The 72,089-nt window shown below is 42.9% G+C and overlaps 2 protein-coding genes across 4 annotated transcripts; one reads left to right on the top strand and one right to left on the bottom strand.

Annotated features, from left to right (window-relative positions):
• Positions 1-20,180: 20,180 nt before the first annotated feature.
• GNE (glucosamine (UDP-N-acetyl)-2-epimerase/N-acetylmannosamine kinase) lies at positions 20,181-47,827 on the top strand (the record flags this gene model as incomplete). Of its 3 annotated transcripts, XM_080638166.1 has the most annotated exons (12): positions 20,181-20,228; positions 33,015-33,223; positions 34,838-35,289; positions 36,415-36,567; positions 37,024-37,236; positions 37,878-37,965; positions 39,067-39,277; positions 41,650-41,779; positions 44,840-45,061; positions 45,954-46,136; positions 46,791-46,907; positions 47,592-47,827. In XM_080638166.1, 12 exons carry the CDS (start codon positions 20,181-20,183, stop codon positions 47,825-47,827), a joined length of 2,262 nt encoding a protein of 753 aa, XP_080494292.1. The 3 variants fall into 3 exon arrangements, with proteins under 3 accessions (XP_080494292.1, XP_080494293.1, XP_080494294.1); XM_080638167.1 differs by lacking the exons at positions 20,181-20,228; positions 36,415-36,567 and having other exon boundaries at positions 32,943-33,223; XM_080638168.1 differs by lacking the exons at positions 20,181-20,228; positions 44,840-45,061 and having other exon boundaries at positions 32,943-33,223.
• An 8,636-nt stretch (positions 47,828-56,463) lies between these two features.
• On the bottom strand, positions 56,464-69,490 carry CLTA (clathrin light chain A; the record flags this gene model as incomplete). The annotated part of the gene is made up of 5 exons (XM_080638026.1): positions 56,464-57,008; positions 60,605-60,716; positions 61,558-61,675; positions 62,675-62,712; positions 69,283-69,490. 5 exons carry the CDS (start codon positions 69,488-69,490, stop codon positions 56,837-56,839), a joined length of 648 nt encoding a protein of 215 aa, XP_080494152.1. The 3' UTR covers positions 56,464-56,836.
• Positions 69,491-72,089: the final 2,599 nt, after the last annotated feature.

Below are 72,089 nucleotides of genomic sequence, written 5' to 3'. Positions count from 1 at the left end.
ACTCAATGCCTCCCTTGACTCAGTCTTTATTGGTAGTTCTAGCACTCAGGCACCAGAAAGAAAAATTGGAGCTGGGAAGACTGACTCTTAGTGGAGGAGGGTCAGGTTAGGAAACAGACAAATTGTACATGCAGAAGTTGGTGTGACCTGACACCTTGCACTTACAAGGCTCTGAAGGAAGTTAGTGGATGACATTGGGAGGCAAATCTTGATTATCTTTGACAGGTAACTGGGACAGTTTTAGAGGAGAACAAATGTCAACCCTATCTTCATGAAGGACAGGAATAGTCAGGGAAGCACACGGCAATCCAGCTCTCCTTAATCCCTTAGAGTTGATGGAACAACATTTCTAGACACGTTAAGGACAAGAAGGTGCTCAGAAGTAGTCAGCATGGATTTACAAGGGGGAAGTCATGTTTAACTAATTTGATAGCCTTCTCCAACAAGTTGACTAACTTGGTGAACAAAGGAAGAGCAATGAACATTACTTACCTTGACTTAGGTTGGATTTGAATACTGTGTTCCATAACTTCTTAAAAGACAACCTGGCAAAAACCCACGTATTAGGTAAGTGGGCGCTGATGTACATTGAAAACTGGTCAAGTGGTCAGAGGTTGTAAACAGTGGCACCAAGTCCAGCTGGAGGGTGGCCATCCGTGATGTACCCACTAGTGTCTGTCAGTTCAGTATCATCTTCATTAATGCTCTGGACAACTAGGTGCAGTGCACCTGCAGCAAGTTTGCAGCAGTCACAGAAGTGGGACCAGTAGCTAATGCACTAGATGGCTAATGCTGCTATTCAGAAGAACATCAATGGTCTGGAGAAATGGAACAACAAGCATCTCATTAAGTTCAACAGAGGGAAATGTGAACTTCTACATCTGAGGAAGCATAACCCCAGGCACATGGGCAGGTGAGGGAGGTGATTTTTTCACTCTGCTCAGCACTGGTGAGGCCATGCCTCAAGCACTGTGTCCTGTTCTGGGCATCTCAGTACAAAAGAGACATAGACATACGGGAGAGAGGACAATAAAGGGCCATTAAGGTGATGAAGGGACTGAGGCATCTGACATGTGAGGACAGGCTGAGCGAGCTGGGACTGTTCACGCTGGAGAAGGCTTGGGGATCTTGTAAATGTATACCAGTATCTCATGAGGGAAGGACAGAAGGCAGAGCCAGGCTCTTTTCAGTGGTGCTAAGTGACAGGACAAGAGGCAATGGACACAAATCAAAATACATAACATTACATCAGCACACAAGAACAGACTTTTTACTGTGAGGGTGGTCATACACTGGGATGGATTGCCCAGAGAGGCTGGAGCCTCAAGTCCTGAAGCTTTTCAAAATCTAACTAGGCACAACCTGCTTTAGCTGACCCTGGTGGGCAGAGGACTTGGACTGGATGATCCCAAGTGGTGTCTGCCAGCCTCAACATGTCTGTGGACAGGCCTAGGCTAGGTAGACTGCAGAGAGTCTGCCAGCTTTAACTACAATTTTGATAGCAATGTGTTCTGCTTGCACTTTTTCTCAGAGGGCAAAGGAATAAAAAAAAGGGAAAAGGAAAAGGGATAAATCCTACTGATGATCAGACTAACTAAGGTCAAGCACTTGCCTCCTACTTAATGATAAACTGGCTTATGTACAGCACATCTAACTCCTGTCTTCCTGAAGGTTTCCGGGCAGCTCTGGGGTATGTTGTTACAAATCCCCACCATTTCAATCTTCGTCTGCTTGTTAGGGATTATAAACTGGGTACAGCTAATTTAGACAAATAATTTCTTTTTCTGTTTCTAATTTCCACCCTGTTCCTAAGATCTGACCTTTCATGTCCCAGAGATGTTTTATTCTTGTGTAGTGGCAATTGATTCCACAATTCCCAGGAGGCCAAGGCAATTTGTTGCTCACGTTTTGTTTCCGGTGGCTGAGCGAGGTGTGAAGGACCTGAAAGAGGTTGTGTGACGAGCTTGTGAGTATCCTGTGTTTAATGTTCCTGCAAACGCACCGCGGGCGGGCAGGAATGCGAAATTCAGTGATTTCTCGAATTTACCTAACGGCCACTGGGTGTCAGTGCTACTCCATAAGAGATGATCCCTGCAGCATGGGAAGGGCCGGTAGTCTCGGCCTGGAAATTCCGCTCTTGTCGATAGCAAAGAACCAAGCATTCTGCAGCCGTTCAAAGCAGAAATTGTCTGTAAAAGTTCTGTGACGGGTTGATGAAGGGTGAGGGTGAGTCAGAAAGGAGTAAGGTTTTCCAAAGAAAGGAAGTAGAAATGGAGTGGGATGATTATCAGAGAGCACTGGAGTTCAAGGTGGGGTAAATGTGAACCTTACTGGGGGTTTCAAGTAGGTCATCAGCAGAAAAGCTGCTCTCTTTTGTGTAAAGAAGGGCAGCCCTGGAAAGACAGGCAATTTAGGAGACCATGGCCTTGCTGTTAGCAGGGTGGTGTTTGTGCTTGCACATCCCATGGCAGCAGAGGGTGTGCAGGCTCCCACTCATATAGGCTGCAGCCATGCTATCACTCCGGTTGGCTGGAGCATCAGTGAGAACAGCCTGGGTCTCCTCAGGCCCAGCTGTATCTACTGTACCACCCTACCTCAGCTGTGGAGCAGATGGTCCAGCTTGTTGCCCAGGGTCCTGCCATTCAAGCAATTGCCACTGAACGCCTCACAGAATGCTTCCTGGCACTGCCACTTCCTCATTCTTTGCCCATGATCTGCCACCTTCCTTCAATATATCCTTCCTCGACTGCAAAACATTCCATCCTTGTGCCAAGCATAACACTGGGGTGCCCAGGACCCTGTTCTTGACAACCAAGGGGTTACGACAGCCTAGAGATTCCCATCACTCAGATGAGAGTGTGACACACACAAATTAAGTGTAATGGGATGCAGGACTGTAGTCCTGCAGTCAATTTTTTAGTTGTACCAAAGCAACTCTCAGGATGGTATTTGGATAAAGCGAGACGGTGGAATTTGCCTCAGTGGTGAATGAACTCAAGCCTGAGTGCTACCTCTGAACTTCCTGTTCTGAGGAGCCCAAGGTGGCTGACACAGGCATGTACAGTAGAAGCTCTTTTCCCAACAACAGTTTAGCTTCACAGCTGTAAATGTTTTTGGAGGATCAAGGCTATGGAAGATCTTGGTATCAGAGGTCACTACTGTACTAAATAACAAGGCATAAGGAGGAAGAAGAACCAAAAATGTAAGACTGAAATTCTTGATGGAACACACAGAGCCCTATTGTCACTCTGCAAGAGTCAGTGTAACTTCAGTTTCACTATTTTGGGTCACTAGCTTTAACTCCAGCACCTACTGGGTTTTATTTCTGTACAGCCTTTGTCAATACCTGTTTGCCTTCTCTGACTGGAGTGGCTAGCTAAAACCTAAGGCCTTGTCAAGTATTTTCATTAGGAAAAGAAAGGACGTAAGAAGGAAGGTAACTCTGTGATTCCATTTCCAAGGGAGGCATGACATTATACCTATCCTAAACAACAACAGGAGGTAAAAAGTGGGAGTGCTAACCTAAATCCCCCTCCTCAGCCAGCACTTAAACCATAATCTCCCAGCTTCTTGTTTTTCCCCCAAGTCAGGACTCTGCACAGCTCTGCCCTTCTCAGAAATAATTACCAGGGCCATGGGTGGGTATATGGCCCTGTCTGGGGTGAATGCTGATTTTGTTCCAGTTTTCTGACTGCAGCAGGGAGTGTGAGGCCATCAGACAAGGGTGAGACCAGAACTGTTGTGAGGTCCTGCCATTACATGGTTTGCCAAGAGCCATGTTCCACGTAACATTCAGGCCAGGATGATTGCTGTATAAAGGTCTAACGTTCAAGACTCCCTCTTTCCTCCACCTGTCCCACCACAGCAACCAGCCCAGGAAGGTAAGGGGCACTCCAACAGGCTGAGCTGTTTGGTTTCTGTACCTGCTTTGGCTTAGTGCACTGTCTCATTGCACTTCCCCATACTCAGTGTGAGCTGAACCTTCCTGTTCTTCTCAGCTGCAGAGATGAGAACTGCTTGCTTGCTCCTCCAAATGAGCTATCCCCAGGCTCAGTGTGCCAAGGGAGGCTTCCAGCTGGCAGGAACACAGTGACTCTTTATTTTTCTTTGGCTGCCATAACACCCAACACTTCTTCCAGTGACCCATGTGCTGCTCTGCCCTGTCCAGGAGTCTCTTCTCTACCATGTACAAGCTCATCTCCAGACATTTCCCGTAGGTCCCCACCCTGGCTCTGCAACCTCCAAGTTGCGCAATGTACTCAACGATAGACAACACTCGAAGGGAACAGAGGAGAGGAACCACCTTTCCCAAGTGCAGAACTAAGACACACAGCTCCACTTGGGCTGAGCTGTGCTTTCTCTTTCTTCTCTCCTTGACATGTTGTAGCTGTGGTGGGAAGTTCTGAGCACATGTGGTTCTTCTTCAGAGTTCCCACTAAGGGAACTTCTCTATGCTTCAGAAAGGACTGGCACTTTACCATTAACCGTCTCCCTCACTCCCAAAAGTAGGGCATAAGGCTTTCCCTTTCTATTTTCTCCTTTTGGCAGGTGTCTCCTGGAAGCACAGGGAATAGACAAGGGCCTCATCTAGGCAGTGCTGAGAGGTACAGCTCCATAAGGGCTACAGGAATGCTTGGTTCCTGCAGGGTGAATGCCAAGATATGTGCTCCATCCTCCCCTTGGCTCTGTGGCAGCAGGAGCTGTATGCATGGCTGCATGTATGCATGGCACCAGCCTGGCTGCATGAAGACCAGACCAGCATGACCTTGGTGCACCAGAAAAGAAAAGGCTGCAGAAATAATAGGAGGTGGATGATGAAGGCCTTCTACTCCTTGCATTTGCCAGAAATGGCAGTTTATAAGATGTTCCATGACAGGAAGCTAGTCTGTGGCACTGTGGGACACACACCCTGCATGGTCCCCTAACAGAACAAAAATAATAATAATAAACTATTATATTAATAAAAAATAATTTTAAAAAGGACAAGATTTCTCTCAGCTGCCAATGGACACGAAGTTTCTGAGGGATCAGAATCATGTGAGCTGAATGCCTTTTTTGAGTACTCCTTGTGGGGTTTTTTTTTGAAAACCTGAGTTAGAATTACTCCTTAAAATTATTTTAAAATCAATTTATGTACATTCAAACAAACTTCTTAGAGAAGGGAGCTGAGAAACCTCTGGAAATGCTCCCTCTTCCACTAGTTTACAGTGTAGAGGTTTGTTGACTGTGTCTCCCCATAGGTCTAGCATTTCTCAGGACGAAGCCACAGTGAACTCTCCACAACTTCTGGAGTCTTTGGTTATTGTCTTATTTTGATTCTGTTAGGAGAGGGTTTATGGTATCAATAATGTCCAAAACTTACACCAGGCTATTGTAGACCAGTTGAGCCAGTTTAATTGCAATGACAGCAACAGTGTGATAACTGCCATACACATGGCACACACCTTTATGCTTTTATCTGTGTTAAGGCATACATGAATTACTTCATGCTGAGTACAACTTCATACCATCTCTGGCCTAAAAAACACCCCAAGTTTCAGCCACATTTATCATGCAAACCTATCTCAGCAAACACAGTCGTCTGCTGACATAGTAAGAGAAACAAACTGCAGAAAGAGATGAAGGAGAAAGAAGGTATCACCACAAACAAGACAAAATCATCACCCAATTTTTACAACATTTTTAAAAATGCATTTTTTTTCACTGCAGAATCCAGTTTACAACAAAAAGGTTTAGCATGTAAAGGAGATCAAATGTTTAGAAAGAACCCAAATACTCCACTTAAAAAGAGGAATGGGAGAAAATCCAATGAAAATGTAGATACCTAGCTCTTAGCACCTCTTGAAAGACAAAAGGTGGTACCCACTGAGTAGGCTGAAACTGGCAAGAGACAAAATTAGGGCAGATTTCAGTTTCTCCGTCAAAAGGTGAAATCAGTCTTTTCTGTTCTTCTCACTGGATAAACACTGGTTTTCTGCCTACAAAGGTTAGTTGTTCTCTGTTCCAGATAACCATTTTCCTTTGCAACTTGATTAGACAGATTACAAACATGGTCTTTCCTTGTGAAAAGAGGAAAATAAACACTGCCATTCACCAGAGTATCACAGAATCATAGTTTTGTTTGGGTTGGAAATAGTGATAGGACAAGGGCTAATGGGTTCAAATTTACACAGGGGAGATTAAGGTTAGATATAAGGAAGAAATTCTTTACTGTGAGGGTGGTGAGGCTCTGGCACAGGTTGCCCGGAGAAGCTGTGGCTGCCGCATCCCTGGCAGTGCCCAATGCCAGGTTGAATGGGGCTTGAGGCAACCTAGTCTAGCGGAAGGTGTCCCTTCCCATGGCAGGGAGTTGAAACTGGATGAGCTTTGAGGTCCCTTCCAGCCCAAACTAGTCCATGATTCTACGGTTCTATGATGAAGTGTTTCATTGGACCTTTGTTTCTAGAAAGGCAGGTGGATTTTCAGGCTACCTTGCTATACTGACTTAGACCTACAATGGTCTTAACCTGGGAGAGAGGGCCTGAAATTTCCCACACGCACACTGGTGAATATTTTGGAAGGAGCCCCTCTTCTCTTCCTGAAAAAAATACTCTCCCACTCCTTCTAGATGGAAAATATCAATGGGCTTGTCAGTGAAGAATGTAGGAGGCATGGAAGACAGGAGCACAAGGTCGAAGAGTCTAGTCCTTCTTCAACACACCACAAGCCTCTGCACACCACGCCTAGGCTATATCTGCAACAACGTAGCACCCAAGGGATGATAAGAGTGAAATCATAGGAATGCAACTCAACTTGGAGGTGTGGATACCTGTCTCATCCACTGTGAAAATATGCAAGGGAAAGCTGGCATTGTTCTCCACTTTTCCTACAGACTAACAGCAGGGTCAGCTCAGCTTTCTGTCCAGTGAATGCTGGGAATGTGGCAGGGTTTGGTTGTTTTTTACCACAGTCAAACAGGAATTTCTGCACTATATATAAAAAGGAATGCTTTGTGCAGAGTCACTTGATCTGTGGTTTACACAACCAGCCTCTGAAGCACATTGCCCACTGAGCAGATACCTAAGGCAGTTCCAGGAGACTGAAGCCTCAAAACACAGTTCATACTGTTTGAAGACAGAAGATTCAACTAACTACTGGCAAGTCCCAGCTCCTGAAGTCACATCATCTGACTTGCTCCTTACTAACAGAAAATTAAGGTTCTGACCTTCACAGCTGCAAAAAAAAACCTTGGAAAAAAGAGATGACAGGAAGAAGGCAAAATATATTGATTTACAATTTTAAGTAAGTTTCAGTATGATTTGAATGCAGAGGACTGAAAATGCTTTTCAATGCAAATAGTTGAAAATTACTTTGCAAAATAACCGAAGTTTTCTGAACTCTTGGGAATTAGAAGTGCCCAGCTTTGCCCAATTTCTTCTTATTAGGAACTTAGTGTTAAGTTCCACCAGGAAACTTTGTAAATAGACTCTCAGTTTATAGATAATGGTTTCTAAGCTGAATTTAGCAATTTAGCCTTTTGAATGGAACATGAGAATGAAGCACAGCTTGTATGCCCTTTTCAGAATGCTTGAAAAGTCTTTCCTCTCCTGAATGACAGATTACAACCCATGCACAAGCTTTGAACAACACATTATTTTGTGGCACATGCTCTCTGGGTTAATTATCAGGAATGGATGTTCTCGGAGCATCTGATGTGCAAAAAACAATCCTAACAATAAAGAAGCATAAACTACACTAAAACTCCTGAGTTATATTATTCCCTGTTCCATCAGAAGGTAAAAAGCTTTAAGATAGGCTTTCTACTGGACTTGGAGAAATGAAAACATGGAGAATGGTGTTACTGACATAGTGTGTGAGGTCACAACAGTGTGCTTCCTTGCCAGCACTTGCAGGACAATGGTTGGCTTCTGAGATCACAGCAAGGCTGCAAACCTCCTGCAGGATTTCCACTGCAGCAGCATGAACCGCTTCTTGAAAGAATACAAGGGTGCTTGTTGCAGCTCTTCCCAGATCCAGCAATGATGGTGGAGTTTGTTACAGCTCCTCCAAGACCCTGGGCACTATCCCCCTTGCCATGTTGCCTGTTCCTTTGATGCACCAGCAAAGCTACTACCCCAGGACCGCTACAGGACTGGAGCAACCACAAAGAGTCAAGTTAGCCTGTTTCACCAGTTAAACTTCCCAGCAATTGGTGTTAAAAAGCACAATGTTTCGCACATCTGCTTCCCCTCAACAATTCCTGATTGCTAGATATGAAAGCATAACCAGTGTTCAGCCAAAATGTGACTACAGCAGGAGAAAGGAAAACCTGTGGGTTTTTTTTTTTTTCTTCCAACCCTCTAATTTTTTCAAACAGCCTCAGCAACTGGAATTTTCTCTGACCTCTGTAGCTTCATCTCCTGGTCAGCAAATGCTATGAGACAACCATGTAGGTTTGGTGTGGTTTGGTTTGGTTAATTGCAGACAATTCTTTTTGCTGTTGAGAGGGAGCTTTCTATATGACACCACCCTCTCTAAATTACAGAGACCAGAACACAGCAAAACAAGATGTTTGCCATGCCAGGCAGGATTTTTGGCAGCTGTTTCCAGAAGGAGCTCATGAATGTTTTCTTAAGCCCTATCTGAGAGTGGAACAAAAACATCCAACTGACATTTTTGTTTTGCTAAGAAAGCGAAAGATTTCAGTGAAACAGATTCATTTGCTTGAATGCAAAACTGTCTGGTCAGCAAGAAGGAAATGGTTTGGTTTTCTCCCAAAATGTCAGATATTCATGGTTAAAAAAACCCAAAGAAACAAACAACAAAAAACCAAAACAAAACCAAAAAGAAACAAACAAACAAACAAAAAAGTTTACATTTTCAATCTGTAATAAGAATTAATTTCTTTGGTTTAGCTGAATCTTAAACAATCAAAAACAAGAGACATGTTTTGCTTTTGACTGCAACTCTTAAGGGCTTCAGGTGGTCAGCAAGACAGAAATTATTATTTGGTTGGTGAGCTTTTTGTCCACCTAAAATGAAATGACTTTTCATCTTGGCAGGCATATTAAAATCTCTGTTGATTTTTTTAGCCATTTTGCTATGGAATACTCAGTTTCTAGTAATGTGCACCAATCCCAGGCCCCCTATTTTTGGTGGTATACAAGTCTACAAGCTAAAAATAAATTATTTGTTCAGGAATTAGGACTCTGTTCTGCTAACTTACTATGGGGACCTCCAGGAAGCTGGAGTAACTGCAGTGAGGATCCAAGTGTGAACTGAAAACTGTTCGGATAACAAAAAAGCTCATCAAATGACAAACCAGCCATATAGGAAGAGATGAAATAGATGAAAAGGGAAATTACATGCCCTGGCACTTTAATGGCAGGCTGGGAGCTGAGGTTCTGCTGCCTATCCAACATCATCCTGAACACCACCTCACCTCTCTGCACAGCTAGGAAAAAGCTGACAAAAAGCCAGGCTCAGAACCATAAATTACACTTGAACTTTTAAACAAACATTTGCACAGAAATAATGACCTTTAAAGAGACTAGTTACGACTGGCGTTAGTGGAATATTTGCCTGCATGACTGCCCTCCATTTGAGAAACGCCTTTCAGCTACCTTGTGTAAAACAGATGGTATTCTCAAAGCTACTGCGCTGTGTTCGGTTTTAACTCACAGGGTTCAATAATGGGCTGCTCTGAGCTGGTGGTAAGAAGAGTGGAAAGATTCCCTTCACTAACAGTAGCAATCAGGACAATTTATTAAATGCTCCAGAGCCTGAAGCAGCATGGCCAGGAGAGAACAGCAAGTCCCGTGGCACCTTCTCTTCAGAGCTGTGACTCTGATCTAGATCATCTTTGTAACAGCTAAAAATTGCTCGGAGGTGGGAATGAACTACACAAAATGTGGCATTTGGGTCCCTTCCACACTATTTCTAGACAACTAGTCATTGTTCACACTGCCTCCTGCAGAAAAGCCAAGACTTCTCCTTCCAAGGTCCATATGTTATTTCACTCTCCTGGCCTATTCATGTGACAGTAGCTTTGGTCCTAACTGCTGTCTAAGGTAGGAGCTGTGCCCTGCATTTCCTACCTGTACCGTGCACCTTCATCACCTTCAGAAATATGGGACCAGCAAAACTCTGAATGGAAAACAAATGTAGCTCTACATTTACAAATGGGACCGACTAATGAATGCAGAAAAAAAAAAAAAAAAAAAAACAACAACAACAAAAACAGAGGCAAGGAAACATCTGAAACACATCAGGGAAAATAAATCCTGTGGAGGAGGAAAAACATCTATTGCCTCCATTTATTAGTTTTTAGTATGTGTGAAGCAAGCAAATGCCTTCGCAGGCTCAGTTTTTCACATGAAGCACTCTGCTTGAAGATAAAGTGACAGTTCCTGTTTGCCAGTCCAAGTCACTCAGGAGAGCTGAATTTATCACATGTCTCCAGAGTTCCATCACCTCTTTGCTCATTAACTGTCCTGGAAACAGTAGGAAGTTGCTAGGGAACAGAACCCCATGCTTTACAGGGCATCAGCTCCAAGCGCACATTATCCCTGAACCAGCATTGCTGCAGCTCTCCTGTGTGGTGCTTGCAACTGGAGTTGGAACAAAACATTGGGCTGGCAGATCAAAGGAGCAGCACTAGAAAATGCATGAGTTGGTCCAGGCAGTATCTGAGCCTCATAACAAGCTGCTCCTCCCAGCATGCTAGGCCCTGAGCCCCACCATCCTGCCAGTGATCAGAGCTCTTACCCACATGGACTGCAGGATGCTTTTGCCATATCAACAGTAGATATGTCAGAGGTCCAAAGGTCCAGCACGTGGATTTTTATTTTATCTTGAAGGTTAACATTTGACTCATGCTGGCATGGAACATACAGGTAGGAAATTAGGATTAGTCAGACAGGGACAAAGAACAGGATCACAGGAATACCAATCCCAGTCAGATTTTTATTATTATGATACAATTATGATGATGATGATTATGATTATTATAAGTCCTCTAGATCTCACTTAGACTGCTAACAGTGATAACACTCTGCTTCTTGGTGACTGTCCTTGGAAGCAGCTTCTCGCCAAACCCAAATTTCCCCAGTGTGAAAGACTTAGCTTTATTTAGGAGAACCTGACTCCACCTTCCCTTGAAACTTGGTCTTACTGTCCATAACCTGTCCTTTCATCTTCTGGGGAGGCTGTGTTTACCTTGGCGTGTCATGATACCCATACTGGCTTCTACTGCCGTACCCACAGTAGCGAGATAAAGTGCTGTGGAGAACTCTCAGTCACGTCAATGAAGAGGTAATAGTGCCACAGCCAGTCATTTTGAAGGGGACTTGGCTTTCTCTAAAGTCACTTCATCTTGGTCCCTTCCTTGCTGCTGCAGATGAATCCTGGACACTTGTCTACAGCTCTTCTTAGTCTTTGCACTCCTCAGCTCCACTTTCACTTGATACATCCTAGCACAGTCTAGATGGCAAAACCTTAATAAAACACTTTGACGGCCTTCTTAACTGTTCCTAAGCTTAGTTTATGAAGGAATCACTGAAGCACTCTCTTGTTCTTCCATCTGCAGGTATGCAGACTTTCAGGATATGGCACAAGTTTTTTCTGATAGTATCCTTGGATCATAGGATCCTTGCAGTTTTGGGAAATGTATTTATGTTTCCCCTTCCAAAAAAAAAAAATTGGATAAAATTAACTGAGCATGAGAAAGTGGAGCAAATCCCAGATACTGTCTTTTTATTGTCTTATTTCCAAAAAGAGACAGTGGAGGATTTTGATGCCATGTATTTTATCTTTTCTTACTTTCTAGAGAGCAAATCTCTTGTGGTCTCTCTTAGAGAATGTAATACTCTCCTGACTCCTTCTGAAAGATGTACTGAAAGAGACACAGGTTAAAGAACAAACGCAAGACACCTTGATTAAAGTACTAATTGACTAACAACAAACATTCAGGTACAGATCGTCTGGGTGTCTGCTGAAAAGGAAAAGTGAGTCATTTTCTGCTGACCTCTTCAGGGCAAACAAAACTTAAGTCCCTAGAGACTAAGTAAATACAATATAAATAAAAGGAAGTCTCTAGTGTCAGCGGTGGAAGGGAATGAAATCACTCCTTTTCACCCGTCTTAAAGAAGCAGCATTTATTTCTCTCTGACAAAAAGTTAGTATGTGCTGCTCACATGGTCATGACTAACCTAACCAAATTTGGGCTCAGGGGTGAATTACTTTTCCATTTGAAATAGAAAGGGACTATCAGGGTGGAGGGGACAAGAGTACAGAATTTCCTGGAGAAGTGTGGGGAGCAGTTCCTTGTGTTGAGTCCTCTGGGAGTTTTATTCAACAGTTCTCCCATTGCTGTCAACAACCGCGCACCTTGGACTTAGATATTAAATGTTCCATGTTTCTGGAAATGGCTATAGGTATGAAATACTGCTATTAATTCTGATATTAATGATATCACTTACCAATACATTCTTCCCTGTAAGCACACTGATAAAATTGCATGAATAAACAAATGCTATGCACATAATATTTGCACTTCTCATCTGTACGTCTGTATGTCTCTGTGTACAAAAGCCAAACCCTAGAGCCATCAAATAGCATTACGAGGACAACTCCTAAGGACTGAGAGAGAGATGTAGAACTGAAGTGGTAAGGTTCAAAGTTCTCTCAGAGAAGATACGCACAACAGTACAACTAGAATGAAGATGAGAGCAACAACAGTCAGCAAATTGCAACATGTGGGTTTACTCCAGACTGATTTCAAGAGGGAATAAGCATATATTTAAATTCCAGTAATTAAACTCAAAATACTTCTACACATTCAGTCTGGCCAGTAAAACTCACAGAAGCAAATGCAAATGGGTGTCAAGAGACTTAGAGTTAGGTTAGCTTAAGTCTAATCTGGGTCATATGGCTTGGCTATGCCAAAGAACAGCCACCTGTGAAGTGTTGGTGGACATCCCAGATCTGATCAAGTGGCTGGAAGTTGTCTGATCACCAGCAGCCAGAGCCATCTGTGGTCAGAGCCATCTGTCCACAGTCCTGTCCTTTGACCTGCTCCCTTTGGAATGCTTGAGGAAGTTCTGAGAGCTGATTTTGACTTGCTCTCACCTGTATCTTCCAAAAAGGCAAAGACTTGTCTGTGCCAGGTATCAGATTTTAGCCAAATACTGTCAATCTTGTCATGGGCTGGGCATGCCATTCTCACACAAGTATCACAGCTTTCTCTTCCTGACTGCAGATTTTTGCCATACAGCAAAGCTGTGGTTATCTTTTGCTGCTTGTTCACTGAGAACTTTGTGCCTTTGAGTTTTGCTGCTCGAACAGAAAAGCCAGTCATCTGCAAGAAGTAAAAGCACATACATACACCCTTTTTTCTCTAGGCCGTTAGACTGGCTGCAAAACACAGCAACGGTTTGTTAAGCACAGTGGACTGCATCACCAAGAGTGTGGAATTGGGGTTTGGTGTGATAACTGTACCTCCTTGTTAAAACAACTCCATGACCTAAAGGGAAAAAGGAAGCAGAAGGAGTCCTGTTTACCATGCCATGTCCCATGACATGCCAACCCTGAAGTTCCTTTGGCAGAGGAAGAAGTTACAGCCCACACAAGTGGTGCCAATTCTGAGCTCTCATGCAGGTTTGCTAATACTTTCCCCACCTTCAGCTGGGGCTGAAGTCCAGAATGACTGCATTCTCAGTATCTCAACAGCCTCAGAGCTCTCTGCTTCAGGACATCAGTGGGGCATCACACTGTCAGCTTCTCAAATACATTACAGTCCCTATGGATGAAGGAAGGTCTTGGTTGAGTTAGATCCCAATTGGCTAGGTACTAGAGGGAAGGGAAGTTCTGAATTTCAATGCTTTCCAGGGCATATCCAAAAAATCCCAGTGGTGTCTTTCTGCACTTAAAGTGCCAAAGTAGCTTTAAAAAGTTGACCTCCCTCAAGTAAAAACTGGCGAGACCTAGCTATTAAAATGGCTTTCAAAACTAGGCTGAGAAGAATTCAGGTAAGCCTACTGTGTGTTTCAGCACCTCTGAATTTCTTTTGTTTTGCATAACTTCATAGAAACATAGAATCATTTAATGGTTTGGATTGGAAGGGACCCAACCCCCTGCCACGGGCAGGGACACCTTCCACTAGACCTGGTTGCTCCAAGCCTCATCCAGCCTGGCCTTGAGCACTACCAGGGATGCAGCAGCCACAGCTTTTCTGGACAACCTGTGCCAGCGCCTCAGCACCCTCACAGGGAAGAACTTCTTCTAAGATCTGAATCTCTCCTGTCTAAGTTTGAACTCATTACCCCTTGTCCTATCACTACAGTCCCTGATGCTCAAAACAAAAAACTTTCTCGAACAAAATCTTTTTCAGACTAAAATGTTCTTGTCTACTCTCTCAAAGATGATATACATTCCTCCTTTATGAAGTGTTTCAATTTGGCTATGTGGGGTAACTGAAATACACAGAATAAAACATTATAAAAATTATTAAAATTTTTCAAGAGAAGACAACGCTTCTGTTTTGTGGCAAAGTAGGTAGATGTTATCCTAAACTATGTTATAAGGAGTGTTGCCAGGAGGCTGAGAGAGTGATCATTCTCTATTCAGCATTGGTAATGTCCCACATGGAGTACTGCATCAAGTTCTGGGCTCCCCGTACAAGACGGATATGGAGCTACTGGGCAGAGTCCAACAAAAGGCCACAAAGATGATGAAGGGCCTGGAGCATCTTTCATACAAAGAAAGTCTGAAGAGCTGGTACTCTTGCAGAGAAAGCTCAGGGATATCAGCAAAGTGCACAAATATCTGAAGGGAGAGTGTAAAGAAGAGGAAGCCAGGCTCTTTTCAATGGTGTCCCGAGACAAGCAGTGGACACAAACTGTAGCACTGGAGGTTCCCTCTGAACACCAGGAAACACTTCTTTACTGTAAGAGTGACTGAGCACTGGCACAGGTTGCCCACAGAGGTGGTGGAGTGTGCCCTCTTGAAGACCTTCAAAAGCTGCCTGGACATGGTCCTGGATACATGGCTCTATGTGGCCTTGCTTGAGTAGAGGGGTTGGACCTCCAGAAGTCCTTTCCAACCTCAGCCACTCTGTGATTCTGCGACAGATGTTCTAAAGTATTGAAGACATGAAAAAGATCCTACATGCCACTGAAAGTCATGATGGATGACGGACCTTTTAAAAGGTCTATACAATTATATCAGACACATGTGTTTAAACGCCTGAATTACTCCTTGAGCATGTCTTGCCAGTAATTTCTCCACAGAGCGAACCTGTTACACTCAGTGTTGCATCTGTGGAAGGGCAGGGCCAGGATGTGAATCCTGTTGAAGATGTTTGACTTTGAGGTGTTGGTTTGGTGTGCCAAACAACACTCTGGGGAAATTCCTGCAGGTTTTTTTCCCAAGCATGAACTTTTTATAGTTGTTTTTTCCGTGGTTCTTTTTTTTTTTTCTTGGTCAGGTTTTGATTCTACAGTTTGGTGGTTTGGATTCTTGTAGGATCAGGTGTGTGTTTAGCTTTTATGGTGCCAAGGGACAATGTGAAATGTGTGGCCTCAAGTATCAAGATAGAAAAGGTCTGGGAGCCTTTGTCATGTTAACAACCTTGACTTCTGGATGGATCTTAGACCTCTTTTAACATATAAGGGAGCTAATACTCATCATCTGTTTAAATCTGAGCAAGCTACTTGGTTATTAACCCTATAAGCCTATGGGGTTTCCACACAGAGTTCACATTCGCTGCCCTCTAAACCGAGTCCCCCAGGATCCACTTTCCACTCCTGTCAGTCTGTCCAGGCTCTTACATGGGGAATGCAAAGAACCAGTGGAAGGCCCCAGATGACCTGAGGAGCTCCTCACCACAGTGCTTGGTAGAAACCATCTCTTGTTCTGTCATTCTGGAAGCTTAGACCTTTCATTTTCCCTTTGGTAACTCAACTGCCCTAACAGTTAAAATGGATTACTGCAGTGTTTTAACTGAGCACCCACGAACTACGTAAGAGTACCTAGTCTTTTCTGAGTGGTTTTTGTTCAACTGCCATTTTCACAGGCACAACCTGGAGGCAGATAAAAGAGGAGGGTAGAACAGGAAAAGCAAGTATAGCAAGGTTAATTCTTTAATCAGACATTGCTTGAAAAGGGCCTTCTATCTCTCCTTGCCCCAAGGAAGAGGGAAGTAAGTATACCCCAGAAGGTGTCAGAAGAGTTAACTCTCAACTTCATGCATCACCAGCTCAGGGGCTCTGAATTCTCACACAAGAGCAGAAAATTCCTTCTGCAAAACTTCCAAGTCTATGTTTTAGTTTCCTCCTCAGCCACTGTTCTGGTCGAATTGAATGAACAGTGGGAAGAATTCAAACTTCTACCAACTTAATAAAAAAATATTAAAATGTTATTAAAAATGTAATGAATTGTTAATCTGTGGACTAAGTGGGAATGGGGCAACAACATTTTACCAAGTCTTGTTCCCTAACAAAGAGGCCAGAAGACAAGGCCAGATATGGCACATGAAGGTCTGTCTGGTTTTGTATGAGAAGATAGGCACTCAGGCCCAAAGAGAGTGCACATCCTTAGGGAACTCACAAGCCCAGTCAAGATTAGGGAGAATACAACCACATAGAAGTTTGTCATTTGTGCAGAGAAAGAGTGATGGACATACTATAGAAATGACCTGTTGCTACTCTGAGCTGAGGGGCAGTGAGGGAAAAACTTTATGCATCCACCAGAAAACACTCCTGCATAAAGACTTACACTTCATAGAATCACGCAATCACAGGCTGGTTTGGGTTGCAAGGGACCTTAAAGCTCATCCAGTTCCAACCCCCTGCCATGGGAAGGGACACCTTTCACTAGACCAGGCTGCTTCAAGCCCTGTCCAACCTGGCCTTGAGCACTGCCAGGGATGGGGCAGCCACAGCTTCTCTGGGCAACCTGTGCCAGGGCCTCACCATCCTCACAGGGAAGAACTTTTTCCTAAGATCTCCAACAGCTCCACATCCCTCTTGTGTTACTGACCCAGAGCTGAACGCAGGACTGCAGGGGGGTCTCCCCAGAGCACAGCAGAGGGGGAGAATCCCCTCCCTCAACCTGCTGCTCATGCTCTGCAGATGCAGCCCAGCACACAGGCGGGTCCCGGCTTCACATGCAAATAACCAGGTCACAGGCAGCTTCTCCTCACCCAATACCCCCAAGTCCTCCTCAGGGCTGCACTTAGGTGTTACTGTGCCTCTGCACATATGTGTGCAGAGCCTGCCTGAGAGTAACAGTGCCCTTCCAGCTTTGATAGCCAAGACAAAGGTACATATTAATTTGGTGCAGAGCCTCAGACACCTTTGGGGCACTTTACTGTACCTCTGAAGCCTATGGTTGTGTTTTCCTGCCCACTGGGGAAAACATCAGTGCAACTTACATGGCGTAGAGGACCACGACAAAAGCACTTGACTATCCCTACAAGCACCTGAGCATGCTCAATTGTCTGAAGGCGTTTGCTCAGTTTTCAGAGTGGACTCAAGAATGTCTCAGGACAACATCCCATGTTCTGGGGCTCCAAGCTTCAGGAAAAGCAAAGGACAGAGATCTTGTGCTGGGAGGTAAAGCTAACATAGAAATGGCCCAGTGGACACAGTTCCTGGCAGACTTAAATTTTCCACACCAATACATAACACAGCACTAAAGGAACAATTGAGTTAAATAAATGACTTTACATTAGTGTCAATCCAAAACAAAGGCCCGTCGTTCTGGAAGTGGATTAATCATCAGGAGAGTAGGAAGTAAACACCCTGTGCCAGAAGAATGATGAGTGAGATCTGGAGAAGCAGAATGACAAATGCTAATGTGAAAAAGTACAGTAAGACGGGAATTGGGCTTGAGGAAGGCCAAGGGAATTTGGGTTTTTCTTTCTATGTAGTATTGTCCCAGGAAAAACAATGGAGCCTCAAGCACAAAATCTAATATCATTTTTTTCAACAGTGGAGATATTTTAGAAGCCAAGTATCTGATACAGTGAAACCTGAATACAGCTTGTTTTCTGAAACCTCTCACAAGATACCTGCTCATATACTTATGTGTATGCATACACACATCAACATGCATAATGCAGCCCCAAGAGAAGAAAATATTAACGGCAGAGCTTAAATGAATGTTCCAATGCAGAGAATCACTGACAGCCATAAGCATGTGTGGAGCATGTAACCTCAGACAAAGAGTACAACACTGAAGGACTTCTGATTAGACTGCAGACAGCTAAAATTAGATGTTTTTCTGAGACAGAGAACAGCAAAGGAAATCACAGTTAAAATGCATTGTGAAAGAAGAATCGCACAGATATGTAAGTATATGGAAAACAGGGAAAATACAACATATAGATCATAGCAGACTAATGAAGTAACTCCTTGTTCTCTGATCCTACGAGTGCCCACTCTTGTGAATTCTTTTGTTCTTGCTTTATTGTTCTTTTTCTTCTGACGCTTTCTTTAGCAGCCTGCCTTGTAGATATATAATAGGATAAAATGAGCAGTTACAAACACACTGTGCTAAGAGAATGCAAAAAATTACAGAATGCCATGGCTACAGAGGAATGCATTAATACAGACATCAGCAGAGCACATTGATCCCGTGTCAAGAATGGTTTGAGAAGGGCTTTTTTACAGGACTCCTTTGGGACAGGGCAAACATGCAGGCCACAGGATCTGAAAGGTGTCGGAACTGCAAACAAGCCATGGCAAGACACGGCCTTGAAATGGTGTGTGTGAAAGCAGGAGGAAATTGGAATGAGATTTCTAAAGGCCTTGGTGACTCTATCCTCCATATCTGCACTTGTTTGATGCAGGTGCCATACCCGCTTCCCAAGATCCTTGCTTTGAGACAAGCTGCTGGTTTCTCTTCATGGAAGCACAGACTGGTTTGGGTTGGAAGGGACCTTAAAGTTCATCCAATTCCAACACCCTGCCACAGGCAGGGACACCTTCCACTAGACCAGGTTGATCCAAGACCCATCCAACCTGGCTTTCAACACTGCCAGGTATGGGGAAGCCACAGGTTCTCTGGGCAACCTGTGCCAGGGCCTCGCCACCCTCACAGGAAGAACTTCTGCCTAAGAGCTCATCTCAATCTTCCCTCAGGTTAAAGCTATTCCCCCTTGTCATGTCCCTACAGGCCCTTGTCAAAAGCCCCTCTACAGGTTTCTTGCCTCTTTAGGCACTGGGAGCTGTTCTAAGGTCTCCCAGAGCCTTCTCTTCTCCAGGCTGAACAAGCCCAGCTCTCTCAGCCTGTCTCCAGAGAAGAGCTGCTCCAGCCCTCACAGCATCTCTGTGCCCTCCTCTGGACTTGCTCCAACAGTTCCACATCCATCTTGTGTTGGAGGCACGTCAAATTATCATAATGCCCCTGTACTGCGCACTGATGAGGCTGCACCTCAAATCCTGTGTTCAGTTCTGGGCCCCTTACTACAAGAGAGACATTGAGGTCCTGGAGCGGGTCCAGAGAAGGGCAATGGAGCTGCTGAAGGGCCTCATAAGGAACGGCTGAGGGAGCTGGGGGTGTTTAGTCTGGAGAAGAGAAGGCTCAGGGGGGACCTTATCGCTCTCTACAACTACCTGAAAGGAGGATGGAGCCAGGAGGTGGCTGGTCTCTTCTCCCAAGGAAAAAGGGATAGGACAAGAGAAAATGGCCTCAAGCTGGGCCAGGGCAGGTTTAAACTGCATATTAGGGACTATTTATTCCCGAAAGCGTGGTCAGGCATTGGAACAGGCTGCCCAGGGCAGTGGTGGGATCACTGTCCCTGGAAGTGTTCACAAACTGTGTAGATGGGTCCTCAGTGACACAGAGTTTAGTGGTGGCCTTGGAAGTGCGGGGGAACGGTTGGTCTTGATATTAAAGGTCTTTTCCAACTCGGCTGATTCTGTGATTCGATGGTTCTATGACACCGTCACGGCCTTCGTAATCGCGGGCTTACCTCTAGGTCCCCACTTGGGCCCGCTCGGTCTCACTCGGCTCAGCCGAGGCTCGAACCGATCACTTTCGCTTCCCTGCCCCGCACTGGCAGCGTGGGCGGTGCGTGCGGCGCGGGGCGGGGCAGGCGCTCCCGCCGTGGCCCCCGGTCCCGCTTACGGCGCCGCTGGTGCCTGGCCGCGGAGGAGCCGTCCGCAAAGGAGATCGGTGCCGGGGTCCCGCCGCTCACCATGGGAACCAACGCGCCGCCACGCAGGGAGCTCTCTCGCGGCCCGCACGTAAGTCACCGGTCACGGGGGGCGGAACTGGTCCATAAGCCGGCGTGATGCCACGCCGGAGACGCTGGAGCCTCCGTGCCCCCGTTTTTCCCCCCCGACACGGGACTGCAGCCGTGCTGGAAGATGTGCCGGACATCGGGAAGCTCTCTAGAGAACAGAGCTGAGGGGCTGGCCGTTCCCTCTGGGTCCTCGTTATTCAGTTCACAGCGACCTATGGAGAACTGGTGTTCCATAGCACTCTATTCCTTCACACTGTGACCTCCTTGTCTGTGTTTGGGAAATGACAGACTGGGTTTGGACCTGTTGGGCTGCTAACTGGAGGGTGGTCTTCTCAGGGTCTGTTAATGCATGCTTGAGCCCAGAACCACCACCGCCACCACCCCATCCCCCCTTATGTCTGTGCTGGGCTGCACCCCCAGAGCACGAGCAGCAGGTCAAGGAAGGTGATTCTCCTCCTCTGCTGCACTCTGGGGGGACCCCCCCTGCAGTCCTGCATCCAGCTCTAGGGCGGCAACACAAGAGGAACTTGGGGCTTTGGAGCAAGTCCAGAGAAGGCCACGGAGATGCGAGGGTTGGAGCAGCTCTGCTCTTAAGACAGGCTGAGAGAGCTGGGCTTGTTCAGCCTAGAGAAGACAGCAGCTCCCAGTGCCTAAAGGGGCTACAAGAAACCTGGAGAAGGGCTTTTGACAAGGGCCTGTAGGGACACGACAAGGGGGAATGGCTTTAACCTGACAGAGGGGAGACTGAGATGAGATCATAGGAAGTTCCTTCCTTCTTGTGAGGGTGGTGAGGCCCCGGCACAGGTTGCCCAGAGAATCTGTGGCTTCCCCATCCCTGGCACTGCTCAAAGCCAGGTTGGATGAGTCTTGGAGCAACCCCCTCTAGTGGAAGTTGTCCCTGCCTGTGGCAGGGGGTTGGAACTGGATGAGCTTTGAGGTCCCTTCCAACCCAAAGTGGTCTGTGATTCTGAAATACTGCCTCAACAGCCAGGTCAGTCAGAAAGTGATCTGTAACTACATGATTTTGAGTGACCTCCTACACCCTGGCACATAGGTGGCCTTGGGAGAAGAGACTGCTGGTCTGTTAGTGGTGCATGGTCTCTCCAGAGGGACACAGCATAGCCCACATGAGTGCCAAAGTTAGAACATCTGTAGGGAGAGTTGTCCTTCCTGCAAAATCAGGGAATATTTTAGCAGTTGCTTTTGTTTCTATGTAATTCTGTGCTTTCATTAAAATCAAAGCTTTAATAAAGGATTATGATAGCAAATCCAGCTGAGAAAATTAGACCATTGAAAGTTAAGTCATAATAACAGCTGACTCTTGACACTCTTCATGAGTGGTTTTTTTCTAGGTAAGTATCAAAAAGAAGGAAGAAGTAAATGGCCATTTAACATGCTTGGTTTTGGGTTTTTTTCCTTTCCTAAGTGTCATCCTACACTCCAGAGCTTTGCTCTTCATTCACAGGTTCCTGGCTTCCTGTCCATTTACAGAAGGTTTGTGGTCAAAGGCTTTCTGTGTGCTCTTCAGAGACAGTACCAAATTAAAGTTGTATGGTTGTTTTTACTTTTCCTTCACTTCTGTTTCTTGTTTGGAAAAAAAAAACCCCAAAACCAAAACCAAAAAAAAGTTGCTGGTAATGAAAATAAGGGCTAAAGATACCCTAAACAAAAAATGAGGACATTTTATTCCTGACCCAGAATTAAAAGCAAAGATGTACTTTTGTGTAATGCCTGATACAGAAAACACTGTGTTCTTGACTGGCATTTGAGATAAAAAATCTGAAGTTAATTCCAGGAGATTGTAAGTCATGTAATAGTTTAGGATTTAAGAGTACTCTGAAAGTCACATGAGTAAAGAAGACATTTGAATAACTCAGGTAATGATACCTAGTATGTCACAAGCTCCCAAGAGAGGAGGATTCACCTTTTGTTTTATTGAACACCTATGCTACAGCTACACTTCCTTGCCTATTTTATATTCTCTGTCACTCAAAATTTCCTCATCTGTCTTTGAAACTGTAAACTGATTACATGCTTTGTGCTGTAACCATCTTTAGAATCACATTTTCTTCTTCCATCACATTTCTGTCTTTGTGCATACAACATCTGAAGTAGAAATCCACAGACTACACACAAAATATATTATATGGAAAAAAGGTGGAAATACATGTTTGCTATTACCATTCTTTAGTCCTGTCATTACAGCTCTGCTTCACATGGCTGGCTGAGTTTGTTGGGTTTTTTTGTAATTATGTAGCAGCATTACTACCCCTTAAAATTAGGAATTACCAGTGAAGACATAATATTTGAAGTATTTATCAGCTGACAGTCATATTGAAAACACAGCCACATGCAAGCAGGATGCCACAGAGCCTCAGAAGGGATAGGAAAGACATAAAAAAGAGATACAAGTTGGACAAGAAGTGCGAATAGGAACTTCTAGATCTGTTTGCAACACAGGAGGTATTTATTAACAGGCAAAAGTTTGATGCAGTATCCTTCTTACTGCCAGCCATTTAGCTTCCTTTTCAACACTGTATGTCAATTTTAAGTGGAAAAAATAGGCAGTCTTATCATTAGATGATAATTTCTGGCTCCTCTCCTCCTTTTCTCCCATCTTCTGGCCTGTTGCACTTCCTGCTCAAAGGACAGTTCTTGCACCTTTGTGAAGAGCTTGCAAGGCTCTACACACCCACAGACACAGCAGTGCGTCTCTGGACAGATAACATAATCTACCTTCAGTCTCTTTGCACTCATTGGAAGGAGTGTTGGAATGAGGGTGGAGGACTGCACGGTGCAGAGAAGAACACAAGGTTAAAACCACAGCACTGCTGGAAGGTGGTAATTTTGGTATCTTCCATCCTTAAAACTGTAATTACATGGTAGAGCAAAGCAGAAACATAGGGTTTAGCTTCCACTGAAAGCTGGATAGAGAATTAAGCTCAGCCTTGCAAGCCTGCCTCTTTAAAGAAATATACACAACTTGTGACTGTGATAAAAGCCGAGTGAGCAGAACTGAGAAAGCTTAGCAGAACTTGCTTTCTGGTCACATATGACAGCATTTGCAACCAGGTAAGTTGGCTGTTTCTTCTGCATGGTTTCCTTGACCAGGTTTGCATAACAAATAACTCTCCCACCTGTAGCTTAAGTGGAATCTGGACTCTTATATTTGGCAAACTGACCTATTGTCTTACCTAGCGATGACAGCTTCCAATCAAACTGATTCCTTGGTGGCACTTGTCCAAATACTCTGAGTACATACAGCAGCTCTATTCATCCCTGTCTGAACATACCTCAAGTTGTTCCAAGTAACCATGGAACAACTTGTCTGCTGATCAAGGGGTTTAGGTGCACAGCACAGGTACCAGCACAGCAAGAGGAAAAATTCCACCACAAGAATCTCCCCAGCCTACACTGCCATCATTGTCCAAGACCAACTGGTTTGAAGCCAGCTTGGGTACTATTCCCCATGGATATTTGATGTGAGCCATCAGCACTAGCAATCATATTTATTCCAGCACGACTGAACAAGGAGTTCAGAAGTAACAGACAAACCATGTACTTAAGAGCTTTTAATCCAACTAAAGAAAGCAGACCCTTCTGAAGGATTAAACAGATCACACAGCAGAGAGAATCACATGAGGACAGCAAAAAGTGGGTCAGTTCCGCTATTTTATTTTTAGAGAAAGGGAGTGGGTAAGTTTTGGTTTCAGATGAAAATAAGATAAAGGCTTAAGTTGTTAGAGATTGAATGAATCTATTGAGGTAGCTAACACTCTTTCCAGTGCTTTGCATGGGTTTCAGATGCACACTTATCTCACACCCCCTACCTTCAACCAAGGAAGCCCCTAGAATGGAGGCTGCTTTTCATCCAGTGCCTCTATTGCATCCTATAACTGCCTATAACTTGATTCAAATTTTATAGGATATAGACAAATTAAATTACATTGTAATACACCAGACACCAGCATATGCAATTTTTCCAGTAAGAAAGAGGCTTTTCATGTTACAGAATGCTGGCAGCTCTAAAGATGTGAGAGATCTATGTTGTGCTGAGGAGAGAAAAAACCCCAAAATTTCCCTTTGCTTAGCATGTATGTCATTGTCTTATCTTCGATCTCTTCCCTTCCTCTGAGACATCAGATAAAGGCTACAAGCCAATGATGTGATACTGGCCTCACTAACACACTGCTGTGGTTGCTTACAGTTACTATTAACTGCACAGCTCACCCAGTAGCTTTAACCAGGAAAAACAAACAGGAAAATGCAGGGAGGTAATATCTTGTTACGTTTTCCTTACTGTGTGCATGTTTGCATTATCCTATATCATGTAGTATGCATTACTTGGTCTTTTCCTGCAAGGGATTTTCATAATGGAGCGTATTCACAGCAGCTCAGCATTGCTGTGCCACAACCTCCACAAGTTGTTAGTTTGGCTGTGTCAGAAGTACCTGCTCTTCTGAAAGCACTATGACCCTTACCTTTAAAATTCAAGTTTCTTTCAAGTGTTTTAGGTTGGTCAGTACAGAGTTGACATGGACATTCTATGATTCTGAAAATCTTAGCCTAAGTTTTTACTTTCTTACACTCAGCAGCTATTTATTTTTTTATAGATAAAATAGATATAAACGACGAGTTAAGGAAAGAAGTAATTAGAGCTCAGCCTCATGTAGATGTTGATTTTAAAAAGACATATCCCTTTGCTTTCAGGAGGGAAAAAGTAACCTGGTGTTTAGCCCCAGAGCAGAAGATCACAGCACTACTGGCCCTGTCCACACTATCCATCTCTGGATTTAGTCATGCACTGATAAATCCCTGTCAGACCACAGTTCAGCACCTTTCACCTCTTTCAGGATAGGTTTCCAAAGAGTCTGATCTTCGAGCCAGCAGCAAACCAAACCAGATGATCCTGGTTCTTCTGTTCAAATCTGAAGCAGCGTGATCTCTCTAAGAAGAAGTAAGCACCTCAGCTCCAGCATTTCCAACACCTTGTGTGTTAATGTTCATTTAGTCCCTGAAGGGCTGTTACCATTTCTGCATAGCTTTTGATGAGAAGGCCAATCACAGAATCAACTAGGCTGGAAAAGAGTTTAAGACCATCAAGTCCAACCTCTACCCCAGGACTGCCACGTCCACCACTAAACCATGTCACTAAACCATGTCACTAACGAATTAATGTGAATAATGAGACCCTTCTCTAACAAGCCCCAGTACTGCCTCAGGGCTTGGCAAGCACAGGAGGTCATCTCAGAATCAATCATAGAATCAACTAGGTTAGAAATCAATTTGGTTGACCTTTAAGATCATCAAGTCCAACCGTTAACAATCTGATCTTCACAGTGCCAATCTTCACAGTGTCATTAGAGATTTTGCACAGCAAAGGGCAAGGCTGCCTGGAGCAGGCAGATCATCATAGAATCACAGGATAACAGACTGGTTTGGGCTGAAAGGAACCTTGAAGCTCATCAAGTTCCAACCCTCGCCACGGGCAGGGATGCTTTCCACTAGACCAGGTTGCTCCAAGCCCTGTCCAACTTGGCCTTGAACACTGCGAGGGATGGGGCAGCCACAGCTTCTCTGGGCAACCTCTGCCAGTGCCTCACTACCCTCACAGGGAAAAACTTCTTCCTCAGACCTCATCTCAATCTCCCCCCTTTCAGATTAAAGTCATTCTACCTTGTCTTGTCACTACATTATGAAAGAGGCTTCGCTTCCCATTTCATCTTTCTGGATAGCATTTTTTCTGGAAAGAAGACTTGGGGCCCAGCTCAGTAACACAAGATAAATTTCATCCTATTTATGTAGTATATGAGGTCTGTGGGGGAGAAATAACCCAAAAGAGGCATAAACTTTCACCCTTGTTCTGTAGCTTGTGTTGCAAAACACCATTAGAACATTTGTGGAGAAAGCACATCACAAGAGGCACTGATGGTTTTGTAAGAGTAATTAACTCTCAATGTAGTAACTATGTAACTACTAGTATAATTCAGAATTTGTGAATATGTACACACTTTCATACACTCATGCACAAACATGATTCAGGCTCTTCCTCAGAATTTTCTTTCAGTAAAAAAGCAGCTGTAGATTAATTGCTGAGCTTATCATAAACCAAAAGCATTTACAAGAGATAGTGCAAACTTACTTAATAGTGACATCTCCAGAACATGCACAGGTTTTTAAGCAATGTGCAATATACATGAAGAGAATCTAGTGATGAAGAGAACAGTGAGTGGAACACAAATTGAACATAAGGTGCCTTAAAGTTTCTGTTACTACTGCTGTTGAGCGTTTCAACTGAAGATCCCTGGTAATAAGAGAAGTGGGTGTGCCGCTATGTTCTCAAAACCCTTGAGGCTTTCAGGACCTGACTCACTGGACCACAGCTGTCTAAGAACTTTTCAAATGTCACCATAACATGTTATTTCTGTCTCACTTGGGCAACAGTAAATTCAGAATTTTAAATTCCCAAGGGCAGGTCTTAAAGGTTTTGGGTTTTGTTTTGTTTAGTTTAATTTACTTTTAAAATTACATTGCCATAATTCCTGTTTAATATATATGTGTATTTTTTTTAGTGGTATTTGTTCCTCAAAGGCTTTCTAAACAAATATTCATAAGTGCTAGAAACATAAAGTTTTTCTCACCAGTAAAGACCAGGAATGCAACCATTCGCAGTTCACAGAATGATCTGGGTTGGAAGGGACCTTTGAAGATCATCTAGTCCAACCCCTAGGGTTGCAAGGCATTTCCACCACTCGCATCCTCCACACCCCTGGGCTTTCACACAAATTGTGAAAATAGGGATTTTAAATCCTTACCTATTCAGACTTCATTGCATTCTCTGAGCCTCCTTGTAACCCTTCCATGATTCAGTGCTTTATGGATACTGAGATGGGACCCATCATGCATATTCCTTACATCTATTTTCTTCTAGGTATGTCAGGAACAGGAGTCACTATTCAGGTTAATGTTTTCTAAAAAGTAGAGGGTGAAAGCAGAAATTATTTGAGCTACCTCATTATTTTATGGATGAATAAAGATATGATTTGGACTGAAAAGCTGTGTCAGGTACCAAACACCTGAATGTAGCACGTGCTTGTTAGGGCAGATGGCCCTACCAAGCTGGACTGTCAGGTTTCAGCCACACAAAAATGAGATCAACCAGAAGGTGGAAATGGATGAATAATTATCATTTTGCTGTGATTGTGTGCAACAGCCACCTTTACTTAGGTGCTTTCATAGCTAACTATAGTGGGCATGGGTTGCTGTTGTTACACACAGTGCCTTGGGTATTGAATCATAGAATCGGCTAGGTTGGGAAGACCCGTAACATCATCAAATCCAGTTATGCCAGCACTGCCAAGGCCACCACTAAACATTCCACAAAGGACCCATCTACAGTTTATGAACACTTCCAGGGACGGTGATCCCACCACTGCACTGGGCAGCCTGTTCCAATGCCTGACAACCCTTCTGGGGAAGAAATTGTTCCTAATATCCAGTCTGAACCTCCCCTGGTGCAGCTTGAGGCAGTTTCCTCTCTTCCTATCACTTGTTCCCTGGAAGAAGAGACCAGCCACCTCCTGGCTCCATCCTCCTTTCAGGTAGTTGTAGAGAGCAATAAAGTGCCCCCTGAGCCTTCTCTTCTCCAGACTAAACACCCCCAGCTCCCTCAGCCGTTCCTTATGAGGCCCTTTAAGCAGCTCCATTGCCCTTCTCTGGACCCACTCCAGCACCTCAATGTCTCTCTTGCAGTGAGGGACCAGAACTGAACACAGAATATCGAGGTGCAGCCTCATTACTGCCCAGTACAGGGGCATTATGATTATTCTATATTTAAACCGGCAACGGCAACCTGTCCCTAGACTGAGATACGTTTTCCCGTTCCAAAGCTCAAGGCCGCCCGCAAACCTTGGGCTCGCCCGCTACTCGGCGCGGCCCAGCCCTCAGCGGCGGGGGGGCGGGACGGGGCGTGCGCGCCAGCTCGCATTTGATGTGCTAGGATCCAGCACCGCCGCTGCAGGCTCAGCACGGGGCTCAGTGAGCGCGGAGTGGAGGCGGACAGGACAAGACAAGACAAGACAGGACAGGACCGGACCGGGCCGGGCCGGGCCGGGCCGGGCCACGCCACGCCACGCCGAGCCGCACGGATTGTGCTGGCGGCCACAGGGTAACTGCCCGGGGCGGGGAGCAGCGCTGCGGAGCCGCTGGTGCCGCGTCACCCAGCAGACCGGGGGGGTGGGGCGTGAGAAGGGACGCATGCGCCGGGAGCACCGGCGGGGGCCTTAGTGGAGGAACGACGCCGCTGGGGGAGTGAGAGGAGTATGTTGTGAGCACTCAGCTGAGGGGCTGGGATGGAGGGCGGGGGGGGGGGGGGGGGGGGGGGATGCGGGAAGCGAGCGGGAGAGGTAGGAGCATGCCAACCCCATATAGTTCCACAAGGCCAGGCGCAACGTCCAGCCCCTGGGCCGAAGCATTCCCAAACCCAAACACAAGCTGGGGGAGGGAATGGATGGAGCAGCCCTAAGAAGGACTTGGGGGTGTTGGGTGAGGAGAAGCTCCCCATGACCTGCAATGTGCGCTTCAGCCCAGAACCCCCTCTCGCATGTGCTTGGCTGCACCCCCAGAGCATAAGCAGGAGGTCGAAGGAGGGGATTCTCCCCTCTGCTGCACTCTGGAGAGAATCCCCGTGCAGTCCTGCATGCAGCTCTGGAGCAGCAACACAAGAGGAACGTGGAGCTGTTGGAGCAAGTCCAGAGAGGGCCACGGAGATGCTGTGAGGGCTGGAGCAGCTCTGCTCTGGAGACAGGCTGAGAGAGCTGGGCTTGTTCAGCCTGGAGAAGAGAAGGCTCCTTAAGGGGAGACCTTAGAGCAGCTGCCAGTGCCTAAAGGGGCTACAAGAAACCTGTAGAGGGGCTTTTGACAAGGGTCTGTAGGGACAGGACAAGGGGGAATGGCTTTAACCTGACAGAGGGGAGATTGAGATGAGATCTTATGAAGAAGTTGTTCCCTGTGGGGATGGTGAGGCCCTGGCACAGGTTGCCCAGAGAATGTGGCTGCCCCATCCCTGGCAGTGCTCAAGGCCAGGTTGGACAGGGTTGGAGCAACCTGGTCTAGTGGAAGGTGTCCCTGCCCGTGGCAGGGGGTTGGAACTGGATGAGCTTTAAGGTTCCTTCCAGCCCAAACCAGTGTGATCCTGTGATTTAACAGGCTTCTACAGGAAATGACCCTGCAAATGGGTAGAGACACACAGAGGTATGTTGCATGGCAGGAGTGTTTTCCATGCAGAGGTGTCTCTAGTATGTATTGTGAGCATGGAGCAGGAACGGTCTGTTGCAGTTGTGTGAGAAAGGAGGTTCACAAGGGCAGACCCTACACTTGGGTAGTAAATGTCTTTATATAGAGGGGTTGATCTCCCATACCACATGAGGAATGGTGTGTGGTGAAAAGATTGATCCTGTTCCTGGGGGGAAATCATGGGAAGAGTTTCTTGCCTTACCATGGGATCACACGTGCACTGGATAGCATGTGCACAGAGTGATGGTGGGAGTCCTTTTGCCTCTCATACAGATGTGTTGAAAGACTTGGTTTTGTTTATGGTCACTTGCTGGAACAGGCCCTGATGTGTGTGCATGAAGGTGATACAGAAGCAATGTCTCCAAGCGTGGTGTGAATACATACACTAGTACTAGTTCCCCCTAGTACAGATGTGGGAAGTGTTTTAGGGAGAATCATCTACATGCAAACCACACAGCAAAGCATATGATAAGCTCAAATGACACCACAGGCATGCGCAGAGTGTACAGACTGTAAAAGAGGAGCTCTTTGGTTTTGAAAATCAGCACTTTGGAAATGTCAGCGTGGAATATACAGGTGGTATCCTTTGTTGGTGAAACACTGATGGAGTGCTCCGTGCATTTGAGACTGCCAACAAAAATAGTAGCTACTTGCTTACTGTAAAATCTGATGCAGAATTCCCCAGCCTTAAAAAGTCCTTAAACTCTAGTAGTCTAAAAGCCTTAAGATGGAATATGGAAGAGCAGTAGACTAAACCAAGTAATTAATTATCTCAAGTAGTCCTTTATGGAGAACTGTCTTATTTCTCCTCCTTTCTGCTGAAGAGTACTAGTCCCATCAAGGTGAAGAGGTAGACCTGGGAACAGGACCATCCCAGACAAGATAAGGCTCTGTAAATCAAACTCAGTGTGTCATCAAACATACAGAAACTAGCGGGCAACTGTCAGTTGGGCACAGGATAAGGAAGTGGCAAAATGAATTTACCCAGAGTCTGCTCACTCCCAAGTTGCTTGCCTGAACTAGAACCATCACTTCTTGTCTGACAAAGCAGTTATCCTTCAATTCATGCAAAGCAGGTGTTTAAGAAGCGCAATTTTTCTGTCCTCCTTGCTCTTCAAGTAGTGTCTTACAATTCTAGAACCCTCATTCCAAATCCAGAAAAAATACCATCTCCTAAAAATCATAGGTTAAAAAAATTAAAAAAATACCATGGTTCACCACAACTAGAGATGTACCAGAACTGAACTGCTGGATCACATATCTTCCTGGCCACACAGATCGCATTTAATTACAGCTGCTAGTGGCAATTTTGGAGGTAGATGTGGAGATGCTTCACAGGCATATGAACTGACCAAAATCAGAAGCTAACCTTTGATAAATTGGGATAGTTTCCTGACCACCCTAGCATTACTTTCTACCAAAACATTTCTTCATTATGTGTGATAAAACCTAATGTGTGTTAAAAATAGGGAAATCTTTGAAAAGTTGCTGGATTTTGTAAGTTTTGTTAAGAGTGGGATGTCACAATAGCCTTTCTTAAAAATAATTATGGAAAAAAATACAAATGTAATGTACAAAGAGCATGAAATTGGATGTCAGTATTGTCACACCTGCACAGCAGCTGCTCAGAAAGAGCTCCCTTAGCGGTCTAAACCAGCACAAAGAGCGATACTGCTCTGAGTCAGAGATGAGCAACCGTCGTTCATTGAGCTGGAGTAAAAATCTGATGTAGCATTAGATTTCATACTGAAAGGCTTGTGCTTACTTAAAATAGTTATTTTCAGAAGGAGAACAACAAAAACCTTATAAATAGCTGGTCTGACAACTTCTGCTACCACCTCAGTAGTTTCTGTTTTTCAGGGAAAGGAAATTCATGTTATTTTTGAGAGTTAATTACTGTATCCTTTTTAAATAGGCTTTTTTTTTTCTCTGTGTGTTTTTTTCCAATTGCTAAATGAAAACCAAAAAAAACCCCAACCCATACAATAAGAACAAGGCAAAATGGTAAATGGAGGATAGGTGAGCATTTAAAATCATTACGTAATTTAATCAGATACTAAGCAAGCTGTAAAATTGGATTAGAGAAAATATCTTGTTACAGTACCTGTTGATGTTGCTTGTGAAAATGCTGAGTTTGTGTGGCATTTCAGTTGTCAGAAGACTTTTTGGTTTTGTTTAATAGCCTCCAAATTGCCTGATGCTAATCATAATCTTTGTCTACTTGTCTACAAAAGTCGTTGCCTTAATGTGACCTGATATTGTATTACTGAGTATCTTGACGTACTTCGGCTTCCAAAACACTATGGAAGGATTCAGAAGTCAATGTTTAACTCGCTTCACCTCACCAGAGCGTGTTTAACGTAAACTGAGCCGGCAGTGTGCGTTCACAGCCTAGAAAGCCAACCGTATCCTGGGCTGCATCAAAAGGAGCGTGACCAGTAGGTCAAAGGAGGTGATCCTGCCCCTCTACTCTTGTGAGACCTCACTTGGAGTATTGTGTACAGTTCTGGTGTCCTCAACATAAAAAGGACATGGAACTATTGGAACAAGTCCAGAGGAGGGCCACGAGGATGATCAGGGGACTGGAGCACCTCCCGTATGAAGATAGGCTGAGAAAGTTGGGGCTGTTCAGCCTGGAGAAGAGAAGGCTGCATGGAGACCTCATAGCAGCCTTCCAGTATCTGAAGGGGGCCTACAAGGATGCTGGGGATGGACTCTTCATCAGGGACTGTAGTGACAGGACAAGGGATAACAGGTTAAAACTTAAATAGGGGAAATTTAGATTGGATATAAGGAAGAAATTCTTTACTGTGAGGGTGGTGAGGCACTGGAATGAGTTGCCCAGGGAAGTTGTGAATGCTCCATCCCTGGCTGTGTTCAAGGCCAGGTTGGACGAAGTGTTGGGTGGCATGGTTTTTTAGTGTGAGGTGTCCCTGCCCATGGCAGGGGGGTTGGAACTAGATGATCTTAAGGTCCTTTCCAACCCTAACTATTCTATGATTCTGTGACTCAGGAAAAAACTTTCTGTTCACACAGCCTGTCAGTGGATGTCTCTTTAGCAGTTTGTCGTCTTCTGTGGTTTTGGAATATTACATTTTTCATATTTTTCTTTCTTTTACTAAGACATCAAGAATTTTCCCATTTATACGGAAGTTTTCATCTGGACAAGGAAAAGTCATTTTGCTATTTAATTGCAGTTGAACTTTCACAATACTTAAGTTTGGTTTGTATAAAATTTTTATATATTATTTCTAGAAAGAAAGGTATTCAAAGTAAGTGAGTTTGAACTATAATAAATAAATCTGTCTTTTTCCAAAATCTTCTAATGGTAGATACTCCAAGGTATCAGCTGCCTATTATCAGTGGATGAGTTAGTGTGTGCCCACAATACTGGTCTGCACTTGTGTATGCTGTTCATGAAGTTTACTTACTATAAAGGTTATTATTCATTCTTCCTTTCTGTTTGTTTGTTTGTTTGTCCCTATCATTTCAGGAATTGTACTTCAAGAACCTTTCAAAGCAGAAACAAAAGGAAGTCATGGAGAAGAATGGAAACAACCACAAACTTCGTGTTTGTGTTGCAACTTGCAACCGTGCAGATTATTCCAAGTTGGCTCCCATTATGTTTGGTATTAAGGCAGAACCACAGTTCTTTGAGCTCGATGTTGTGGTGCTTGGTTCCCACCTGATTGATGATTACGGGTAAGGTGCATTTCTCCATCTCTGCCAGTCTGTTTCTGGGATGTCAGAGATAACATAATGAACATTAGGTAACAAAGTCCTTGTTGTTAGTAATGTACACATCAAATTTATTTTTTTTTTTTTTTTCAGATTTTATTTCATTTTGCAGTTCCTTCTGAGATAGCATATTTATGGTTTGTTTTTTTTTTTTTAACCAACCTTGGTATTTCAGAAAATTCTATATAAATGCTGTAATTGAGATCTTCAACAGGATCACAGACTATTTGAAGTGAGAAACCCAGCTTATGCAGATATCCCTGAGAATCTGGTGATTATCGAATGAAGATGTGCTACAGTTCTTAATTTTCACAGGGAAAAGATAACCTTCAGTCATTTTAAGTTGCAGCTCTTCTTCTTTGCATTAGAGAAAGTACTTACATATCCTATATCCCAGGGGAATATTTTTAGTTCTTACTTCCAGGATTGTGGAGGAAGGAAAGGGTGGTTTTCTCTTTCTGACAAAATTAATAACTGATAGATATATTAAGTAGGGTTTTGCAGGAGAGTTTAGGGTCTTTTCCATAACACCCTATTAAGTAGGCAGTTGGATCACCTGCCTGAGAGGATGGAATATCTTGGTCCAAATCCCTTCCTTTGGAAGGACTTCCCACATTCCCGATGAATATCCCTGTATTTGCAGGGGAAAAGGCAGAAGGAACAGCATGCAAGCTGTTGGTGGTGGTGCAGTAGTTTGGTTCGTTTTGCTCAGGCTGCATTTGCCAGTAAGTGGTACAGATTGGAAATGCTTACTTTGTGATCAGACTTTAGGATAAGGCTGGCAGCATATCATCGTTGTCGAATTTTTAGAAATATTATGCACATCTTCTGTTGAAGACATATTGTGGACCTTCCAATGAGAAATTTTGGCACTTCATAACAATTCATAGTATTCAAGGAATGTTTTAATTTTATCGTTATGGAATGAAGCTAGTAGTATGCGTGGAAAACCTTCTTCTTTTCATTTTAAAGCCTGTTTCCTTTGAACTTGAGGCCTCTGTGCAGTGATTGCTTAAGTGTGTGAGTATACAAGTCTTCATATATCTGAAATACAGAATCTCAAAAAATGGATGCTACCTGCAAGATGTCTTCCTTGAACATACAGGCCTCAGCTTTGCATAGTATCTGTTGGGATTTATATGTTTGTCCAGCAAAGTCGATGCACTGCTGAGAAGTCAACACACCTTTATTGAAAGGAAATCTTACGAAGTGCCAAAATTTCTCATTGGAAAGTCAAAAACATGTCTTAACTGAAAATGAAATCATGCCATATCTATTACCTGAAAGGCTCTGCAAACACAGGAACAAAGAGTTTGATTTATGAACACATTCATCAAAGCTCCTCCTTAAGGGTGTCTAGAAAAACCTGATGCTTGGAATATAAGGGAATGTAGTCATGTATGTTCATATTTTAACATTCTGTTAAAATCTTAAAAAACAGTTTCCTCAAGTGAAGGAGATACGGTAAGTCGGCCCTTGTTCAAACCCAGTACAACTATAATACACACTTATTTTGTCAAGCTGTTTTGCTGTAAAACCAAATTGTATTTACTCTAACCCTCTTCCTCTTCCCTTCAGTAATACCTATCGTATGATTGAACAAGATGACTTTGATATCCATACAAGACTGCACACCATTGTGAGAGGGGAGGATGAGGCAGCTATGGTGGAGTCAGTGGGGCTTGCGTTAGTCAAGTTACCAGATGTCCTGAACCGCCTGAAGCCTGACATCATGATCGTTCATGGGGATAGATTTGATGCTTTGGCCCTGGCCACATCTGCAGCCCTGATGAATATTCGCATTCTTCACATTGAAGGTGGAGAAGTCAGTGGGACTATTGATGACTCGATCAGACATGCTATAACTAAACTGGCCCACTACCACGTGTGCTGCACAAGGAGTGCAGAGCAGCATTTGATAGCCATGTGTGAAGACCATGACCGCATCCTTTTAGCAGGCTGTCCCTCATATGATAAGCTTCTCTCTGCAAAAAACAAGGACTACATGAGTGTTATACGCATGTGGCTAGGTGAGCATACCACTTCTAATGTTTTTCATATGACTTTCAATACTAGACAAACTCAATAACTAGGTTATGAGCTTGTTGACCAGTGGCTCTAAGAAAAGTACAGGAAAAAAGACTTTTTGCTAGGAAATTCAAGTTTGGTTAATTGGAGTTAAATATGAAACACCAACCTGATGCTTCTCAAAAAAATAGCGTATTTATTAATAGTATCTAGTATTTATTTCTTTCTACATTTTCGCTTGTTCTGTGTTCTGCTGTCTATACCTGGAAGGCTACAAATCCATCCTGGTAAACACATCTGGTCCTTTTGCCACATCAAAAAATACAATTCCTTAAATCGGTTATTTCTCTGAGACGAACAATTTAAAACCAGAATAGTCTTATATGAACCATTATTTTGATGTAAAGGATGTATTTAAGTAGAATCAAAGCTGTTAAGGGCTAATTAAAAAAAAATCAAAGGGAATTTATATTATGAACATTCTTTCAAGGAATGCACTGCAACAGGACAACACATGCCAAATGCTTTTCATGCTTCACTGACTTTAAATAATTGCTGTGGACAGCAGGGTTTTGTGTTTTGCTTTACCTTTGACAAAAAGTCGCCTGTATGGCACATTAACCTGTGTAGTTGGAAGCTGGAATGTTCTTAGATCAGTAGGTGAATATTTTTCAGATAAACGTTTTTATCAAATGTACTAAATCAAGTATGACTGACTTTTTTAAAGCAATGGGGACGGAGTCTTTGATTGAGGATGAACAACAGACAGATAACCTGAGCAGCTTCAGGGGTTTCATGTTATTCCAGGTTATCACTGGTGTGAGAACAGGCTGTTGATTCTGTTACACTCTTGCAGAACTTTAGATGTCAACCTGCAAGTTAAGAGTTTGTTGGGGTTTAGGTAGTGGTCTCTAAAGTTACAAGACTTGCTTAGAGAGGCAAATACCAAGCTAGATCCTCCTGTTACCCTGTTGAGTTTTACTGTAGGATTGAAGTTTGTGCTAGATATCCCATTCAGTGCCTTGACTGATCAGGCTTTCACAGCAGTAATTTCAAAAGTATGTCCTCAGTTCCTCTTACTATTCTGTGACAATGAAATAAACATTTTTTGGACTCCATTTGGACAGGTGAAGATGTCAAAACCAGAGATTATATAGTTGCTCTGCAACATCCTGTAACCACAGATATTAAACATTCCTTAAAGATGTTTGAGCTGACACTAGATGCACTCATCTCCTTCAACAAGAGAACACTTATTCTATTCCCTAATGTGGATGCAGGTGAGTAAAACACCTTCATGACGGAGGGACACATAACAGATTGTCTTTAAAGCATGCGTTGGTTCTTACGGAGTGCTTTTATCCCCGAATTTCCAGCCAGATGGAAATAATTGATGGTCTCAGCATCACATACACATCTGCTGCAGCTCCATCTTCACATTGCTGAATCATGTTGCAACTTTTCAGTGTGGTTAGGAAGATGAACGGAAACCATGTAGGAGCAATATTAGTGCCTCTTAACTAAAAAACACAAACAGATTTTTGCAGTGTATTTTGCAATCTAACCTGGGCTTACATGCCCAGCTCTGCAACTTAACACTGTGAGGATAAAAAGAGAACAAAAACAAATGAGAGCTGGTAACTCCATGAACTGCTGTGAGCTCCTTTGCATGTCTGGACTTTAATCAGTTAAAGACAGAACTTGAATCATTCATTCTACCTCTTGTTTTTCTGTAGGAAGCAAAGAGATGGTTCGGGTGATGAGGAAGAAGGGCATTGAACATCATCCCAATTTTCGGGCAGTAAAGCATGTCCCATTTGACCAGTTCATTCAGTTGGTTGCTCACGCTGGTTGTATGATTGGTAACAGTAGTTGTGGTGTCAGAGAGGTGGGAGCATTTGGTACACCTGTCATCAACCTGGGGACACGTCAGACAGGGAGAGAAACAGGTATCTGTTTGCTTGATGACTTTAATTTCCTCATGGTTCTGAGGTTTTTTCTTTCACAGGATAAAGTCAAGTGAATGCTTGACAGAGCATAATTTTTGACCCATTTTAAAACTTCACTGGTTATTCCTGTATGCTAGTGTTGCTTGTGTGTTTTACCTAAGATAATGGAGGCTTTTGTCTACAGACAAGTTAAAATACATACCCATCTGCGTTGGATTCCATTTAGCAGAACAGGCAACTAATTGTTTTGCCTTATAGCTAGTTTGATGTGTGATGTGTATTAAGATTGTGAATTTTTTACCACTTCAGGAAGTAAGTGGGTATTGTGATATTTCACAGATACAACACAAAAAGCCATTTACCCTGTTTTTATTTGTGGTTTTAATTTAATAATAGAATTCTGTTGAAGGCTAATATTCTACTCTACTGTGTTGTAATGCGTGACAGCGTGTCATAGGTGTCACCATTGCTTCACTGGGAGCTAGGGGAGGCATGTAACTAATGGAGAGCCATGTTGATCTAGCTGCAGTCTTCCCTGCTCAGCAGAAATAAAAATAGTTCTTAAATTCTAAAGCACTTCTTATCCCATACTATAATTTGAGGATCTGATCTGTCCTGTTATGTCTACTTTTGTCATCTAGGTGAAAATGTTCTTCATGTTCGTGACGCTGACACACAGGATAAGATTCTGCATGCTCTGCAGCTGCAGTTTGGTAAACAGTACCCATGGTAAGTACATTCATCTTGCTTCATTGGAGGGCACGTTAAAGCAGGAGGGTAGAAGGCGTTTAGTCCTGAGGTGGTTCATTGTATTTGTTCAGAGTGCTTTTAATGCATTAATCTGAGGTTACAGTTTTTCATTTCACATACCTCATTCAGAATTACAGTGCAATATCTGGTATGCAGATTAGTATTTGTAGAGCAAAATGTAATGAGTAATGTTTTGATAAAACTAGTAATTCAACATCCAACAAAAAGTCAAGAGAACAAAATTCATGTTTTAGCTTAGACTAGAATGGTTAAGAGACCTCATTCCATTGGAGCAGCATGGAGAGAACACCCTGTCTGCCTGCCTCTGACTTGTGCCTGAGGGGCATATGGCTTTATAGCTGGGTTGACCTCAGGCATGATACACAGAGAGTCCTGAGTGCAAGCTTCCAGGGGAGCTGCAGGATTGTAGCAAGATGCTTTCCACTATTCTTCAGCCATACAATATTAACCCTCAGTTGTTTAACACAGCAGTTCTTGAAAACTTCAGGACATAATATCGGTCTAGTTAAGGACAAGATTCAAAAAGTATATTTCATAAGAACCTCAGTAGAGTGATAAAACTGAATTCTGTAATACCAAATGTATTCGGTATTACAGCATGTATGATGGTATGTTAAAACCAGACTTACATGTTGAAAACTGACATGACTGTACAGTGTACTATTATGTAGTTATCACCTGTGTCATAAGTACTTCTAATTTGGACTTAGCACAAATGTAAACTTCCTGTAATTTTAGAGCTTTACTATATGGATCCTTTCATTAAACTCTTAATATTATTCTTTTTTGGCATCATTAACTTTCCAGTTTTCTACATTCCATGTGTTGTATTCCAAAATGGAGCTAATGCCAAACTTGCACTATATGTTGTATGATACTCAAACTGACACTGTCTGCCATATTCCATGACAGACTCAAGAAGTGTGAACTGCACTATTGTTGTAATAGCCGTATCATACTTTTGTAATGACACGGTGTTGCAGCCGTCTGTGATACCAAGAACTTTATAGATTGCAGTGTTATTTCCAATTTAATTGATTATTTTTTTTAATATTATAGCTCAAAAATATATGGAGATGGTAATGCTGTTCCAAGGATTTTGAAGTTCCTTAAATCTATCAATCTCAAAGAGCCATTGCAAAAGAAATTCTGTTTTCCTCCTGTCAAAGATAATATCTCTCAAGATATTGACCATATTCTAGAGACACAAAGTGCTCTGGCTGTGGATCTAGGTGGAACAAATCTCCGAGTAGCAATTGTCAGTATGAAGGTAAATGTTCTGTTGTGCTTTTAGACATTCTGCAAACTCCACTGGGCTTTGTGGTTCTGTCCTGCAGTGGGTATATGGGTTTACAATGCAAAAGAGCTCCAAAACAAAGCAGTCCTATTGGCTTTTGCTTTTGAAGGATAATGTGGATTTTTCCCTCTGCTGTACGACTGGTTGCACCTTTCATACAGTCTCGATACAAGTTGCCTGCTGGTTTACTCTTGTAAGACTGCTGTTAAACTAGCAAAGCCCTCCTTCTGCAGGGAGTCATACAGACCTGAAATGATAGGGCCACTTTCATATGTGTTGGTTCCCCATAAAAGGTGACTTAGTCACCTTGTACATTTTTATATGTCAAGTGAAAAAGAGAGAGGCACCAAGAGCAGTCTTTTTACTTCCCCATTGCCTTACATGGCCATGTAATGGGCACACAGAACCAATCTGAGCAACAGCCAGCATTTAGCGAAGCTGAGGGAAAGTGGGTGGGTTCAGGATAACAGAGCTTTGCATCTCTTGTACCAAGAGAAGAACAGCCAGAGATCAAAAATTCTCAGTATAGTCCTGCTTAGAAATACAGTCAGTAACAGTACTGAGCCTCAGCTGGAACAGTGGTCACTATAATGCATCGCACCCCAGAGATGTAGCTCACTTGGAGAGAGAATCAGAAGGAAAACCAGCAATAATTATTACAAACATGGAAAACAGGGAATAGTTGAAGAAATTAGAATTGCTTAGAGAAAACTGACGGGGAAAAAAAAGTAGTCTTCAGAATGTAAAAGCCTCTTCGATTAAGAGAAAAATCAGATTCATGTGTGCATGAGCAAGCAGTAAAGTATAAAAACTGTGGAATGAAAAATTATTTAAAAGTTTTTCTTACTATGTAGCTTAGCTGTCAATGCAAGAAAAGGCTGGAACAGATAGTCTAGAAGGATATGATGTTTTCATTGCTGGAATGATAGGAAAACATTTAAAAAAGTCTCAAAACCAGCTGAATTTTAGGGGTTTGATCTTGCATTGGAAAAGGGTGGTGAATTTCATTTGTTTGATGCTCTTCTAAAAATCCTATCAGGGGTTGGCTGGTTGGTTGTTTTTTTTTAAATCAGAGTGAGAAGGGTCAGACTTTCATAATAAAATTCATACAACAGATGTAAGCATTTAACAGGAAATGGCAGAGTTGAAGGTGTATTTCTTTTCATGAAGAAAAAAATTAGTTTCTCCTTTTAAAAGCTGTTGTCTGCTGATAATGTTTGCTGCAGCCTTGTTTTCCAGAATAATTTCCTCTGATTTCTCTCACCCTCCAAAACAAAAGTGAAGAGGAAACATAAACATAGAAAGTCCTCAGTCCAAACCATTCTATTATGGTACTGAGATGGTGGGATCTAATTCTCAGACCACTGACATCTTGGAATTTTCTGTGTTGTTTTGTCAACAATGATTCAGCTGTGTTGCACATAAACTTTTGTTATGCCTTTTTGCTTAGTTGTATTAATACAGTGCTGTTCACTTAGATATACTGTGAAGTACAAGGGATATAATAGGGAGAATATTATTGCTAAGCAGTGTGTTTTCTGCAGTTTCCTGGCCTAATCCTGTAACATTCACATTATGTTAAGATTAGTTACTTATTGCCCATGGATTCAGGCATCATAATGAATGCTTTCACAACCACTGTAAGATTCCAGAGGCTGAAAATAATCCTTTCCTCGTGGACCCTCCCTCCCCCATACAGCATACATTATAGGAGATGCAACTCCAGAAATACTTCAAGTGACTCAGAATTGTAATTGCTGGGAAGAAAAGTTATTTCTGAACAGATAGGAAATGTGGCATTGAAATGTCTAGCATTTCTGTCTGCCTGACCTCTCCTGCTGGTAAAAGGTTAGCGTCTGTGACACATGCAAAACCTTCATGTGGTCAGATTGGAAGCATTTTATTCTTCAAGTACTATGGGATTTCTGTCCTCCTTAGCAATTGCTGCTCTCTCCCTCTTTTTTTCTTTTTTTAATACTTTAATGTTGAGCTTAATTGCATTGCTGTATCATGATTTACTCCTAATAACAGTTTCAGTAGCTCCTGTAATGTGTTTGCTTACACAATCCATGTGTTACTTCCAATATCTATTTTATTTCAGATGGGGGGTTGATCACAGTAGCAGAATGTAATGTCTGATCTTGCAAACGTGTCCCTCAGAGTTGTCAGGAATCTTGCGCAGAACAGCCTGTAAGACCAAGATCTAAGGCATGCAGCTATATTATTTTTTCAAAGAGACAAGTTATGACTGTTTATTTTCAAGTTGACCTCTAGTTTAAAGTGAAAAGAAGTTTCATCATGAAGTACGTTTCTGTGGGGTACCTTCTGTTGGTTTTAATTTCTAGGGTGAAATAGTTAAGAAGTATACTCAGCTTAACCCTAAAACTTATGAAGACAGACTAGAGTTGATTCTAAAGATGTGTGTGGAGGCTGCATCAGAGGCAGTAAATGTGAACTGCAGAATTTTGGGAGTAGGTAAGTTAACAAACACTAACTTTGTCTTTTCATCCAGGTTTTTCAATACAAAATGAAATCGCTACTGATTAATTTAAAACACCTTTCTGAAACAGATTTTTTCTATTTCAAGCTCTTAAATTACATTCTTCACACACAAACTTTTTTAAATGTCTGTGAAAATGAGAGGCTGACTGCAAAGACGGATGTTGTTCCAGTCTGTAACAGCGATGAAAGCAATCTAAGTTAATCTAAACTATATCTAAAATGTGTGATGTATAGACTTCATGTAGATTTTCCCTGCAGTCTCAGAATTATGAATCAGATATTTAGCGTATATTGAAAAGCTCTTGAAACAAATGCAGCTGAATCCTCTACTGTCTGTGAGCCTTTCCTCATGGCCAGGATCAGGTGCAGCAGAAGTCTCAGTTGCAGGAGGGCAGACGAAAAAGGCTAAAACCTTAGATTAAATCTGCAGCTAACAAAGACAAAGTAGATTTTCTGTTGATTTCAAGTTTACTTACACTGTAGTATAGTTCCAAGTTAAACTTCCTTTTTTACCAGGCAGGAATCGGTTTAATGATGATGGGGGCTTTGGTCTTAGATACTACAGTATATTAATGTGACCATGATTTTTAAAAAGGACATAAAATCCTCATTTTAGCTAAGAAATGCTCCAAAATAGAAGTAGTTTGCTCCAGACAAAAGCTTGCTTGAATCACACAGTATGAAGAAAAGTTAATTTGAACTTCTATTAAAGTTTTTTTTCAAAACAATATTAAGTACACAAAGCTGTAAGGAGAAATATGTCAGCCCTTCAGACCAAATCCTCCAGATTACCCAGTAGGTAATACACGTGACTTAACCACCCTGATTATTTTGTTGTGTCCTAATGCTAAATCTAAAACCTCACAGTCCCTGTGGAAAGGATGGTGATCTCTGCGGTGCTGTACTATTGGAGATACCAAAGAAAATTTTACAGTCAGCTACACTTACTAGGGTAATGAAACAGTAAACTAGTTTACAGAGGTTTATATGTTGGGAAAAAAACTTGCCTTTTGTTTGTCATTTTACGGAAATTACAGTCCTTTTTATTCTTCAGTGCTCTTCCTTCTGCAACTCATTGCTTACAGCTCAATTACTGACTTATGAGGGGAAGAGTTGTACCACAGAATAAGAAATTTCTCACTTGGATATTTCTATTAGCTGTTCTTTGCCACATGCAGACTCATAGTTTGAATCAGACTACTAGCTGAAAGTTCTCTTTAAAGAATGGCATATAATTCCTATGGGAATAATTAATATATTAGATTCTAGTCATTTCCTTAAGATTAATAATCATAGAAAGGAGAGTTCCCAGAACTTTTGAGAAATTTTTGCAAGACCAAGCAGAAGCGCTGGGCTTAATCATGGACTTTACCAGTAACACTGGATTTCTTCCAGCTGTCATAGGTAAGGGTAGAAGTAATAGCCATTGGAAATGAATAAGCAGGAAGAGCTACTAGCAGAAAGCAGTGAAAAAGAAGTGTTTTCCTCCGTTTAGTCCTATAAACTGCTGTCTGCACTCAAAATACGGTTACATGAGCATAACTTTGATTGAAGAGCTCCCACTAATACAAAACAGGTTTGCAGGTTTGTAGGACTCTGGAAAAAACATAATTTTCAACATCTTTTTGTCACGATCATCAAATAAGTTTAGATTGTAACAGCTCTGCAGTTAGTTTTAATTTTGTTACATTTATTGGGTTGGTTTTTTTTTTCACTCAAATAATTTATATTAAAAACAGCTTTCTGAAAATGGCGGGGAAATTAAAGACCATCAGGTGAAAGAAACTAGCAGCTGTTACTGATGTTTTGGGGGTTTTTTGTTGTTGTTTTTACTTTTATAAAACAAAGGAGACCCAATCTATACACAAATGATACAAGTACTTAGGAGAGCTATATCTTTATATATATCTAATATAGCTATATCTGCTATATTAGGCAGTATTTAAGTCACCTTTCTGGAGGTGATAGTAGAGAAAAGAGGATGAAGAGATAATTTCTGCTAGTTCTGATAGCTGTTTACATCAATTACAGAATCATGGCATTTAGACGTGTTCTACTAAGCTATTGCTGAGTTAGCAAGTATTAAATGTTTTGTTGCAATAAACATTTTGTTCTTAAAATCCTGGGGAGACCTTCACAGATTGATATTGGGAATGTCATTTCTTTTAGGTACTTGCTGACAGTTTCTCAGATGGTTTGTTCTTTACAAAGTGAGATTTTTGGGAGGGTAAGACACCCACACCCCCCCCAACTTTAATATTCAATTCAGCTGTTTGTCCTGTTGCTTTTGTGGCTGCTGTCTATTACAGTATTAACTCTGGGACTCTTTTTTTCTGAGCATCTTTAGATAAGGGACACAATTATATAATCTCTGTACAAGAATAATACATAAAATGCTCAAACTTTTTTGTCCAGAACTAAATACCTCCATAATAGAGTGGCTTTTTGAAAGGTCCTGACAGAGTCCATTAACTTTGGAAGCATCTCCAGCTAGAGAAAGCTGGTTTGGCTAATAATGCCTATTACTAACCATTATTCTGTTCAGTAAAGTACTGAAAAGCAGTGTATTTTTTAAGTAGAAATCACTACTCCAACTCCAGCTATTATTTTTGGTCATTCTAAATCTTGAGATTTACAGGAAATTTCAGGACAATTCTACAGTTCCAGGGTTTCAACAATTTGTTTTGTACAGTTTGGTTTTGTATGTCTTTCATACATGACTAAAAAGAAACAAGTATTATGTGATTTGCTGCAATCTTGCCTGAAGTAGGAACATTAACTTTCTGACTAACACTAACCATTACCTATCTAGTTAGTCTTAAGATAATGGGTGCATTGTGATTAGAACAATGGAGTTCTACGAATTACTTTTATGTGCCAGAAATTGCACTGACTTAGAAATTTTTATTTTCATTATCTGCTTCAGTGCCTCTTATTAGAAGAACAAATAATTGTCACTGAAAATATAAAAACAAATATTTATTGAAGTATAATGCAGACTTAATTTTTGTATCTGGTATTTCTGGGACTTAGGTATTTCCACAGGTGGACGGGTAAACCCCCGAGAAGGAATTGTGCTCCATTCTACAAAACTCATTCAGGAGTGGAGCTCTGTGGATCTCAGAACTCCAATATCTGATGCTCTGCACCTGCCAGTCTGGGTGGACAATGATGGAAACTGTGCTGCTCTAGCAGAAAGGAAATTTGGTCATGGAAAAGGAGTAGAAAATTTTGTAACACTCATAACTGGTACAGGTGGGTATGTTGTTATAGTCACTCAGAGGCTCAGCTGATCTTAAAAGCACAAACACCACCACTGTGCGAGGAAAATATTATTAGGTTGTTAATATTAGGTTCTTAAAGCAAAAATCCTTTTGCCACTATACCTGTTTGTTTCTTTTAGGGTACTTTTTAATAGATTCAGGCAAGTGAAACCTTTTGCATAGTATAAGCTTCTTGATGAAGTTACGATGATACAGCTGTGCAGGCTAAGCATTTTTTCAAAATTGTGGAAATCTGAGCAACTTTAGCTGGAATAACTTTGCTTTTTTTCAGCTTTATAGCTTAGTTCTCTTCCAGCTGCAGGTACACAAGTCAGCTCAGGATGTATATTTAGGAGATGAGGAACTTAATATAAGAAATGCTTATTATAGCTCAAATGCAAATGTGGGGTAACTTTTTTTATTTGTTAAGCATATGAATCCACCCACGGGTTGGGAAGGGGCAGCAGAGGATTGCAGATTTAAGTGTCCTGGCTTTTTAGCACACAGGTTTAGCTGTCTAAATACAGCATTAAAACGTCTCCTCTGAAATGCAAAATTGTAAGGCCACTTGAAAGGTTAGTTTTGTGCATAGAAAGCATGACTGACAAGCTTAAAAGAGCTGTCAGTACCATCCATATGCTTCTTAAGAAAGGAGCTTTATATAACCATTCTGATATCCATGTGAATACAAAGGAGCTGTGAGTGTGGTTATCAGGTGTGTCAAACAGAGAAGAGTTCTTCCATAACCGTAATTTTCAGTTTTCAGTGCAGATGCACATATTTTATCTTATCTGTATTAGAATAAGCAAATGTCAGTCTACTGCAGAGTTGGGACCTTTAAAACCTGTTTGATTTCTGTATTTTTTTTTATCTAATCTTTGCAGGAATTGGAGGTGGAATCATTCATCAACACGAATTGATCCATGGCAGTTCTTTCTGTGCTGCTGAGCTTGGGCATATTGTTGTATCTTTAGATGGACCAGAGTGCCTGTGTGGTAGCCAAGGATGTATAGAAGCATATGCCTCTGGAATAGCATTACAGAGAGAAGCTAAGAAACTGCACGATGGTATCTGTGTACTTTATTTCTGAAAACATGATTGCTAAATTTCAGCATAGAAAGACATTTGCAAAGATGACATTAAGAGAAAAAGACTTGCCATCTTTTTCTAGGAGGAGTACAGTCAACCAGACAGGGTTTCTCTGTATGGCCACCCAGGAGGCATCACAACCCGTATAGCACAATGGAGTTCTTTTTCAGTAGTGGCAGTATCCAGCCAAGCCACATTTAGAACCATTGTCTCAAAGTTAACAGAAGCAAGTAGTAGACTTTAGTCTCTCCCTTTTAAGCATGCTGTAAGGTAATCTGACAGGCATTCTGTGAGGTTTGGTTTCACAGTGATTGGCTTTCAGCAATGGCTTCTCAGTCTTTAAGTTTGAGAACATTTATATTTTATTTTCAAAGTTTTGGCGATGACAAGACTAGTGAAATACCATACTGTAACTCTTTGAATTTGATGTCCTGCTTCTGCAAGCAGTTCCGTGACTAACGCAGCTGTGATCACTTCACCTAAACTCAGGGTTGGACAGATTGGTGAGGATTCAGACTTCAGTGTGCAAGTAAAAGAGATGTAAAGATCTTAGGTGCTTGTTTGTCACCCTGTACTTCTTGACTTAACACATCAACATGTTTTTCTCTTGGCTTTCTCTTCCCTTCAAACAGAGGATCTGCTTTTAGTAGAAGGAATGTCAGTGAAGAAGGAGGAGGTTGTTAGCGCTGCACATCTCATTCAGGCAGCTAAACTGGGGAACTCAAAAGCAGACAGCATTCTCAGAACAGGTGAGAACGCAGCCCAAAGAGTGGAACCTTCCCATTATTGTATTTTCAGGAATACGGAAATGGTAATGACCTGTAACACTACAAATACAACTCTACATATTGAGGACCTTTCTATAAAAAAATTACTAATGGCAGTGAAATTTTAAATATAAAAATTAAATAAATTGTGAGCAGAAGTGTGTTATTAAAAGTCTTTGTTCAATTAGAAGATGAAAAGTTTCTGCAAAGATCAACGAACTCATACCGGAAAATCTGAGGACATTTCTTTGTAGGGAAGTGAATCGGCTAGTCTGAGCACACACAGGCAATTTACATACTACTTTGCATGGGATAGTTTACTGTTTTACTAGCTTTAAAGGCAAGCCTCTTCCTCATACGTAGCTGATAGCATTAAGATGGTAGAGTAATGCTTTCCTATTTTCTCTTAGCTTACAAGTTTGTGGTAATGATTTGCTTTGCCTTTCACATCCGTATCATTGGATAATGCATTATTGTGCAATAAGATTGCCTTTTTTATCTTTTACTTTTGAAAGAAAAATTAATGGCAACGCATATTGTCTGATACTGTAAGCTCAAAACTAACTGCCATATGAAATAGAACACTTTCCTGACAGTGTCATTTGCTGCTAACAGACCTGTTTCAACTACTGATGCCTGGACTGTTTTCACTTTTTTTCTTTTCAGCTGGGACAGCATTAGGCCTTGGAGTTGTGAACATTCTGCACACCATGAACCCATCTCTTGTGATCCTTTCTGGAGTTCTAGCTAGCCACTATGTTAATGCTGTCAAAGACGTGATAAATCAACAGGCTCTGTCCTCTGTTAAAACCGTGGATGTGGTTGTCTCAAATCTAGCAGATCCTGCTCTTCTTGGAGCTGCTAGCCTGGTACTGGATTATACTACACGTAGAATATACTAGGTACCTGGAAGAGTGACAGAAACGGTCTATTCAGATTCCCAATGGGTGGAGGGAATACTCTGCCCCAAATTTTTCTTTGATGAGAGCAGCTACTGATTCACAGTAGTGTTCTGAATAGTTAGTGATGACTTCAGCATTTCCTATTTGAGGTATTACGTTTTTGTATTTTGCCTAAAGTTTATCTGAATTCATAGGAACTGATGTACAATTCTGTTGTTTTTAATCTTAAACCCTCTCTGGGGGTGAGCCCTTACGTTGCTTTCAAGTGCAGCTGAATTATTTATGAGAGTATCTTGATGTTCGGTGGGGAATGTCGGTATGGCGTGTCTAACTATAGCTGACACTTGGGGATCCATATCTCATTTTCCACCCGTGTGAAATGAGAAGCCTACAATGTGACCAGCTTTTCAGTTTTCAGGCTTCCACCCACAAAGTAAACACAGTGTAATCACCAATAGCAAGTAATAGATTCAGCAGCGGGTGGAAACAAGGAAAGTTGCTTGTACAATCAGAAAAGCTGCATCCAGAAATTGTGGTTCATTAAGGAGTTGGTGGAGGCAGTTATTTATTTTTATTACATCATTTTTAGAGGGCAGAGTCCCATTTTGGAGTCTTTGCACATGAAAGAAAAACACCATGGTCTACAGAGCTTACAGCCTGCAGAGCAGCCCAACCACACTGACCAGTGTAGCAGTGAGCATCTCTGTCCTCCAGCTATGGCCAGCAGTAAATTATTTCAATTTTATTGTTTAGGATTTCCTCAAGGGACTCAGTCTACTACTTTGCCAAATGAGCAGAGAGGGTACTTTTTATTCTGTGGCAGCCTGTTAGCTGGATTTCAGCTCTGTCTCACATCTGATCATAAAGACTCTACCTTTGAAGAAAACTCTTCCAGTGCAGAGTGACACAGGGCCTCTCCTCAGCAGCTCTGGTGACTGGAGGTATGCTGTTCTTGTCCTGCATTCACCATCAGCTCACAGGATGGAAAGTCATATCTGAGCCTCATTCTCACCTCCAAGACATTGAGAAGCCTGGGAGCAAAGTTTCTGAAATGCCAGTGAAGGTTTGCCTAGCTAAACCACAGTCCTTCTTGATGATATATGGCTCTGTCTTTATTCAGCTGCTTTTCAGCACACTTCCAAGATACTTTAGTAATAACTAATTGACACAAGGAGAAATTGAAAACAGACCCATCTAGCTAATCAGCCATCCCAGAAAGAAGGTACCTGTGGAGGAACAGTCACAAGACCATCCTCTCTCATGCATTTAATGGTCTGTTTTGACATCTGACTCAGCCACTAATGATATTCTCAGAAGCTAGTACTAGTACTTTAGGGGAATTAGAAGGGGCTATTTCCACACTCAGACTTCTTCTGCAACTATAATCAACCAGTTTTCTGCAACAACTGCCCTCTGCTGCACAATAATCTTGGCCTGAATAGCTGCTAGTGGTAAATGACTCCAGTGGCTAATTCTGGTATATAATCTACACAAGTTGCCTTCACTTCATCCTCTCTTACACAAGGAGTGTTTACTGAGAACTTGCATCTTCACAGCTGATTTTAGAACCACCGGATCTCCTTGATGTTTCCAGGAATAACATTGCAGCTTCTATACCGTAGTTCTTCTCAGAATCACCAGATAACTGGCTCTGAACCATTTGCAAAGTTGTAGTAGGCTTTGTGGCACCAGGGGTTCTAACTTCCTTTCCCTCTTTGTCTTGGTTTACTTGTTGATTCCCACTGACTTCAGTACCAGAATGGTAGCTCCTCAAGTGGGTCAAGGAGAAATAGCCTCTAGCATCACAAGTAATCCTGAATAAAAATGGGACCAGGCTTTTGCTTTCCAGACCTCGTGAAGTTTTGTATTTTTCCTGTCTCTACTTCAGATATGTTTTTCCTCAGAAGCTGAAGGGAGGGTGCAGGCACAAAGAGACTAAAGCACATCTGAAAAGTTTTTCTGTAAACACCTTTAATGTTTTGTGTTGTTAAGAAACTGGTTCTTTAAATGCATCTGAAAACGTTGGGGTTTTTTTTGTCAACTGGAAAAGAAGCTGCTGCGTATGTGCATGTGGTGCAGAAGTCCTTGCAGTTTTCTCTGGGAAGTTTGTGGGTTTATAAAATCAGAAAGAATTAAAAAATCATATTTAATAGCATAATAGTGCTTTTACGTGGTTTTCTTTCCTTCCCTGTTCAGAAACCTCCCTTACACTCCAGGGGCTTTAATGTGGACCAGAGGTTTTAGGGACATGAGATCCCAGTCGTATCTGTCCAACCCCAGGGGAAGTGAACATCAGATGCTCACAGAACATCTGCAGCACTGTGTGGTCCCTGTTCACTTGTTGCTGGCACCGTCTCCTTTGGAACAGCCCATACCATGGAAGTCATAACTCCAGTGAGGACAAATCTTTACATCCATTTCTAGGTGTGAAAAAGGGGAGTAAAAACAGAAGACAACAGCCAGAATCTCTCTCCCAGCTGTTACCAGCATTTGAGAGCCTAAAGCTGCAGTGTATTCTCATTACCTGCCTATCTGTTCTATCTGTTGAAGGAGGAGGTTAGTTTTTGCAGGCAGTATCCTAACTGCTGAAGCCTTAGAAGCAGTGCCACTGTCCAGCCCTTAAAACAGAATTGTGTAGGACACTCAAGAGCTTGGGCAGGGGGAGAGCAGGGGGAGACTCCTCATGGACATGCGTGTTTATAGTCAGCATCGCATGAGCAAGTACCAGCAGAGTGCCAAAAGATTAGAAAGGGACTTGAAATTGGAGTTGTGCTGTACCTTGTAATCCATGCGACCAGTGCAAGACCTCATTGCTCCTTATCCTTGTATGTGGTGGAACACAACTGCTCTGATCAAGACAGCTCTGCCCAAGCACAGAAATGCAAACAGCATGGACTTGGGACCATAAGGAGTCCCCTTGAATTTTGTTAGCTGTCTTTTTACAGATCATTGCTGATGCTTTGCAAGCCACATAGCAAATCAGTACCACATCGTCTTTTTGGTCTGAGCAACAGGATTAGTTATTCAATGTTCTGAGTCTCAGATCTGCCATCTAGACATGCAGAATTAACAAATGCCTCAGCCTTCTGGTGGTCACAAAGCACTGTCCTTCCTCCATTTGAGTGTATCAAACACAGACATACTACCAGTGAAGGCAATTCCAAGTTTGTATCACAAAAACACATCACACAAGTAAGGTACAGATGGAGTTTATGCTCCAGTCTGCATCAGTGAAATCTAGTCACTGTGTCCCTCTGAAATGCTGTGGAAAGCTCACAGGCATTAGTAAAGGTCAGACAGTTGGACTGTATGTACCCCCCTCAGAGTATTCCAGATAGATGTTTGGAGAATGGTTTCTCAGAGGCACATCGGAACTAGTGCTTTGGCAGCTGACATGCTGGAGTCATGTCTTTAGCACAGTTGGTTTAGTCAGGCACCAAGCTATATTGCTTCATAACCTGAAAGCAGATGCTTTCCACTGTGGGCACATCGTATTCAGTAACAACTAGACATGGTCATGAGATTCTGAAGAACACACAAAAATGTTTTTCTTAGGCCTTGCTTAAGTTTTTTCTTAAGCCTTGCCAAAGTTTGCACATACAATTGTAGCTGGATTTCCGGGCTGGATCATTTGGCAAATTCACACAACACAGGATCAAATCATGTACTTTGTGGTGGTGCCAAAACCACCCACTGCTTGTGCACTGCCATTTGGTACAAAATTAGATGAAAGTGACTGCTGTATCAGACTGAGCACGGCAACAAGACAAGTAATACCAGCAGTTCTTTCTGCTGCTTTTATAACTGAGGGAAGCTTTTGTGTTCACACAGATTATCAGTCAAACCCTTAACTAATCACAAACCACTGTTAGGCTGTTGCCACTGACTGAACAAAGCTTTGCATGCTGGAAAGCACACACTTTTTTTTTGTTAAGTCTAAAAAGAGGTAACTTTTTTCCACATCACTTAGGCCTTGCTGGTAGTACTAGACCACCACTGCTGTAAGTCTGTACCTGCAAGTGTTCTGGATACTGGGCCTTCCAGCTTTTTCTTCCATGAAGCACAGAATGTGCATTTAAAATTTCTGCATAAAGTGACAAATTAATGAAGTGTGCATAGACTGCATTTAAGGTAAAATTTTGAAGGAATAGCCTGATTTTTTTTTCTTTTTTTACCGAAAGTCCCTTTAATTTCACAACCCTGTGATAAATATGGATACAGCACTTTTTAAAAAGCTGGTAAGATTTTACCGCATCCATAGCTCAGGGCTCAAGCCAGGTAAATTTTCTGCACGTGGTGACAGGCTGCGGCCAGTAGAGAGCCACGTGAATCAAGAGGTTAAATGTGTGCTTGTAACTGCAGCCGGAGCCATCACAGCACAGGAATCACCCATCACCATCCGAGAAACTTGCATTACTGATTCAAGGCTCAAAGCAGCACTCCTGTTCAACAGTGCTGAGCAGCCCTTCGTTTTCTCGGACTACAACATGCTAAGCATTCAAATGGACCATTCCCTACCAATCATACTACTACGGCCTGGAACGTCAGCGACACGTGAGGATCCTGCAGCCCCAGGCGCGGTACCACCCAGTGCCACAGTGAGCTGCTGCAGCACAAGCCCTCCTATACGGAACAGGCAAGTCCACAGGACAGTGACTAACGAACGGTGACTAACCTTTGAATCTGCTGTCAAAGGCAGCAGACACCCCCCAGCTCCATTCTAAAATACAAGCCAGTAAACCCTACATCTCTGTTTACCAGCTGCTCAGAAAAAAGCATCAGCAAGAAACAGACAAGCCGCAGCACATTGGGTTATGGATACTTAAAACTGTTGCCCATGTTCCTCACACTCAGAGGATGAAGATGCAGCACTACCCCCTTCAGGTTCCATGATCTCCTCATCCCACCTGTTCTCTACATTATTACTTCATACTGGCTTGCTGGCTGCCATCCCATTACAAGCTAAGCAAAGCGATTTCTATACCAGGACATATTCAAGAGTCTCCAGCTTCTCCTGTGTTACATGAAATCATGGTGTGCATGCAGTGGGGGGTTCGTTTGAAGGACAGGAACAGTCCAGGGTGTCTTTTTTCCAGATTCCACTGACACTAATGCAGTTTTCTGCCATCAGCTGTATAGTATGGAGACAAGCAGCAACACTGGGAAGTTAAGGCCAGGACAGAGGAGTGAGTGTGGTCAGCTAGGCCAGAGGTAGCACAGAATTGTCACATGAAATCACAGCATGACAGATGCTGCTCCTGAAGGAAACAAGTCAGTGTTCAGAAGCACAGAAAAGGGCTGGGATTTGCCCAAATAAAGCTGAGTATTCTTTTGCACAGTGTCACAAGATCTGAGTATCTAAAATAATTTTCAGACACAGAAGGTCTGAGTAGAGCACTAGTAAGGCAGCACTACTGGCGAGGCCACATCTGGAGTGCTGGGCTTCTCAGTACAAAGCCATGGACACACTGGAGAGAGTCCAACAAGGGGCCACAATGATGACAAAAGGGACAGGAGTGTCTCTCCTGTGATGACAGGCTGACATGTTCAGAGCTAAGATGTTCAGCATGGAGAAGAAAAGGCTCCAGGGGATCTCATCAGTGCATACAAATACCTACAGGGAGGCTGCAAAGAAGACAGAGCTGGACTCTGTTTAGTGGTGCCCAGTGACAGCAGCAGAGGCAATGGGTACAGACTGAAACACAGGAGGCTCCACTTCAGCATCAGCAAACACTTCTTCACAGTGTAAGGGTGACCGAGCACTGGCACAGGTTTCCCAGAGAGCTGGTGGGAGTCTCCCCCCTTGGGGACCTTCAGAAGCTGCCTGGACATGGTCCTCAGCACATGGCTCTAGGTGGTAGCCCCACATGAGTAGAGGGGGTTGGATCAGATGACCCGCAGGGCTCTTCCAACCTCAGCTTGTCTGTTATTCTATAACAGCACTGATACAGGAGTTAAGAAGAAGACAGTGAGCTAGCACACATGAATATAAAATTAAGGCAGAAGAGAAAAATCTACAAAATCTCAGCACAAGAGCTAGAGGAGGTAACCAAAACCCGCACAGCTGCATGTGAAGTGCTCCAGCTGGATGGCGTTCACAAAACCACCTGCAGAGTTAGCTCCTGCAAACCCAGCTTATAAAGTGCTGCTTTAACTTCTGTAACACTGCTTTGCCCTTCAACTTGAGTCTGCCCATTCTCTTGGATTGTGGCTCAAAAGCATGCCTTTGGCAAGATAAACTGTCCTTGAGATAGGACAGCGTGGTGATTAGTAAGTTCCATAACTCAGTGTGCAGGAACCCCTCTTAACTGGTGATCTTTCGAATTCCAGTAAACTCAAATTAACAGTTTAAACACTGTATATGTAATGCAGTGGACTTTATTTACCAATTCATTTTACAAGCCTTTGCAGAATTTTGGGGTGAGCAGAAAAAAAGGATGTTTTCGGTCCAGGTGAAGGCTAGCACTGAGTACAGTATTCCATGTACTTGCTCTGTGCTTCAGTCCTGTTAAACTTACCTGTGGTATCTCTGTGAAGTTCAGAAAATAATTTCCTGCTTTAATCTTCCACAGGATTCAACTTCTAGGCCTCTGGTCTACTTTCATTTTCATCACCACTCATCAGTAGGTTGTGAATACATGTGCAAACACAAGCTCATCACCAATAGACACAGACAACAGCAAGGTACAGCTTTACTATTTAAGCCCAAGTGGCAACCATTTATTCAATATCTTACCCACCAAAGGGACACCGCTGCTGGATAGCACCTCCCTGAATGTTTGCAAGTTTTAATCTGCATCTGCAGCCCTCTTCAAACTGCTTGGATTAACCTTCACAAAGGGTATTGCAGCAATTCAGTGACACACCAGTAAAGCTACTGTGTCTTTGATAAAAATGGTGAAATAATCATAGAATCACTTAGGTTGGAAAAGACCTTTAAGATCATCAAGCCCAACCATGTATCTAACACTGCCAAGTCCACCATTAAAAAATACCACCGAGTATCACGTCTACACATCTTCTACATACCTTCAGGGACAGTGATTCAATCAGTGCCCTGGCCAGCCTGTTCCAATGCCTGACCACTCTTTTGGGGGAGAAATTGTTCCTAATATCCAGTCTAAACCTCCCCTGGCACAGCTTGAGGTTGTTTCCTTTTGTCCTGTCACTTGTTCCTTGAGAGAAGAGACCAGCCATCTCCTGGCTCCATCCTCCTTTCAGGCAGCTGTAGAGAGCGATAAGGTCCCCTCTGAGCCTTCTCTTCTCCAGACTAAACACCCCCAGCTCCCTCAGGCATTCCTCATCAGACTTGTGCTCCAGGACCTTCAGCAGCTCTGTTGCCCCTTTCTGGACCTGCTCCAACACTTCAATGTCTCTCTTGTAGTGAGGAGCCCAGAAATGAACACAGGATTCGAGGTGGGCCTCACCAGTGCCCAGTACAGGGAGATAGATAATCGCTGCCCTGACCCTGCTGGCCACACTATTGCCAATAAAGGCCAGAATGCTGTTGGACTTCCTGGATGCCTGGGCACAACCTGGCTCATGCTCAGCAGCCATCAATCAGCACCCCCAGGTCCTATTCTACTGAGCAGCTTTCCAGCCACTCTTCCCCAAGCCCAGAGCATTGCATAGGGTTGTTGTGGCCCAAGTGCAGGACCTGGCACTTTGTGTTGTTGAACCTCACACAGTCCTGTGATCCAGCCTGTCCAGATCCCACTGCAGAGCTTTCCTGTCCTCCAGCTGCTCAACACTCCTGCCCAATTTGGAGTCATCCGTAAATTTACTGAGGGTGCACTTGACCCCCTCATCCAGATCATCAATGAAGATACTGAACAACACCAGCCCCCATACTAAGCCATGAGGGACACCACTAGTGACTGGTCACTGACTTGACGTGATGTCATTTACCACCACTAATATAACATATGAGACTGAAGAGACTATTCTTATAAGATAAGCAGCTAAGGCGAGTCTTATCAGAGCAAGGCTAGAACACAGCCCCTGTGAATGCTGAGTGATATTAGAGAGCCAAGGAGGCAGCAGAACAGATTTTCTTGATCAGTTTGTTTCAAAATTTAACCACCTTGGCAGACAGAGCTCCGAGCCAGTAAATGAGGAGTAGCAAGGTCAAGTTTTCCCTTCTCTCACTCTCCAAATCTCCAGTCCACCACCTTAGTGACAGAAAGTGTCTGCAAGAGTCAATAAGGACAAGGACACAGTTCAGAAACACCCAGCCAGCCTTTTCACAGCAGGACTTCGAGTATGAAGCCAGCACTGGGCACATGACACAACAGAACATGCAGGAGAATGTCAAAGGCCTTTAACTGCTCAGCGCCTTGTACTGTATTTCCAGCTTAAGATGTGCAGCTGGAGTGACAGCAGGAAACTACACAGACCTGCTTACCTGAAGAAGACATTATCTTCAGTTCCACTACAAGTGAGATAAGCTCCTTAACCAGCCTGCTGCTCTAGTTTCTTACAGCTTCCAGTTTCTTACAGCTTACATCTTGGGTGATAAATTGGATGGAGAAGCAGTTTTTAAACTAAAGCTCTCAAGAGCTTTAGGAAAGCTTATAGAGACATGCAGGACAGCCTCCCACAGACGAGGAACGTCGCTGGCTGGACAGTCAGCAGCAAGGTGAAATCAGCACCAACTGAAATAAATGTCTACACACACTCAATTCAAACATCTGTCGAAAGGGAGCAGATCTTAATTCACCCAAAGTCAACACATTTTGCTGTTTAAAAGATCTTTAATGTCAGTAATGTGGGAAGTGACATCTCTGTGCACAACAGCACACAGACTACAGTTTTGGAGATTTCTGCCATTTCAGACACAGAAACGAAACATGAGGAAGAACATGCAATCAAACAATGATCAGCTCTAGATACATGATGATGCTTGGTAAAAAAAAAAAAAATTGAAACAATTAATCCAATAACTGCAAACGTAGCTTCTTTGAGTAAGGTTAGGATATTGCATTTGTAGTGTTTTCATCATGCTCTCCTTCAGCGAACCAGTGGAGCCTGCTTGAGTGAGATGAGGACTGAACGCATGCGGGACACATCTTTTGCCTGCTTACTAGACTTGGGATTAAAGTCACAGAGCTGAGCCACACGTTCCCACTCAGTGCCTGGAAAAATGTCTTCTGCATCATTCACAAAGGCTTCTTCAGCTGCCCTAAAAGCAATGCAATGCACCTTGTGTTAATGTCCAGCACAGAAGGCACTCCTTCCCTCTTACAGGATGCAGTTTCTTTCAGCATGTTTCATAAGAAATGTGACCTGGTGGCTGCTGGTGGACATTATGGCCACTTAAGCTCCCACTGCCCTAACCCTGGAGATGAAAGTACGTTGCAGTAGTGTGCTATGCACAAGCAGAGACTGCTGTGTCAAATGTTAGAATACAGGTGTTTGGTTTAAGAATCATTACTGAGTCACCACACAAACTGCCAGGCAGTAAGGTACCCCTATGTAGGCATTTTATTTATGGAGAAACACCCAAGTCTTAACTAGTTAAGCCTTTGCCATCTGACAGCTTACACTGGACACTTGTCAAATGGAAATTTACAACTCCTTGCAAGTAAAAATAGATTCCATTTGAGGGTTTACATCAGCCCCAAAACCTACAGGCCATCATAAAACTACCTACTGATGACTCCCAGTGCTGTAGCGAAGCAGCATGAATCAAAAAGAACTTAATTAAGACCCATGCTTGTGGGTGCTATAGCCTAATGCATACCTTAGCAGAGGGTATGACTCGCTGAAGTCAGCCCACAGGAGCTCTCACCCTAAGGAGACTCTAAAGAGGCTTTGTACATCCAGGTTAGTGCCAGTGGCTTCCCAGCTGTATCCTTTTGTCATTGCTATGCTGCCAGCAGTATTGCTTCAATGCAGGGATAACATTCCAGCATCAAGTATACATGAACTCCAGGGCCCTGTCAGTTGTCTGAGTGCAAGAGCAGTAATGCATCAAGAGATCACACCAAATCCATCTACTCCAACAAGCAGTAGAGAGAAAGCAGTGAAGATGACACTCCCATGAGCACTATTCACAGGGATGAGGAGGTTACAGACACCACTGAAGACAAGGGTCACTACGACACTGCTATTTTATGTGACATGACACTTTTAGGGGGCAGCGAAGATTTTTTTTACTTAACTGTTCTAGGCTGTAGCAAGGATGATTTATGTTTGTGCTTAAAGGTGGAAGAGAAGAAAAGAAACAAGGAGAGAAAGTTTAAGTCAGATACAGAAAATGAGAATGAAGATGATCAGCTGGCTGAACATGCACCAGTAGCTTAGCCTACATTCAGGAAACAGGCTGCCTGTTTTATGCAGCACTCTCACTGCACAACTGAATTGGATATATGAAAATAAGGGGTTTACTGGGAAAAACATCTATCAAAATCAACTCCAGGAGAATCCAGAGAAGTCAAACACCACCTGCAAATCCATCATTTCACAAGTCTTTTTTTTTACATCCAGCGACAGTTAGGTAATGAATTCCACACTGGACCATCAATATTGGTGCACTCAAACCCACACCATCGCTCACCAATACACCTTTTAAAGGTGCCACCTTAGAATCTGTGACATGGCTATCTTTTAATTCAAGTCCATAAACTGAGAGAAGAAATTAAAACAAGCCAATGAACACTGCTATCTTTCCATCCCACAGAAGCTAGCATAGTCATGGCTGCATTCCCATTGATACATTAGGCTGACAAAATGCCTAGAAGAGCTGCTCCTAAATGTTCTCCCAGCAGCTACTACTGATTTTGAAATACCACTTGCTTGTACTTTCACCTGCGCTGTCACAGTATCCTATTCCTATATGGACATACCTCTTCTAATCTGATGTATGGCAGGTGATTCCCTTCTACCTTCCTTCGTTTGTGGAGCTTTATGTGCAAGCATGGCTCGAATGTTTTCCTGATTATGTAGGCAAATGAGCGCAGTGGCTGTTACAAAGAATACAATTAAACATTGTGTTGCTTTGTGGAAGTTATTAGGGCAAGTAAAGAACCCATGTGAGACTGCAGACACTAACCCACACACCCAGCAAGGCATCTTGTAAGCATTGTTCACTGGCCTGGAAACAACTGTAAACCTCTACACCTGAAGACCACCGAAGTCATCACCAAAATTCCGGTGGTATGTGACCTACATGACTTCATCTGAAAGCGCTGGCTGTTGTGCAGTGCATAGACAGGAAAACTGCAGATCAGAGTCAGTCCAAAAAGTAAAGGCTGTTTACTTTAATGGCTTATACTGCCTTGAAGTAATGAAGCAATCACCCTCAGGCACTCAGCACTATTTCTGATCATCCTCATTGCCTAGTTGACTAGCAAAACAGAATTAGTAGTTAAGCAACATACACATAACCAATCACGTCAGCGAAGGGTTGTTTGTAGAAAGCTTCATCTGCCACCCTAGGTAGCAAGTAGTCCAACAGGCAGGCAAGCAGGCAGGAGAAAAGAGATAAGGATGAGAAGTACAGAACAGAGCTGAAGTCAGTTTTAACAATCACTTTAACCTTGTTTCACCAAGACTTACTACAGGAAAGCAGCTATTACAGGGAACGTAGCCATTAAGCCCCTGCCTCAGAGGGGCACACAAAAGCTCTGCTACATCCTGCAAGCTGGGACCAGCTAGTTTAGGACTAGAGTCCCAGGGTCCGTGTTAGGCTGTTTCCAGTGGATGGGACCTACATTATGACAGATGTGAATGCCAAACACTCCTGTGCAACACTTGTGGACCCTGCTCCAGAAGGCATATCCACACTCAGACACTGGCCATAATAAAGTTATGGGGGCATCATAAGCTCAGGCCACCAGCTAGAACAGTGCCAATCCTATTCCCTTTTTTGGCCCAACCAATAGACTACACTTCAGTGAATGGACATGTCAAATCCAGACTTCTGTAGAAAGTAGAGTCTACCCAGGACTCTACTTACCTGCTGTTCATTTTGGTAAGAAAAACAGCAGTTCAGTAAAACAGTTAATCTTGAAATCTGTGGGTTCCCAAAGTATAAAGCAGCTCTGATGACTACCTGGATAGAGTGACACTAGTAACCCTGGTCAGAAGTAGAGACCTAAGTGGTATTAAGTCAGTACCATCACATTTACCTTTATGTAGCTTGAAGTCAAAATCACACAGGGAACCTTCTAAGAAAGTTGAAGTGCTTACCACACTAGTAGTCATTAGGTTTTGCCCCAGTCATTAGTTTCTGCCAGGTTGAGTTTGAAGTGCACAATTCAAATCCAACCTAGGCAGAGTCAGCATTTAGTTCTTCACTAGCAGAACTAAGCCAGGTTATTTCTCAAATGTTTCCAAATGGAGCAGCCAAAGGTTTTAAGATATCGAAATAATCTGTAGCAAAGACTAACTATAAGGCCACTTCCATGTATTCTACTGACAGCAAATAAGATTGCAAGTCTCAAGGCAAGTAATTACAGTCACTGTGCAGCTAGGAGTGTGCAAAAAGTGAGTAAATTAAAACTTTTTCTCTCCACATTCAAATTTGGTATCTTAAAGGATCTTCAAGTAATTCTGGTTCATTATCTTAATGCTTTCTTGTGGTATTCTTGGGACATGTAATCTAGATAAGAAAACTAAAAAGATGATCTACGACAAGAGACCCATTTCTTAGTAGGAGAGGTTACTTTAATGGTCTGAAGGACTAGTGCCATAGGACATACAGAACTATTCTCACCCCACATTGCTTTCATGCCCAGTACACCATAATTCTCCAGACGACTGGAGCAATCTTACCTGTTGCTGGCTTTTGTTTTCTGGAGCTTTTCATCTTGTCTTGCATACCACTCCTCCAACTCCTTTATTGCTTTCTCTTTCCATTCTGCTTCCTGCTTTCGTGAGTTTGCATCTGAAAGTTTAATTACTTTGTCAGTCCTGTTTGTTCCCACTGTATCTTGCTAACATCTCAGCTGATGGGTCAACGTGCACTCTAGTGCAGACAGTTGCTTGATCTACTTAGACAAGGGTTAGGAGATCTCCTGATGTAGGCCATGAGGACTCTAAATACCATGAACATTCAGAGAATTAGCTAAACAGAATGCCTGCACCGCTTAGCCAGGACAGTCCACTTCAGTTTAGGATATACATTTGTAGAGTAATGCGGTCCAGTGGGTCTGTTGGCCTGCAAACTGTTTAGCTCTTCTGCCGTAACTAGCTCAGAAGAGGGGCAACAGGGTACTGTCCAGAATCACACTGCCTTCTCGCTAATCTAAGTGGAAAGCATACCAGTCTGTAGGCTCTTAGAAGCTGTTCACAGGCACATATCATTGCATTTGACAGCTGTTTAGTTACCAGTCCATTGCTTAGCTCTTAGATTAAGATCTGTGTGACAAGTGACAGCCTCAGTATTACAAAATGAGCAATCTTCATCCTTTGAAAAAAATGAAAGTGGCTGCAGTATTCATTCACTCTTTGCTGATAAAAGCTGTTCATTTTTTTGTCAGTTTATTTGTAAGTAAAGGGCAGGCTACAAGAACACTCTTCAGGTTCAGGAAGCCACTTGCTTGCTAACTCCCCCATTAGTACTAAGTCTGCTTCCTGGAAGACTTATCCAGACCTGCTGCTCAAACTCAAGAAGCAGTTTTAGGCTCCCAAGAGCTGTAAGACATGTTGGAGAATTCTGCTGCTGAAAAAGCTGCCTTTAAGTTATTCACAAGGAAGAACATTACTGCAACAATCTCCCTCCTTACCAAGTTGCTCCAGGCGCTCCTTTTGCTCATCTCTCCACTTACGAATGCTCTCTGGCTCTGACTGCAGTCCATCTACCTGGCACGTGGCAGCAGAGGAATCAATTGTACCGTTACTCTCCTTAAAGAGAGGGAACAGCAATGTAGTTTATACATAACAACTGAATATTTCAGCCACCTGGAAGATACATAAAATTGGCATCTACTTAAACTGAGCACATAACACATTCATCTGATGTGACACCACATTTAACATGAAAAAGGTCTGACCAGATTACAGCAGGACTGAACCACATTAATACAGGACTGCCTTTAGCAATCAGGGCTCAAACACAAGTTCAAGCTGACAGGGAAGCCACGCTGTGTCAGAGCTCTACAAATGAAGAAAGCAGAAGAAAATGCCGAGCACCACACTGTGCCATGTGGCACCTAGAGATCCCCTAGTTTGTTTCATCTTAAATAGTTGCTGTGAAAGTAGTCTTTTTATTTTGCTACTGTTTTGCACATAGGAGTTTAAAATGTTCTCTGTAACTTATTTGTCTGCTTCAGAGACATTTATGAATTTACTCATACTAAAAACCAATGTCTTTTAAAGACACGACAGAATTTGGATTGCGTCCTTTCCATCCCTAACCATTCTGTGATTCCATGATGTCATTAGTATGGCTAACGTGCTATGGTTGAGCTATTTAGCCAGCAGCTTAATTTCATGAAACTTCATGTCACAAAGAAGTGTATAATGTTTTCAGTCAAATCCTTATAAGACCAATCTTGACAGGACAAACAAATTATCTTTGAGAAAACTCTGCTTTAAACTAGGAAGTCAGAGCATCCTTCAGCTTATTAGCCAGTGGCAAGTTAGTGTTATGTCATACCACAGAGCCTGTCAGTCTGCTTATAGCTACATCCTATTAAGCCATAATTCAAAATGGACTCTGCTTTAAGTTGCCTCTAAATTCAGAGGAGAGGTATATTAACAGCTTTAAGAAATGAGCTATCAGGACAGAAGTTCCTCTTCAGAGATGAGATAAAAGTACAGTACCAACAAGAAACTGAAAGTAATAGTCTAGATTAAGGTAAAGTTCTCAGAGTAGAACAGCAGATAATACTTCTATCTTACCTGATAGACTTCTCCATTAACCACTCTATCAACAGCACCTGTAAAGAAGTTACTGTAGTTTAGCCATTTGAGAAAAGACAGAACAGCCAGATTTACTGATTTCAGTAACTTGTATGGAAAGCTTTACTGGAGTATGTAACATGGGAGTTTGTAAACAGGTGTTACTTGATGCCCTGCAGGGACACTTCCTTATCTCTGCGCTTTTCTGGCATAAGAAACTAAGTGAGCCATTATTCTGCAGAACCAGTAACACAATGTCATTTCTTCATTATGAGATCATGCTTCAGACTACATAAACAGCACCACTGATACTGCTGACAAGCTGCCATGGACAGCATACAGTTCCTCCCACTTTCTTCTCCCTGTCTCAGAAGCTGACTCCTAGACAACTTTTGAGGAGGTAAGAAGTGCAACTCACTGCTTTAGTCTCTACCTGGAAGATTAACAATCCTGCAGCCAACACTTGGTAATTCTCATCCTAGGCTGGTTACCTCCTAATTCATAATCAGATCAGAAGATGTAACTAACACTCCTAGCAAAGTTACCTTCTGTGATGACTGACATGTTTGATATGTTCCTGCTGCAGCATTATTCCCTCTGAAGTGACACCAGCAGCAGAGCCTCATGAACAGCATCAGCTAGGAATCCTTGCCACAGAACCCTACAATTTCATGTTATTAAAACACAGCCATAGGGAACATTTGAGTGTGTGAAACTAAATCTCCAGATTATGCAAAACACGCCAAGATTTTCAAGAACTGCTAAATCTCAGCAAAGTGTCTCTCTGGAACAGTGCTATATGACATCTGCCTGCATGATACAAGTCTGTTACTATGTTTGTTTCACCCATAAAGCCACCATAGATAAACTTACCACACAGAAGTGTCTCTGCCCTGTTAATACACTCTTCAGTAACGAAGAGACTCCGCCAAAGTAACCCAATAGTAAACAGAAAATCGTTATTTTGCCATCTTAAGTAAGATAGCTAATTTACCTAACAGCATTATGCTGCTGTATCCTCTGTTCCTTTGTGGCTATGTAAGCCCTAGTTTTCCATTAGTAGTGTTAATGGCACATTGGAAGCTCTTCATGCTCATTTATCAGCTAACTAGACAGGTATTATGAAGTCCTTATCCCTGAGCCCTGGATAGCAGTCATTCACTATATTAAGTAGAGGACTGTAAAGTCATCAGTTCAAACTTGGCAGCTAAGTTGGAAGACACTAGTCTCCAAAAGCATAGTTAGTAACTTCAGTAGGGGAAGACTCCAGTTAACAAAAAAAAAACAAACAAACAAACAAAAAAAAACCCCACCAAACACAAAACACACACAAATGAAAAAGCCACCAAAAAAAACCTTTTCAGTTATAAGAACCTGGAATCCTGTATCTGAAAGGTGGTAGCTGCTTTGTTTGATTGCTCCCCCTCTGCAAGTTACAGGAGCCAGCAAGAATGGGTCTGAGAAGCACACAAAGCTGACAGCATCTATCTGTTCCACAGCACCCACCCTGAGCATCACTTCACGTTGGTATGTAGACTCCCTCAAAGCAGGTTTGTAGAGATCACTGCACAAACTCTGACTTGGGCACTTACAGTTCTGCTAAACAAGCTTATGAAGACTAAAGCCCACAAAGAAAACATGCTCACACTTTACTGTCCTTCAGTTTAATCCCATCTGCACTACAGGCGCACACTGTGGCTGTTCACCCTGTCTTGACAGGGCTAAAATTAAAAGCCAAGCCAGCGTCTGCAACTCAGACTGATACTAACAGCTTGGATAAGCCAGATGCCCACTCTGCCTGCCTTGGAAGAGCAGAGAGTAGTTCACACGTAGTCGTGAACTTGTGTTGTCCAGTCTGATGGTTTGAACAACTCCCAGCAGATGCTAGCTTTTTAATACACGGAGTTCTCATCTCCAGGGGAAAGGCAGTTTTTTCATGAGACAGACTCCTTTGGAAGCACTGACTCACCAGATAGCTGAAAGGGATGAGCCTGAAGATTCTTCTAATACCTGTGAGAATATAATCAAGTTTTTCTGTTACACCAAAACCCAGGCATTAAGGTCTCAGCACTCCATCTGGTCATCTGCTGAGGACTGTAACTGAGATAAAACACGTGTTTGTCTTGGGGGTGCTTTTCTTTTGCATCGAAATAGCCGCTAAGTGGCACAGAGCAAAGTGTTTCCACAGAGCACTCATATTAGGAGCATTAAAACTATTATTAAAACAAGCTTCCCATCTGTTCTGAGCTCCCCAGAACTAGTGATTAAGATGCAGAGTCAGCATGCTGACAGAGTGTAACACCAGCAGAAGAGGAAATGGACTCACAAGCACGCTAACTGGAACAAGACCAACAGTCATTTCAGCTCTCCAGTATCAGTGCTTGTATAATTCAGGATGAAGTCTAGAAAATCTGTCTGCTTCCCAGTCTTCAAAACGCTGGGTGTATGTCAAATTTCTTTGTCCACAGAAATATGTAATTTCATACCTGACCCCCCACAAAAAAATAAAAAGCCTAATACTGTTGCTGCTATCCTCATGTTTTCATCAGCCGTAAACAATGTGCACTCTCCACTGGCTTCAGAGTCCAGCCTGGTCTATCACAGCATTGCATCTTGAAACTCCTGAAGTTAACACTGCACACTGCAGTTAGTAATGATCCATGTTCCTTGGTGGTCACTTCTGAACTTAAGATAAAGCTTTATTCCCAAGGATATTGTTTCAAAGAACATGTCCAACCATCTACAGCTCTAACACATGCTGGCAGCAGCGTAATAACGAACTTCCACACAGCGACCCAGATAGTTTAAGAGTCTGGAAAGGTTTGGAAAGGATAAACCGTATCAGTGACCTTGCATTCACTGAATGCAAGAATGAAACAACAGCACAGCTTGTCAGAAACAGACAGGAAGAGTCACTACCGTTCACACGTACCATAGCTTACCAAAGGAAGGGCTGGGTAGGCTGAAGAAATATAACAAGAGTTTGGTCACTTCAGTACTATAAATAAAAGTATGGCTTCAGAGGTTTATCATAACGATTATCAACTGCTTCAGAGCAACTACTTGCATTAATACCAGACTCGGTACTACTTGGCATATAAGAACTTTTGCTTAACCTTATTAACTAGTCTCTCTGAAGCCTTATTCTTAATGCAAAAAGACAACAGCTATCAGGACAGAGGCAGGACTTAGCAGAGGTAGCTCTTCTAACAGGAGTCCAACCACTTCCTAACACATTGATTAGATCCTCCTGAGGTCTTCCTATCCATCTGTACTTTGGACAATATCCTTATGCAGGAGAAATGAGCTTCAGTATGACCACACAGTCCTCACAGTTAGAGGATTGACACATTTTTCTTATGTTATTTTAAAATAAAAGTATTTTTATGAGCTACTTTCAGTGTTTCTTTTAAATAATAAGTACTCTACTTCTTCATTGCTACTGTGAGTGAACTAGTAGCTACAGTAGAAACAATAGAAGAACATAACCAAGTTTCATATATTTCGGCATAAGGTTGAGTAACTTCACCACTCAAAGCCTAGTTTGCCCTTGTTTTTCTTCTGGGCACAAATCACTCTTCCTCTTCACATACCTCTCATCCATAAGAGATGAGAAAGAAAAATCTTACCCAAAGATTTTTTTTAGATAGCCATGCAAGAAACTTTGAATGTTATTCTCTTTAAGATGCTATTTGACAAGCTGTCACAAGGTTTTTGTACTGACATACTGGTTCTAGAAGCAGCAGCACTTCAATCTGAACTCATTCTCTCCTGCTCAGAGGACACAGCAAGTGAACTGCTATAACATGAAGACATAGTACTGTCAGACTGGGGAGACTTGAGGAATTTCACTGTAGATAAACACAGGCATTGATTCATCACCAAAAGAAAATCTCACAAAAGACCAAGTTACTAATAAGTAGGCAACAGTACTGTATTCCTGTTTTCTGAAGCAGTGATTCTGGTTCATCTTTCAAGGGAAATTAGATTAGTTTTCATGTCAACAAGATGGCTGTTTATATCACCATAAATGTCCAACTGGTTCAGGCCCGTATTCCAACCCTGACCATGGCAGTATGAAGTGATGCTGAATGAGACACATAAGCATGACAATATTCTGCCATTCACCCCATACTCACCCAGGACCCACCACTACTGCCATTAACAGAAATACACACAAACATCAGTTTCCTGATATTGACAGTTCATGAAGTTCATTACTGTCCATGTGCATGTCTATTCTTTAAGAGGCTGTTATTTAAAAAATGTGTGTCTTATGAGGCACCATGTTTCCTACAAGTGTATTTCAGGAAGTTCGTGACTGCTTCTCACAATATTTGAAGTTAATATTTTCAAACTTCAGTTAAGAGTTGCCTGAGTTAGGACTTCTGGGCCAGTATTTAGAAAAAAAACTCATCCAACAGACCTGTGAATAAGGAGTTTAAAAGGTTACAGTTAAAAAAAGTAAATCCACAAATCCCTGATCATGATGCTTAAAGATTAACGTAATTACAATACAGTTTAATAAAGTAATATATACTAGAGACTAAAGCTGTCTGGGCTATTTGTTCAGATGTTGATCAGATGATAAGAAATCTCAAACACAAATGGCAACAGAAGTCTTCAGATCATGTCACCATGCCTGAACCAGTACATTTTAAACAGCTGCAGTCCACACTAACAAGGAGGGTGTGAGAACAGGCTACAACAGTCAGCAAGTGGATGTTCTACTAACAAATGGGACCATCAAAACCCACAGCACAACCTGCTATGCCTCTTGAACAGCCCAGAGCATAAATGCAACTCCAGTGCATATAAGAAAGCAAGATGACATACAGATCACATCCTCACTTCCCAAATCCTGAGATCATATTATATTGTTTTATGGCCCTCTTTCTCTAGAAAGTTCTCCAATAACAGCTTTGTACTCCATGTCACCTGAACTTATGCAACTTGAGTAAAAGATCTTGAGAAGCAACTTAAGAATTATTTTACATATTAAGCCAATCTAGAAGAATTTAATGACTTTTTTTTTCCAAGGAATCATTCTGCAACAGCCACATTGCATGCACAAAGAGAAGAGATGGATCTAGTTGGTTCTAATAACTTGTAAAAAAGGCCAATGACAGAATTTTCTCCAAATAAATTAGTCCTTAAGCAGCTACTTTAATGTTCTAGAGTCTGTTTAGAACCTAGAGATTATCCAATGCATAATGTTCATCTCATGCCTCTGAAAGCGGGAGGGGAAGTGTCCACTGTGCCTGTTTCTGCAGTATATACAGAATGCAGAAGCCATGTGTGATACGAAATCAGGATGTGTTCTGATAATAAACTGTGCCAGGGGACGTTCAGGCTGGATATTAGGGACAATTTCTTCCCCAAAAGGGCGGTCAGACATTGGAACAGGCTGCCCAGGCAGTGGTGGAACCATCGTTCCTGGAAGTGTTCACAAACAGTGTACATGGATCCTTAGTGACATGGGTTAGTGGTGGACTTAGCAGCGCCGGGGGAATGGTTGGACTGATGATCATGAAGGCCTTTTCCAACCTGATTTGATTCTGTGATTCTATAAATAAATCCTCATGTTCCAGCACTTGAGCAAGTTACTCCATTGCAAACACTCTTTTAACAGGAAGCACGTAGTCTGTGTATCTGAACTCCATGAAGGAGCTGACTAAGGGCTATGCTACCACTGAATAAGCACTGAAAGCAGCAGTTTGTCAGTTTATCTAGTTGGGCTTTATTCCAAAGGACACTATGAACCCACATCCTCATACATAAAGATATGACAGTAATATCAGAAATCAAGTTGCATAATGAAGACTTAACTCCGAAGATGTTCCAACAGTGAGCTGGGAAGCAAAGCTATTCAACTTAGTCTAAAGAAGAGTGGCATCTTCCCAAAATGACAAAGGAATGCCACAAGAGCAGACACATTCTTATGGACCCAGTGACAAGCACAAGCAGTCATCCAAGAGTGTTGAAACATCAGTTAAACGCAGTGCCATCCTACATTCACAATTCCTTTCTACTTCAGTTAAAAACCCTAAATCCTTTGTAATCACAAGTATCCAGACAGGGCTACTGTAGCTAGTCTGTTAGACCAGCCTCCAGCTCCCAACATACTCTCCTCTGAATGCAACTGTGTCAGTACAAAGGTTACCCAGGAACAAAGGCTAGAGGCCTAGTAAACATTAGCTCCACTGCTAGCGTACTTTAAGACTGAGATGCCTTTGAAGACAGAAACACAAGTGGCAGAACACAACATCATTACTTACCCTGCTTCGTTTCGGGCACCCCTAGATCAGTTACTCAGCAGTGCTCTCCACACCTGGGGGAGCCTGAGCCCTGGGGCGCTCCTGTAAGATCTTTCAGAAGCGCCTGTTAGAAGCCATGACCCCCCCATCCGCGGACGCTGGGAGATGACCTGTCCGGGGCACAGTACATCTCTGCACGGCCCAGACCAATCCAGGAGCATTCCCCGCCCGCCGGCAGGCGCCTGCTCGGAGCGAGGGCCCCGCCAGCCACGGCGCCTCCACGGGAGCAGAGACACTGCGGAGCCGTGGTACCAGGCCCGGGACCGCTCCCCTCCCAATAGCCCAGTGTACCCGGGTCCAGGCCCTCCGGGATCTGCAGCTCCGCCGGCACCTCGCCGTTCTCCAGGATGTTGTAGCCCTCATCGTTCTCGATGCCCGCGATCTCGTTTTCCTGCTGCGCCAGGAAGGCGGCAGCAGGATCCTCCTCGATGCCTTCCAACATCCCGTTACCGGCGGCCGCGGGCTGCTGCTGGCTGCCCAAGAACTCTAGGTCTGCCATGGCGGCAATACCAAGCCAGAATGGCACCTCCCGCGCCCCTGCGGAGCCACAGACCAGCGCGGAAGGGGCGGGCGACCCGCCCAGCGCCTATCAGAGTCGAACACCGCCGCGGCACAGCCAATCAGTGAGCGGCGGAGGCGGGGATAACGGCACTCGATGCTCTGTGCATTGGGCTAGAGCCAATCAGTGTCAGCAGCGCCGCGGGATGTTGGGGACGGCTCGGCTGGGCTCGTTTTCTTTCAGGCAGAAAGGGGGCTTTCCCTCAGGCTTGCCTTCCAGGAGGAACACAGCAAGGTCATTTATATTAAGTGATCTCCTACAGCACAGGGAAACCGAAGAGTTCAGAGTAACAGCAGTAACAACAAAAGGGCGCGATCTGTAACAACAGGAAACACGAAACATCGTCACAAGGCATGCGTTGTACTCACAGAAACCCGCTGGTCTTGTCCCGTCACCTCGTCTGACAAACTTACTCTGCTGTCCTCATATCTAAACAAAGCTGGAGTATCTCACAGCTTCCCTCTAACTGTGAACATTGGATTTTGGATGACAACTCCCTCTTCTGCCCTTCCAATGGCTCCAGCCCCATGGGGGACTTCTGATCACTTAGTGCCACAAACACAAACGGAATACTATGAATTAAAATGAAAAGCAAATCTAGTTACTTACTTGTCTTAAGGTTGCAGGATAGGGGGGAAGGCATATGAAATATAAGCCGTATTACAAGTTTGCAGATGGCCCAGGAAAAGCGTTATGTGTGTTCCACCAGAATGGGAAACTTCATGTTACTATTTTTAGATGCAAAGATAAAATACACTGATTCATTAGCTCTGTTTTGATGATGAATGCCAAAAACTGTATGCTGTCTATAAGTTGAGTACACCACATCTGTAACTGAAGTACACACTTTTGCACTATTAAAGCCTTATTTTTTCTTTTTTTTTTTTTCCGCTTTCTCACCCTGCAAAAGAAGTGAAGGTACCACCTTTACAGGCAGGTATTAGAGACCATTACAGAATGCCATCCACAGTGGTTTGTTGACATGTCACACTGAGGTGAAGAGTGTATTGCAGGAGAATTACATGAATAAAATCTTCATGGAACGGCAAAAAGGCAATCAGACTACAAAAGGCTTTCGGGATGGGTCTGTTTCTCTCCATTCTTTAAAAGAGGGTGACTTGTAATTCTAGTTTCTAAATGTACTGAGATCAGCTGTAAAAGTAGTTTAAAAAGATGATTGTTCCAAGCCTTGTCCAACCTGGCCTTGAACGTTGCTAGGGATGGGGCAGCCACAGCTTCTCTGGGCAACCTGTGCCAGGTCCTCACCACCCTCACAGGGAAGAACTTCTGCCTAAATCTCCCCTCTGTCGGGCTATAGCCATTGCCCCTTGTGCTGTCCCAACAGGCACTTGACAAAGCCCCTCTCCAGAGTGCATAGGCACTTCATCAAGCTCACATAGGTAGGCTATGAGCATGTAGAACATGCAACTTTCTCCACAAGGGACCTGATGTTAAAACCAGAGCTGTGAGCTTTCAGGGAATCACACTTGTGCTACATTCCCACCTTCATCAGATCCGCCGTAGTGGTTCAGTATGTTGTTTCTCTTCTGTGAAATGCTTCTTCTCACATGGAGGCAGAGATGACAGTATTCTGCCTGTCCCTATTGGCTGGGTGGTCCAGTACAAATGATGCTGTCAGTGCTAGTCAGAAACCTGAAGCTATCCTTGTCAGAACACAGAACTGGTGGGTTTTCAGGCTTGTTTGCAGCCTGTGTGAATTTGCAGTGCAAACATAAGCTTGGTACCAGGTGTCTTTTGTTATCATGTGAAGTTTAAGTGTGGGATAATACCAGACACCTTGAAGATACGTGTATAGCCTGAAAATAGAGGCCACAAGGCTGTAAACATCTCACTGGCAGTCAGCCTCTGATTATTGAAGAATTATAGCTTCAAGAGCTGGGAACGCCGCTGTAGGTATAACAAAGAGGACAAAGCAGTCAAAACATTGGAAAAGGCAAATGGTGTGCCCAGGGGAATTTAACTCCTACCAACATTGCACAACATATAGTCCAAGAAAAGGAGGCAAAGACTTAAAATCCACCCAGAAACTCAAAGCATTTTATAAATGGACTAGATCTTGGTAGTTGAAAGGGACTGCAGCTGGCAAATGGTCATCATCACTGGATCATCATGGATTTTTTTTCCTACAAACTACTGAAAGTATATTACCTGCTTCAAGGACCATGACTCTTCATAGGTTTTTATCACACCAGCCAAGCTCCAGGGCTTTATAAAAGTCTGTTTGTGTCTGAGTGCATAAATTACATGTGCTTGTTGTCTCAAGCTTTGTAATTCATGAACAAATAATGTAAATTCTGTTTGGCTAGCATGATAACTGTCCGTGTGGTAACTATCACTCTGATCAGCCTTGAAGTGGTCAGACATTTGTACTTTAGATGATACTTTTAAGTCCCTTACAACTGGAACTGTTCTGCTCTGTTCCGGTTTGTTCTACTCTTAGTATACTTATTATTGTGCACAAATACATCCATAAAATCCTCAGTGTGGGATGGCTCTCCCACTGATATAGAAGACAACC

Source organism: Psittacula echo (assembly GCF_963264785.1).
Source record: "Psittacula echo genome assembly, chromosome: Z".
In the NCBI taxonomy this organism is placed as follows: Eukaryota; Metazoa; Chordata; class Aves; order Psittaciformes; family Psittacidae; genus Psittacula; species Psittacula echo.
Note: the sequence above shows the minus strand (reverse complement) of the source record. Positions and strands in the feature narration are given on the sequence as shown.